The 54,545-nt window shown below is 38.3% G+C and overlaps 2 protein-coding genes across 2 annotated transcripts; both read right to left on the minus strand.

The window, feature by feature from the left end:
* Positions 1 to 13,415: 13,415 nt before the first annotated feature.
* atxn7 (ataxin 7) lies at positions 13,416 to 38,634 on the minus strand (the record flags this gene model as incomplete). Its single annotated transcript, XM_083908075.1, has 10 exons — positions 13,416 to 14,580; positions 16,012 to 16,133; positions 16,228 to 16,456; positions 17,410 to 17,690; positions 19,113 to 19,195; positions 19,289 to 19,674; positions 21,918 to 22,197; positions 26,842 to 26,946; positions 38,047 to 38,118; positions 38,409 to 38,634. The coding sequence occupies 10 exons, from the start codon at positions 38,632 to 38,634 to the stop codon at positions 13,416 to 13,418; spliced, it is 2,949 nt and encodes a 982-aa protein (XP_083764201.1).
* Positions 38,635 to 45,448: 6,814 nt separating this feature from the next.
* Positions 45,449 to 53,813, minus strand: thoc7 (THO complex 7). Its single transcript, XM_083907435.1, has 8 exons — positions 53,783 to 53,813; positions 49,343 to 49,463; positions 49,107 to 49,228; positions 47,910 to 47,996; positions 47,714 to 47,771; positions 47,535 to 47,601; positions 45,697 to 45,766; positions 45,449 to 45,607 (listed from the first exon to the last, which is right to left on the minus strand). The coding sequence occupies exons 1-8, from the start codon at positions 53,799 to 53,801 to the stop codon at positions 45,549 to 45,551; spliced, it is 603 nt and encodes a 200-aa protein (XP_083763561.1). The 5' UTR covers positions 53,802 to 53,813; the 3' UTR covers positions 45,449 to 45,548.
* Positions 53,814 to 54,545: the final 732 nt, after the last annotated feature.

Raw genomic sequence — 54,545 nt, forward strand, 5'->3', positions numbered from 1 at the left:
GGTCATACGATACCATGTCTCCAAAATGTGACCATTTTTGGAGAAAAAAAATTTGGCCCAAAATTGGACAAAAACGACATACTATACTATGTCGTTTTGGATTCTGACAATTTTTTTGAAAAACGTTTTTTTGGTCCAAAACTTGACAAAAACGTCGCACTATACTGTGCAGTAGGTCATACGATACCATGTCTCCAAAATGTGACCATTTTTGGAGAAAAAAAATTTGGCCCAAAATTGGACAAAAACGACATACTATACTATGTCGTTTTGGATTCTGACAATTTTTTTGAAAAACGTTTTTTTGGTCCAAAACTTGACAAAAACGTCGCACTATACTATGCAGTAGGTCATACGATACCATGTCTCCAAAATGTGACCATTTTTGGAGAAAAAAAATTTGGCCCAAAATTGGACAAAAACGACATACTATACTATGTCGTTTTGGATTCTGACAATTTTTTGAAAAACGTTTTTTTGGTCCAAAACTTGACAAAAACGTCGCACTATACTATGCAGTAGGTCATACGATACCATGTCTCCAAAATGTGACCATTTTTGGAGAAAAAAAATTTGGCCCAAAATTGGACAAAAACGACATACTATACTATGTCGTTTTGGATTCTGACAATTTTTTGGAAAAACGTTTTTTTGGTCCAAAACTTGACAAAAACGTCGCACTATACTATGCAGTACGTCATACGATACCATGTCTCCAAAATGTGACCATTTTTGGAGAAAAAAAATTTGGCCCAAAATTGGACAAAAACGACATACTATACTATGTCGTTTTGGATTCTGACAATTTTTTGGAAAAACGTTTTTTTGGTCCAAAACTTGACAAAAACGTCGCACTATACTATGCAGTACGTCATACGATACCATGTCTCCAAAATGTGACCATTTTTGGAGAAAAAAATTTGGCCCAAAATTGGACAAAAACGACATACTATACTATGTCGTTTTGGATTCTGACAATTTTTTGAAAAACGTTTTTTTGGTCCAAAACTTGACAAAAACGTCGCACTATACTATGCAGTAGGTCATACGATACCATGTCTCCAAATGTGACCATTTTTGGAGAAAAAAAATTTGGCCCAAAATTGGACAAAAACGACATACTATACTATGTCGTTTTGGATTCTGACAATTTTTTTGAAAAACGTTTTTTTGGTCCAAAACTTGACAAAAACGTCGCACTATACTATGCAGTAAGTCATACGATACCATGTCTCCAAAATGTGACCATTTTTGGAGAAAAAAAATTTGGCCCAAAATTGGACAAAAACGACATACTATACTATGTCGTTTTGGATTCTGACAATTTTTTGAAAAACGTTTTTTTGGTCCAAAACTTGACAAAAACGTCGCACTATACTATGCAGTACGTCATACGATACCATGTCTCCAAAATGTGACCATTTTTGGAGAAAAAAAATTTGGCCCAAAATTGGACAAAAACGACATACTATACTATGTCGTTTTGGATTCTGACAATTTTTTGAAAAACGTTTTTTTGGTCCAAAACTTGACAAAAACGTCGCACTATACTATGCAGTAGGTCATACGATACCATGTCTCCAAAATGTGACCATTTTTGGAGAAAAAAAATTTGGCCCAAAATTGGACAAAAACGACATACTATACTATGTCGTTTTGGATTCTGACAATTTTTTTGAAAAACGTTTTTTTGGTCCAAAACTTGACAAAAACGTCGCACTATACTATGCAGTACGTCATACGATACCATGTCTCCAAAATGTGACCATTTTTGGAGAAAAAAAATTTGGCCCAAAATTGGACAAAAACGACATACTATACTATGTCGTTTTGGATTCTGACAATTTTTTGGAAAAACGTTTTTTTCGTCCAAAACTTGACAAAAACGTCGCACTATACTATGCAGTAGGTCATACGATACCATGTCTCCAAAATGTGACCATTTTTGGAGAAAAAAAATTTGGCCCAAAATTGGACAAAAACGACATACTATACTATGTCGTTTTGGATTCTGACAATTTTTTGGAAAAACGTTTTTTTGGTCCAAAACTTGACAAAAACGTCGCACTATACTATGCAGTAGGTCATACGATACCATGTCTCCAAAATGTGACCATTTTTGGAGAAAAAAAATTTGGTCCAAAATTGGACAAAAACGACATACTATACTATGTCGTTTTGGATTCTGACAATTTTTTGGAAAAACGTTTTTTTGGTCCAAAACTTGACAAAAACGTCGCACTATACTATGCAGTACGTCATACGATACCATGTCTCCAAAATGTGACCATTTTTGGAGAAAAAAAATTTGGCCCAAAATTGGACAAAAACGACATACTATACTATGTCGTTTTGGATTCTGACAATTTTTTGGAAAAACGTTTTTTTGGTCCAAAACTTGACAAAAACGTCGCACTATACTATGCAGTACGTCATACGATACCATGTCTCCAAAATGTGACCATTTTTGGAGAAAAGAAATTTGGCCCAAAATTGGACAAAAACGACATACTATACTATGTCGTTTTGGATTCTGACAATTTTTTGGAAAAACGTTTTTTTGGTCCAAAACTTGACAAAAACGTCGCACCATACTATGCAGTACGTCATACGATACCATGTCTCCAAAATGTGACCATTTTTGGAGAAAAAAATTTTGGCCCAAAATTGGACAAAAACGACATACTATACTATGTCGTTTTGGATTCTGACAATTTTTTGAAAAACGTTTTTTTGGTCCAAAACTTGACAAAAACGTCGCACTATACTATGCAGTACGTCATACGATACCATGTCTCCAAAATGTGACCATTTTTGGAGAAAAAAAATTTGGCCCAAAATTGGACAAAAACGACATACTATACTATGTCGTTTTGGATTCTGACAATTTTTTGGAAAAACATTTTTTGGTCCAAAACTTGACAAAAACGTCGCACTATACTATGCAGTAGGTCATACGATACCATGTCTCCAAAATGTGACCATTTTTGGAGAAAAAAAATTTGGCCCAAAATTGGACAAAAACGACATACTATACTATGTCGTTTTGGATTCTGACAATTTTTTGGAAAAACGTTTTTTTGGTCCAAAACTTGACAAAAACGTCGCACTATACTATGCAGTACGTCATACGATACCATGTCTCCAAAATGTGACCATTTTTGGAGAAAAAAAATTTGGCCCAAAATTGGACAAAAACGACATACTATACTATGTCGTTTTGGATTCTGACAATTTTTTGGAAAAACGTTTTTTTGGTCCAAAACTTGACAAAAACGTCGCACTATACTATGCAGTACGTCATACGATACCATGTCTCCAAAATGTGACCATTTTTGGAGAAAAGAAATTTGGCCCAAAATTGGACAAAAACGACATACTATACTATGTCGTTTTGGATTCTGACAATTTTTTGGAAAAACGTTTTTTTGGTCCAAAACTTGACAAAAACGTCGCACCATACTATGCAGTACGTCATACGATACCATGTCTCCAAAATGTGACCATTTTTGGAGAAAAAAAATTTGGCCCAAAATTGGACAAAAACGACATACTATACTATGTCGTTTTGGATTCTGACAATTTTTTGGAAAAACGTTTTTTTGGTCCAAAACTTGACAAAAACGTCGCACTATACTATGCAGTACGTCATACGATACCATGTCTCCAAAATGTGACCATTTTTGGAGAAAAAAAATTTGGCCCAAAATTGGACAAAAACGACATACTATACTATGTCGTTTTGGATTCTGACAATTTTTTGGAAAAACGTTTTTTTGGTCCAAAACTTGACAAAAACGTCGCACTATACTATGCAGTACGTCATACGATACCATGTCTCCAAAATGTGACCATTTTTGGAGAAAAGAAATTTGGCCCAAAATTGGACAAAAACGACATACTATACTATGTCGTTTTGGATTCTGACAATTTTTTGGAAAAACGTTTTTTTGGTCCAAAACTTGACAAAAACGTCGCACCATACTATGCAGTACGTCATACGATACCATGTCTCCAAAATGTGACCATTTTTGGAGAAAAAAAATTTGGCCCAAAATTGGACAAAAACGACATACTATACTATGTCGTTTTGGATTCTGACAATTTTTTTGAAAAACGTTTTTTTGGTCCAAAACTTGACAAAAACGTCGCACTATACTATGCAGTACGTCATACGATACCATGTCTCCAAAATGTGACCATTTTTGGAGAAAAAAAATTTGGCCCAAAATTGGACAAAAACGACATACTATACTATGTCGTTTTGGATTCTGACAATTTTTTGGAAAAACATTTTTTGGTCCAAAACTTGACAAAAACGTCGCACTATACTATGCAGTAGGTCATACGATACCATGTCTCCAAAATGTGACCATTTTTGGAGAAAAAAAATTTGGCCCAAAATTGGACAAAAACGACATACTATACTATGTCGTTTTGGATTCTGACAATTTTTTGGAAAAACGTTTTTTTGGTCCAAAACTTGACAAAAACGTCGCACTATACTATGCAGTACGTCATACGATACCATGTCTCCAAAATGTGACCATTTTTGGAGAAAAAAAATTTGGCCCAAAATTGGACAAAAACGACATACTATATACTATGTCGTTTTGGATTCTGACAATTTTTTGGAAAAACGTTTTTTTGGTCCAAAACTTGACAAAAACGTCGCACTATACTATGCAGTACGTCATACGATACCATGTCTCCAAAATGTGACCATTTTTGGAGAAAAGAAATTTGGCCCAAAATTGGACAAAAACGACATACTATACTATGTCGTTTTGGATTCTGACAATTTTTTGGAAAAACGTTTTTTTGGTCCAAAACTTGACAAAAACGTCGCACCATACTATGCAGTACGTCATACGATACCATGTCTCCAAAATGTGACCATTTTTGGAGAAAAAAAATTTGGCCCAAAATTGGACAAAAACGACATACTATACTATGTCGTTTTGGATTCTGACAATTTTTTTGAAAAACGTTTTTTTGGTCCAAAACTTGACAAAAACGTCGCACTATACTATGCAGTACGTCATACGATACCATGTCTCCAAAATGTGACCATTTTTGGAGAAAAAAAATTTGGCCCAAAATTGGACAAAAACGACATACTATACTATGTCGTTTTGGATTCTGACAATTTTTTGGAAAAACATTTTTTGGTCCAAAACTTGACAAAAACGTCGCACTATACTATGCAGTAGGTCATACGATACCATGTCTCCAAAATGTGACCATTTTTGGAGAAAAAAAATTTGGCCCAAAATTGGACAAAAACGACATACTATACTATGTCGTTTTGGATTCTGACAATTTTTTGGAAAAACGTTTTTTTGGTCCAAAACTTGACAAAAACGTCGCACTATACTATGCAGTACGTCATACGATACCATGTCTCCAAAATGTGACCATTTTTGGAGAAAAAAAATTTGGCCCAAAATTGGACAAAAACGACATACTATATACTATGTCGTTTTGGATTCTGACAATTTTTTGGAAAAACGTTTTTTTGGTCCAAAACTTGACAAAAACGTCGCACTATACTATGCAGTAGGTCATACGATACCATGTCTCCAAAATGTGACCATTTTTGGAGAAAAAAAATTTGGCCCAAAATTGGACAAAAACGACATACTATACTATGTCGTTTTGGATTCTGACAATTTTTTTGAAAAACGTTTTTTTGGTCCAAAACTTGACAAAAACGTCGCACTATACTATGCAGTACGTCATACGATACCATGTCTCCAAAATGTGACCATTTTTGGAGAAAAAAAATTTGGCCCAAAATTGGACAAAAACGACATACTATACTATGTCGTTTTGGATTCTGACAATTTTTTGGAAAAACGTTTTTTTGGTCCAAAACTTGACAAAAACGTCGCACTATACTATGCAGTACGTCATACGATACCATGTCTCCAAAATGTGACCATTTTTGGAGAAAAAAAATTTGGCCCAAAATTGGACAAAAACGACATACTATACTATGTCGTTTTGGATTCTGACAATTTTTTGGAAAAACGTTTTTTTGGTCCAAAACTTGACAAAAACGTCGCACTATACTATGCAGTACGTCATACGATACCATGTCTCCAAAATGTGACCATTTTTGGAGAAAAAAAATTTGGCCCAAAATTGGACAAAAACGACATACTATACTATGTCGTTTTGGATTCTGACAATTTTTTTGAAAAACGTTTTTTTGGTCCAAAACTTGACAAAAACGTCGCACTATACTATGCAGTACGTCATACGATACCATGTCTCCAAAATGTGACCATTTTTGGAGAAAAAAAATTTGGCCCAAAATTGGACAAAAACGACATACTATACTATGTCGTTTTGGATTCTGACAATTTTTTGGAAAAACATTTTTTGGTCCAAAACTTGACAAAAACGTCGCACTATACTATGCAGTAGGTCATACGATACCATGTCTCCAAAATGTGACCATTTTTGGAGAAAAAAAATTTGGCCCAAAATTGGACAAAAACGACATACTATACTATGTCGTTTTGGATTCTGACAATTTTTTGGAAAAACGTTTTTTTGGTCCAAAACTTGACAAAAACGTCGCACTATACTATGCAGTACGTCATACGATACCATGTCTCCAAAATGTGACCATTTTTGGAGAAAAAAAATTTGGCCCAAAATTGGACAAAAACGTCGCACTATACTATGCAGTAGGTCATACGATACCATGTCTCCAAAATGTGACCATTTTTGGAGAAAAAAAATTTGGCCCAAAATTGGACAAAAACGACATACTATACTATGTCGTTTTGGATTCTGACAATTTTTTGGAAAAACGTTTTTTTGGTCCAAAACTTGACAAAAACGTCGCACTATACTATGCAGTACGTCATACGATACCATGTCTCCAAAATGTGACCATTTTTGGAGAAAAAAAATTTGTCCCAAAATTGGACAAAAACGACATACTATACTATGTCGTTTTGGATTCTGACAATTTTTTTGAAAAACGTTTTTTTGGTCCAAAACTTGACAAAAACGTCGCACTATACTATGCAGTACGTCATACGATACCATGTCTCCAAAATGTGACCATTTTTGGAGAAAAAAAATTTGGCCCAAAATTGGACAAAAACGACATACTATACTATGTCGTTTTGGATTCTGACAATTTTTTTGAAAAACGTTTTTTTGGTCCAAAACTTGACAAAAACGTCGCACTATACTATGCAGTACGTCATACGATACCATGTCTCCAAAATGTGACCATTTTTGGAGAAAAAAAATTTGGCCCAAAATTGGACAAAAACGACATACTATACTATGTCGTTTTGGATTCTGACAATTTTTTGGAAAAACGTTTTTTTGGTCCAAAACTTGACAAAAACGTCGCACTATACTATGCAGTACGTCATACGATACCATGTCTCCAAAATGTGACCATTTTTGGAGAAAAAAAATTTGGCCCAAAATTGGACAAAAACAACATACTATACTATGTCGTTTTGGATTCTGACAATTTTTTTGAAAAACGTTTTTTTGGTCCAAAACTTGACAAAAACGTCGCACTATACTATGCAGTACGTCATACGATACCATGTCTCCAAAATGTGACCATTTTTGGAGAAAAAAAATTTGGCCCAAAATTGGACAAAAACGACATACTATACTATGTCGTTTTGGATTCTGACAATTTTTTGGAAAAACGTTTTTTTGGTCCAAAACTTGACAAAAACGTCGCACTATACTATGCAGTACGTCATACGATACCATGTCTCCAAAATGTGACCATTTTTGGAGAAAAAAAATTTGGCCCAAAATTGGACAAAAACGACATACTATATATGTCGTTTTGGATTCTGACAATTTTTTTGAAAAACGTTTTTTTGGTCCAAAACTTGACAAAAACGTCGCACTATACTATGCAGTACGTCATACGATACCATGTCTCCAAAATGTGACCATTTTTGGAGAAAAAAAATTTGGCCCAAAATTGGACAAAAACGACATACTATACTATGTCGTTTTGGATTCTGACAATTTTTTGGAAAAACGTTTTTTTGGTCCAAAACTTGACAAAAACGTCGCACTATACTATGCAGTAGGTCATACGATACCATGTCTCCAAAATGTGACCATTTTTGGAGAAAAAAAATTTGGCCCAAAATTGGACAAAAACGACATACTATACTATGTCGTTTTGGATTCTGACAATTTTTTGAAAAACGTTTTTTTGGTCCAAAACTTGACAAAAACGTCGCACTATACTATGCAGTACGTCATACGATACCATGTCTCCAAAATGTGACCATTTTTGGAGAAAAAAAATTTGGCCCAAAATTGGACAAAAACGACATACTATACTATGTCGTTTTGGATTCTGACAATTTTTTGAAAAACGTTTTTTTGGTCCAAAACTTGACAAAAACGTCGCACTATACTATGCAGTACGTCATACGATACCATGTCTCCAAAATGTGACCATTTTTGGAGAAAAAAAATTTGGCCCAAAATTGGACAAAAACGACATACTATACTATGTCGTTTTGGATTCTGACAATTTTTTGGAAAAACGTTTTTTTGGTCCAAAACTTGACAAAAACGTCGCACTATACTATGCAGTACGTCATACGATACCATGTCTCCAAAATGTGACCATTTTTGGAGAAAAAAAATTTGGCCCAAAATTGGACAAAAACGACATACTATACTATGTCGTTTTGGATTCTGACAATTTTTTGGAAAAACGTTTTTTTGGTCCAAAACTTGACAAAAACGTCGCACTATACTATGCAGTACGTCATACGATACCATGTCTCCAAAATGTGACCATTTTTGGAGAAAAAAAATTTGGCCCAAAATTGGACAAAAACGACATACTATACTATGTCGTTTTGGATTCTGACAATTTTTTGGAAAAACGTTTTTTTGGTCCAAAACTTGACAAAAACGTCGCACTATACTATGCAGTAGGTCATACGATACCATGTCTCCAAAATGTGACCATTTTTGGAGAAAAAAATTTGGCCCAAAATTGGACAAAAACGACATACTATACTATGTCGTTTTGGATTCTGACAATTTTTTGGAAAAACGTTTTTTTGGTCCAAAACTTGACAAAAACGTCGCACTATACTATGCAGTAGGTCATACGATACCATGTCTCCAAAATGTGACCATTTTTGGAGAAAAAAAATTTGGTCCAAAATTGGACAAAAACGACATACTATACTATGTCGTTTTGGATTCTGACAATTTTTTGGAAAAACGTTTTTTTGGTCCAAAACTTGACAAAAACGTCGCACTATACTATGCAGTACGTCATACGATACCATGTCTCCAAAATGTGACCATTTTTGGAGAAAAAAAATTTGGCCCAAAATTGGACAAAAACGACATACTATACTATGTCGTTTTGGATTCTGACAATTTTTTGGAAAAACGTTTTTTTGGTCCAAAACTTGACAAAAACGTCGCACCATACTATGCAGTACGTCATACGATACCATGTCTCCAAAATGTGACCATTTTTGGAGAAAAGAAATTTGGCCCAAAATTGGACAAAAACGACATACTATACTATGTCGTTTTGGATTCTGACAATTTTTTGGAAAAACGTTTTTTTGGTCCAAAACTTGACAAAAACGTCGCACCATACTATGCAGTACGTCATACGATACCATGTCTCCAAAATGTGACCATTTTTGGAGAAAAAAAATTTGGCCCAAAATTGGACAAAAACGACATACTATACTATGTCGTTTTGGATTCTGACAATTTTTTTGAAAAACGTTTTTTTGGTCCAAAACTTGACAAAAACGTCGCACTATACTATGCAGTACGTCATACGATACCATGTCTCCAAAATGTGACCATTTTTGGAGAAAAAAAATTTGGCCCAAAATTGGACAAAAACGACATACTATACTATGTCGTTTTGGATTCTGACAATTTTTTGGAAAAACATTTTTTGGTCCAAAACTTGACAAAAACGTCGCACTATACTATGCAGTAGGTCATACGATACCATGTCTCCAAAATGTGACCATTTTTGGAGAAAAAAAATTTGGCCCAAAATTGGACAAAAACGACATACTATACTATGTCGTTTTGGATTCTGACAATTTTTTGGAAAAACGTTTTTTTGGTCCAAAACTTGACAAAAACGTCGCACTATACTATGCAGTACGTCATACGATACCATGTCTCCAAAATGTGACCATTTTTGGAGAAAAAAAATTTGGCCCAAAATTGGACAAAAACGACATACTATATACTATGTCGTTTTGGATTCTGACAATTTTTTGGAAAAACGTTTTTTTTGGTCCAAAACTTGACAAAAACGTCGCACTATACTATGCAGTACGTCATACGATACCATGTCTCCAAAATGTGACCATTTTTGGAGAAAAGAAATTTGGCCCAAAATTGGACAAAAACGACATACTATACTATGTCGTTTTGGATTCTGACAATTTTTTGGAAAAACGTTTTTTTGGTCCAAAACTTGACAAAAATGTCGCACCATACTATGCAGTACGTCATACGATACCATGTCTCCAAAATGTGACCATTTTTGGAGAAAAAAAATTTGGCCTAAATTGGACAAAAACGACATACTATACTATGTCGTTTTGGATTCTGACAATTTTTTTGAAAAACGTTTTTTTGGTCCAAAACTTGACAAAAACGTCGCACTATACTATGCAGTACGTCATACGATACCATGTCTCCAAAATGTGACCATTTTTGGAGAAAAAAAATTTGGCCCAAAATTGGACAAAAACGACATACTATACTATGTCGTTTTGGATTCTGACAATTTTTTGGAAAAACATTTTTTGGTCCAAAACTTGACAAAAACGTCGCACTATACTATGCAGTAGGTCATACGATACCATGTCTCCAAAATGTGACCATTTTTGGAGAAAAAAAATTTGGCCCAAAATTGGACAAAAACGACATACTATACTATGTCGTTTTGGATTCTGACAATTTTTTGGAAAAACGTTTTTTTGGTCCAAAACTTGACAAAAACGTCGCACTATACTATGCAGTACGTCATACGATACCATGTCTCCAAAATGTGACCATTTTTGGAGAAAAAAAATTTGGCCCAAAATTGGACAAAAACGACATACTATATACTATGTCGTTTTGGATTCTGACAATTTTTTGGAAAAACGTTTTTTTGGTCCAAAACTTGACAAAAACGTCGCACTATACTATGCAGTAGGTCATACGATACCATGTCTCCAAAATGTGACCATTTTTGGAGAAAAAAAATTTGGCCCAAAATTGGACAAAAACGACATACTATACTATGTCGTTTTGGATTCTGACAATTTTTTGGAAAAACGTTTTTTTGGTCCAAAACTTGACAAAAACGTCGCACTATACTATGCAGTACGTCATACGATACCATGTCTCCAAAATGTGACCATTTTTGGAGAAAAAAAATTTGGCCCAAAATTGGACAAAAACGACATACTATACTATGTCGTTTTGGATTCTGACAATTTTTTGGAAAAACGTTTTTTTGGTCCAAAACTTGACAAAAACGTCGCACTATACTATGCAGTACATCATACGATACCATGTCTCCAAAATGTGACCATTTTTGGAGAAAAAAAATTTGGCCCAAAATTGGACAAAAACGACATACTATACTATGTCGTTTTGGATTCTGACAATTTTTTTGAAAAACGTTTTTTTGGTCCAAAACTTGACAAAAACGTCGCACTATACTATGCAGTACGTCATACGATACCATGTCTCCAAAATGTGACCATTTTTGGAGAAAAAAAATTTGGCCCAAAATTGGACAAAAACGACATACTATACTATGTCGTTTTGGATTCTGACAATTTTTTTGAAAAACGTTTTTTTGGTCCAAAACTTGACAAAAACGTCGCACTATACTATGCAGTACGTCATACGATACCATGTCTCCAAAATGTGACCATTTTTGGAGAAAAAAAATTTGGCCCAAAATTGGACAAAAACGTCGCACTATACTATGCAGTAGGTCATACGATACCATGTCTCCAAAATGTGACCATTTTTGGAGAAAAAAAATTTGGCCCAAAATTGGACAAAAACGACATACTATACTATGTCGTTTTGGATTCTGACAATTTTTTGGAAAAACGTTTTTTTGGTCCAAAACTTGACAAAAACGTCGCACTATACTATGCAGTACGTCATACGATACCATGTCTCCAAAATGTGACCATTTTTGGAGAAAAAAAATTTGTCCCAAAATTGGACAAAAACGACATACTATACTATGTCGTTTTGGATTCTGACAATTTTTTTGAAAAACGTTTTTTTGGTCCAAAACTTGACAAAAACGTCGCACTATACTATGCAGTACGTCATACGATACCATGTCTCCAAAATGTGACCATTTTTGGAGAAAAAAAATTTGGCCCAAAATTGGACAAAAACGACATACTATACTATGTCGTTTTGGATTCTGACAATTTTTTGGAAAAACGTTTTTTTGGTCCAAAACTTGACAAAAACGTCGCACTATACTATGCAGTACGTCATACGATACCATGTCTCCAAAATGTGACCGTTTTTGGAGAAAAAAAATTTGGTCCAAAATTGGACAAAAACGACATACTATATACTATGTCGTTTTGGATTCTGACAATTTTTTTGAAAAACGTTTTTTTGGTCCAAAACTTGACAAAAACGTCGCACTATACTATGCAGTACGTCATACGATACCATGTCTCCAAAATGTGACCGTTTTTGGAGAAAAAAAATTTGGTCCAAAATTGGACAAAAACGACATACTATACTATGTCGTTTTGGATTCTGACAATTTTTTGAAAAACGTTTTTTTGGTCCAAAACTTGACAAAAACGTCACACTATACTATGCAGTACGTCATACGATACCATGTCTCTAAAATGTGACCATTTTTGGAGAAAAAAAATTTGGTCCAAAATTGGACAAAAACGACATACTATATACTATGTCGTTTTGGATTCTGACAATTTTTTTGAAAAACGTTTTTTTGGTCCAAAACTTGACAAAAACGTCACACTATACTATGCAGTACGTCATACGATACTATGTCTCTAAAATGTGACCATTTTTAGAGAAAAAAGAAATTGGTCCAAAATTGGACAAAAACGACATACTATACTATGTCGTTTTGGATTCTGACAATATTTTTGAAAAACGTTTTTTTTGGTCCAAAACTTGACAAAAACGTCACACTATACTATGCAGTACGTCATACTATACCATGTCTCCAAAATGTGACCATTTTTGGAGAAAAAAAATTTGGTCCAAAATTGGACAAAAACGACATACTATACTATGTCGTCCAAAATGACAATTTAAAAAAAAAATTAACTCTTTGTTAACTTCATGTTTTTATCTTGATGTCAGCGAGAGAACACCTGAAATTATGTGACAGAGAAACACACCTGATGTAGATGGGAGTTGTTGGGCAGTCCTGGCGTCCCTGGAATGCTCCGCCCATGTTTCCCATGGATGTTATTAATGGCGGTTGACTTGGCCACTTTGGCTCGACCTCCTCCTCCTCCTCCTCCTCCTCCTCCACTGTTGATGCTGCTGGAGACAGGAGAGCTTTTCCTCTTCTTGCCCTCCAGGCGTCCGTCTGAGACGTGGTGGCTGAAGCTGGTGTGGTGGTCGGACGACGACGACGACGACGACTGGTGGTGGACGAACGGCCCCAGGGAGAGGGTGGAGTCGCTGCTGTTCATCACCACGCTCATACGTTTGATGGACTCTGCGGGGCTGCCTGAGGGAGGACCTCGGGCGGGAGGCCCCGAGGAGGAGCCGCCCGCCGAGCCCCCAGAAGACTCGGCCTTCAGGCTGAGCGAGTTGGTCCGTACGCTGGGGCCACAGCTGAGGCCCACGCTGTGGACTCCACTGTGCGACGATGAGGAACCTAACGAGCTGTGGTGGTAGGTGCTCCCTGAGCTGCTGACGTTTGCACAGTTCTTCTTGAAAGAGGAGGAGGAGTAATTGGTGCCGGAGGAGGATTCGGTGGAGCCGTGCGATGAAGAGACGACCGAGCTGTTCTTCCTCTTCTTCCCCGAGCTGAAGCCGGCGCTGCTACTGTTAGCGTTGGCTCCGATGGCGTTGGGCATGATGGGCGCGGAGGAAGCGGAGGAGATCTCCTTAGGCCTGAAGGACGACGATAACGACGACTTGGTAGTGCTGCTGCTGCTGCTGCTGGAGGAGGAGGAGGAGCGGGACTTTAGCGCCCGGCCTGAGGCGAGGGAGGAAGCTGAAGAAGAGGAAGATGAGGACGAGTGGGCTGAAGGCATCTGCGGCAACGAAGACACTTGTCGGGCCTGCGTGGTGCCGTAGGCCGGGTGCTCAGCCCCGCCCTGTGGGGAGCTACGGGCATTTAAGGTGGTCCCATAGGAGAGCGTGGATTTGCCCTCGTAGGATTGGCTGTAAGGAGTCTGGGGCAGAGTGGCAGGGGGGCCCAGGAAGCCTGAGGAGGGGGTGCTACCATGGGAGTTTGTGCTTGTCCTATGGGTCAGTGCCACAGAGGAGGAGGAGGAGGAGGAGTTTTCCAAGGCCAATGGGATTTTCCTGTGTCAAGGATTAAAAAAAAAGAAAATGATTCGTTTTAAGTTTTATTAACTTTTTTTCCCCCCCAAGAACTTTCAAGGGCCTTGAAAAAAAAAAGTTAATTCAAAAACTTTCAAGGACCCATGTCAATTTTATGGTGACTTACAAGAACTTTCAAGGGCCTTGAAAAAAAAATGTTAATTCAAAAACTTTCAAGGACCCATGTCTATTTTTAGGGTGACTTTCAAGAACTTTCAAGGGCCTTGAAAAAATGTTTTAATTCAAAAACTTTCAAGGACCCATGACTATTTTTAGGCTGATTTTCAAGAACTTTCAAGGGCCTTGGAAAAATGTTTTAATTCAAAAACTTTCAAGGACCCATGACTATTTTTAGGCTGATTTTCAAGAACTTTCAAGGGCCTTGGAAAAATGTTTTAATTCAAAAACTTTCAAGGACCCATGACTATTTTTAGGGTGACTTTCAATAACTTTCAAGAGCCTTGGGAAAAAAATAATTCTCAAACTTTCAAGGACCCATGACTATTTTTCGGCTGATTTTCAAGAACTTTCAAGGTCCTTGAACAAAAAAGTAAGACCCAAACTTTCAAGGACACCTGCCCATTTTTAGGGTGACTTACAAGAACTTTCAAGGGCCTTGAAAAAAATGTAATTCACAAACTTTCAAGGGCCTTGGGAAAAAAATATAATTCACAAACTTTCAAGGACCAATGTCTATTTTTAGGGTGACTTTCAAGAACTTTCAAGCCTTGAAAAAAATGTAATACACAAACTTTCAAGGACCCATGTGTATTTTAAGGGTGACTTTCAAGAACTTTCAAGGGCGTTGAAAAATAATAAAATTCACAAACTTTCAAGGGCCTTGGGAAAAAAAATATAATTCACAAACTTTCAAGGACCGATGTCTATTTTTAGGGTGACTTTCAAAAATGTTCAAGGGCCTTGAAAAAAAAATGTGATTCACAAACTTTCAAGGACTGATGTCTATTTTTAGGGTGACTTTCAAGAACTTTCAAGGGCCTTGAAAAAAAAATGTGATTCACAAACTTTCAAGGACCGATGTCCATTTTTAGGGGGACTTTCAAGAACTTTCTAGGGCCTTGAAAAAAAATGTAATTCACAAACTTTCAAGGACCCATGTCTATTTTTAGGGTAACTTTCAAGAAATTTCAAGGGCCTTGAAAAAAAATGTAATTCACAAACTTTCAAGGACTGATATCTATCTTTAGGGTAACTTTCAAGAATTTTCAAGGGCCTTGAAAAAAAATGGAATTCACAAACTTTCAAGAGCCCGTGGGAACCCTGGACAGAATTCAGAAAACCTCTGGTTACTTCCCAATTCAAAGATGAATATTCTCCTGCTTTTATTTTGAAAAGACATGTATTCTTCCTGTAACCATGACGACCGTGTCACTGTGACGTGGACAGACTTACTTCCACATCTGGGAGTTGACGTGTTTGTCCATCATGGAGGTCAGGGCGCACCGTACTTTGTCCCACCGTCGATCGAAGGAGTAAAATCCTCTGGCGATCAGTCGACTTCCAAACGTACAGAACTGAGAGGACAGAATCACAGGCGTTAACTCTTCGTCGTCTGACCACGACGACGATAAAGAAAACAAACAAAAACAAAAACAGAGAGACACTCACAGCTTCCGGTCGAGGGTGATAACCTGAATAGTGACAGTCCAGTTTGTCAGCGTTGTCCTCGCGCTCCTCGTTCTCGCCCTCGTCGCTGGAGGCTCGCGAGAAACCGTCAGGGTTGGTTTGGGGATGATGATGATGATGATGATGATGAGGATGATGATGAGGCGACTCGTGGACGACTGCAGGGTCAGCGATGTGGGCGGGGCCAACGCCGCCGTGACTACTGTTCAGTCTGAGAGACAGAGAACAGAGAGAGGGAGAGATATACATGAAATAATGACGTGTCGTGTTTGTGTATCGCATTTTTGTGTCTTTTGTTTGTCGTGTTTGTGTATCGCTTTTTTGTGTCATGTTTGTGTATCGCATTTTTGTCTTCCGTTTGTGTCACATTTCTGTTTGTGTAACGTTTCTGTTTGTTATGTTTCTATGTTTGTGTCACGTTTCTATGTTTGTGTCATATTTCTATGTTTGTGTAATGTTTCTATGTTTGTGTAATGTTTCTATTATGTGTAACGTTTCTATGTTTGTGTCATGTTTCTGTTTGTGTAATGTTTCTATGTTTGTTACGTTTCCATGTTTGTGTTACGTTTCTATGCTTGTGTTACGTTTCTGTTTGTGTTACGTTTCCATGTTTGTGTCATGTTTCTGCTTGTGTAACGTTTCTATGTTTGTGTTACGTTTTTTATGTTTGTGTTACGTTTCTATGCTTGTGTTACGTTTCTGTTTGTGTTATGTTTGTGTTACGTTTCTATGTTTGTGTTAAGTTTCTATGTTTGTGTCATATTTCTATGTTTGTGTAACGTTTCTATGCTTGCGTTACGTTTCTATGTTTGTGTCATGTTTGTCATGTTTGTGTCACGTTTCCATGTTTGTGTTACGTTTCTATGTTTGTGTCACGTTTCTATTTTGTGTAACGTTTCTATGTTTGTGTTACGTTTCTATGTTTGTGTCACGTCTGTGTGTTTGTGTCTGTTTGTGTGTCAAGTCTGTGTGTTTGTGTCTGTTTGTGTCACGTCTGTGTTTGTGTCACGTGTCTATGTTTGTGTGTCACGTTTGTGTTTGTGTCACGTGTCTATGTTTGTGTGTCACGTCCGTGTGTTTGTGTCTGTTTGTGTGTCACGTCCGTGTGTTTGTGTCTGTTTGTGTGTCCGTGTGTAACCCCTCAAACAAAAGTGCACTTCTTACCGTGGAAGACCAGGGCTGTGAAACTTGGGTTTGCCGAGCGGCAAAGGCTTAGTGGCGTCGGGGGCGGGGCCGTTGCCATGAGCCACCTGGTGGGGGTCATGGGCAGTGGCGGGGTGGGGGGCGGGGTGTGGGTCCCTGAGAGGCGGGGTTTGTTGGGAATGCGGTGGGTGGAGCTCTCTCTCCCTGTCCCGCTCCCTCGTTCTGTTCTTGTGCTCGGCCAGCAGCGTGTCGAAGCGTTTCCGCCGCCCCGGCACCGCCCTCCGCTGGCTTAAGGAATGTGTCTGTGGCGACGTCGGAGAGGTTAAAGGTCAACGTTGCAAATGTAAATAAAGTCTTTTAACACAACTAAAAACTGCTGGAAATAATCACAACCATGTACACTTAAACTCGTGGAATATCCTTCATTCTTATTAAAAAAATAAAACAACAACTTTCTGTCACATAATATATTAAAACCACATCAACATTAAACTGTAGGACATGTGTCGTCCATTACATGTTATATATATATATATATACATATATATATACTCAGCATGAGCTTTAATATGAGGCTGACAAACATTAAACATCAGAGACTCGATGATGAAACGCTGCTTCAGATTTTAAGTCCAAACAATGTCCTGTACTTTGTTTTGAAAAATTACATTTAAAGTGCACCTTTAAAGATTTGGATTACGAGTGGGAATTGGCAGAGATACGAAATTATCACGATATTTAAGACACGATATGATTTTAATTACAAAGTTTCAGTCACGATACAATATTAATCACAATATGATATTAATCACAATGTTTATGTCATGATATTTAAGTCGCAATACGATATTACTCACGATACTTGAGTCATGTTACAATATTAATCGCTATATTTAAGTCACGATATTTAAGTCACAATACAATATTAATCACGATATTAAAGTCAAGATACAATATTTCTCACAATATTTAAGTCACAATACAATATTACTCACGATATTTACGTCACGATACAATATTAATCACGATGTTTGTCACGATACAATATTAATCACGATATTTAAGTCACAATAAAATATTAATCACAATGTTTGTCACGATACAATATTAATCACGATATCTAAGTCACGATACAATATTATCACGATATTCAAGTCACGAAACAATATTAATCACGATATTTAAGTCACTGTGCAATATTAATGACGATGTTTGTCACGATACAATATTAATCACGATAATTAAGTCACGATACAATATTATCACGATATTCAAGTCACGACACAATATTAATCAGGATATTAAAGTCACGTTACAATATTAATCGCGATATTTAAGTCAGGAAACAATATTATCACAATATCTAAGTCACAATACAATATTAATCGCGATATCTAAGTCACAATACAATATTAATCACGATATCTAAGTCAGGATACAATATTATAACGATATTTAGCCATTTTGTCATATATTGATTATGTATAATTGGTATAATAGTTTCCTGAGCTGTGTGTGTATAGATATTTTCCATGTTTTCCATTATGATTTACAATTAAAGTGCATGAAAATAAACATTTAATTTGATTTGACCTCCTTTTAAATAACAATGGATTCAGAAAAATTGTCGAGTGGATGAGCGGACCTGGAATCATCTGAATTATGAGCGATAAATCACAATCAAACAAACAATAAATAAATAAATAAACAAACAGCGTGCTTACCTTGCATGTTAGAGATCTTGTGCATGGTTTCCGAGCCGTTATATCCATGACGCCACAGTGGAGATCTGCGTTGAACTCGCGCTCTGAAGAGCAGAAGAAGTGTTAGTCGTTGGATGTTTGGCGACTCAAATATCTACGACCACCTCAATAAAAAGGTTTAATGTCTGAAGTCTCACCTGTCACTTTCTTGCTGAGGTGGCGTCTGCTACTGGCACTGCTGCTGCTGTCCTGCTTCTTGTCCAGCAGGTGGCCCTTGCCGTTGGGAATCTGACCCGGAACCAGTAATTGAGGCTTTGGTATGGAGGGACAGTTAAGGCCTGGTTTAAGGGCTGATGATGAAGAAGAGGAGGAGGTGGTGATGGTGGTGGTGGTAGTGTTGGAGCTCACAGTGGTGCTAGAGGAGGATGAGGTGGTGGTGGAGGCGGTGGAGGTGGAGGAGGTGGAGGAGGCGGCGGCGGTGGTAGTGTTGGCGGCGGTGGCGGCTGCAGGTGGGGCCTGCACCAGCTTAGCTGACGAGTCCACCCTCAGGTGCATCTTCTCCACCTTGACAGCCGGGGTGAGGCTGGAAGAGAAGGTTCCAGAGATGAAGAGGGCGGCGAGGAGGAAGCTGAGAGTTAGAAACACTGAGGCGGTGACAAACGCATGGCAGGAGACGGATGTGCATGTATGAGTGGAGCTGGGAGGACAAAACACGCAGCTGATGTGATCCATCACTTATCAAATAAACATGGAAGAATTTAAAGGTTTAACATTGGTTTTGAAACAGGTTTTTTCAGCCCCGTCGTCACAGCTCTGCAGCCAAAAACACATGAGCTTTGTGTCGATTCCGTGCATTTTTTTTAATCAATATTAAAAGTTTGGGCACCTCTGTACGTTTTCATGATTTTCCTTTATAAATCATTGGTTGTTTTAATAAGAAATTTCTGTTAAATATATCACATAGGAGACGAGCATGGACAATCCGCTTTAAATCAGCTCACTTTACACAAGGAGATGCTGTATGGAAGAGTAATGCAGAAAAAGCCTGTCTCCTATATATTTAACTATTATATATATTTACAGGGGTGCCCAAACTTCTGCATACCACTGCGTTTAATATTTAGTGCATTTCACAGATGTATTCAATATAACAAATATGATGATTGTCAACGCAACAGGCTTTAAAAGTCCTTTCCACTGGTTTTAAAACAGTAGTAGTAGTAGTTATTTGTAATACATACAAAAGATACAAAAACAAGCGTTTTAGTGATTACATTTAAAATATTTTGTCATTTGTGGTGCGTCTACTATCTAACCACAAGGTGGCAGCAGCGGGCAGCATTTAGTTAGTGGAGCTGGGAGTGTGTGGTCAAGAGGTTTCCAGAAGCTGCTCGGCTCGTCTGAGCTCAACACGGACGTTTATAAGTGATGAAATTAACCGGGGTCGTTGAATGCATCTCGTTAGCAGCTCCCACTGTGACACCTGTGTTTCTATTCCCGTTTGTTTCAGGATTGATTTTAAAACTCTCTACGCCAAACAACAAAATGATTATTTTGAATAAAAATCATTATTTCTAATCTTGTCAATGTCTTGACTACATTTTCTATTCATTTTGTAACTCTTTTGATGAATAAAAGTCTGACTTTTAATGGAAAACACCCACAAATTGTATATAATGGACCCCAAACTTTTGATCGGTAATGTAAATATCAACTTCACTTCTTTCTTATTCAAAATTCAAGCACTTTCAAGGACCCATGTCTATTTTAGGGTGACTTTCAATAACTTTCAAGGGCCTTGAAAAAAAAATGTAATAGACAAACTTTCAAGGACCCATGTCTATTTTTAGGGCGACTTTCAAGAACATTCAAGGGCCTTGAAAATAAAATGCAATACACAAACTTTCAAGGACCCATGTCTATATTTAGGGTGACTTTCAAGAACTTTCAAGGGCCTTGAAAATAAAATGTAATACACAAACTTTCAAGGACCCATGTCTATTATTAGGGCGATTTTCAAGAACTTTCAAGGGCCTTGAAAAAAATGTAATTCACAAACTTTCAAGGGGCTTGAAAATAAAATGTAATCCACAAACTTTCAAGGACCCATGTCTATTTTTAGGGTGACTTTCGAGAACTTTCAAGGGCCTTGAAAATAAAAATGTAATACACAAACTTTCAAGGATCCATATCTATATTTAAGGCAACTTTCAAGAACATTCAAGGGCCTTGAAAATAAAATGCAATACACAAACTTTCAAGGGCCTTGAAAAAAAATGTAATACACAAACTTTCAAGGACCCATGTCTATTTTTAGGGCGACTTTCAATAACTTTCAAGGGCCTTGAAAAAAAAGTGTGATTCACAAACTTTCAAGGGCCTTGAAAAAAAAATGTAATTCACAAACTTTCAAGGGCCTTGAAAAAAAATATGTAATACAAAAACTTTCAAGGACCCATATCTATATTTAAGGCAAGTTTCAAGAACATTCAAGGGCCTTGAAAATAAAATGTAATATACAAACTTTCAAGGACCCATGTCTAAGTTTAGGGTGACTTTCGAGAACTTTCAAGGGCCTTGAAAAAAGCAAAGTTTGAAGGTAAAAAATTATTATTTTGAATAAAAATCATTATTTCTAATCTTGTCAATGTCTTGACTATATTTTCTTTCTCTTTTGATGAATTAAAGTCTGACTTTTAATGGAAAATACAAACCAAATTGTATAGGTGAGCCCAAACTTTTGAACGGCAGTGTATATAAAAGGTGACTCTGAATATTTGAATATTCAAACAAATGCTATTATGAAAGTTATCAAGTGGAACTCACTGCGTCTTGTCCGGCTGGAGCATCCTGTAGAGGGGGTAGTTGGGTCTCCGAATGCCTGGCAGCTTCTCTTTGGCTGGTTTGAGGAGTTTGGGATTGGAGGACGAGGACGACGTCGTCGAAGAGTTGGACCCCGCAGTCGAAGGTCGGCCGAGGACGCCCGCCGCCGCCGCCGCCGCTCCAGCGACAGAGCCCGAGCCCAGCCCGGCGCTGCTGCGGTTCCTGCCCAACACGGGAAAAGGCGAGGTGGAGGCCGGCTTGCTGGCTGAATTGTGTTTTCTCTCTACAAACGTCGTGAATTACGGGGGGAAAAAAGAACACATCATTAGAAGTGGACGCTGCAAAGAAAAACGCGTGGGAAGATGTTTATCTCGACAACTAATAAACGGCGTTTAGGTTTCACGCCGACTCGGCCCGAAATAGAAACAGCTAACGGGTCAAGAGCTTGGTTTCCCTGCAGAAGATAAAAGGCAGAATGACAGAAGAAAAGTCAAAAATAGAACATCACTAACGTCTAAAAGTGAGGAAGAGCGAAGGAAGCGGTTTTATAAAAAGCTGTTGAAACACCACATTTGTGACATTTGCAAAGACATCGTTCTCCAACCGTGTCCAACAAATTCTTCTTCTTCTAGCTCCGTTAGCTCCGTTAGCGCCACCTACAGTGGAACTGGAGCGGTCTGTTTATTAAAAGAAACGAGCAGCGCTAACAAATAACCAGCGCACCTGTGTACTGCGTATGTGTGCCTCTGTTTTTAACGTTTAACGTTACTTTAGAGACTCATTTTAACAATCGGGGAGTCGCGTAAACATGACGTCGCGCGTCACGTGTTAGCGTTAACGTCGTTAAAATGCCCAGCACTAAATAAAGAGGCACTTTTATTATGTGTTACTCGTGCAGTATGTGATATTGCTTTTATGCAACAGTAACAAGAATTCCATCTAAAAAGAAGTAGAATTCCATCTAAAAATGGATAAATGTTTCAGACTTAATAAACGTGAAAAAATCATTATGAATCGAATCGTAGCCCCAAAAATCGGAATCGAATAGAAGCGTGACTAGATCGCCAACTGTCGATTAGTTTCACGATGAATCGACGAATCGTTTGGTCCATAAAATCAGTCAGAAAATGTTAAAAAATGTTGATCAGTGTTTGTCAAACCATGGAAATGACGATGTTCTCGAATGTCTTTGTTTTGGTCCACAAACCGAAATGATTCAGTTTTTAATGATTTCTTTGTTTATGTGGAGCAAAGAAACAAAGGAAATATTCACATTTAAGAAGCTAAAACGTGTCAAACTCAAGGCCCGGGGGCCAAATGTGGCCCGCGAGTGATTAATTGGTCTTAAAAATCAGTGTTAAAATAGGTCTATGCTGCTTTAAGGCGTGCGTTGACCATAAACTACTATTTCCCACAATGCATGGCGACTGCGTTACCCGCAAAGTGACGGCATCCTTTCACTAGATCGCCGAGTATCATCGTAGAGAAAGAAGATGTCAGAACGTAAGATCAGGATGTGACGGAGGCGAGGTTTGACGGAACACGCCTGCATCTGGTTACCATGGCGATCTGTGGGCGGAGTTAGCGTTAGCGTTAACCTTTGACTGAGCGAGCAGGAGGCCGTCGGCCAACGCTGAGTCTCAGCAGGCAAACACGGACACACGTACACACACACACACACACACACACACACACACATTCTTGTACTTGCTGCATACTGAGGACTGGGTCAGCATTTCCACTTTATAAATCAACACAATTACAAATATCTACTTCATGAATGACACTTCATGTTTTTTTTTGGTCCAAAATTTGACAAAATCTTTGACAAGAAATTGTTGGTCCAACATTTGACAAAAACATCATACTATAGTATGTCATTCAAAAGTCGAAAAAAATGTTGTAAAAAATGTTTTGGTCCAAAATGTTGTAAAAAAAAAATTTGGTCCAAAATTTGGAGGAAAAAAATTTGGTCCAAAATCTGAAAAAAAAAATTCACCCAAAATTTGTGGTCCAAAATTTGACAAAAACGTCAAACTATACTATATCATCCAAAAGTCGAAATACACATTTGAAAAAAACATGTTGGTCTAAAATTTGAAAAAAAAAATTGGGTCTAAAATTTGAAAAAAAAAATTGGTTGAAAATTTGAAAAAAAACATCTTGGTCGAAAATTTGAAAAAGAAAATTTGGTCGAAAAATTAAAAAAAAAAAATGACCAAAAATTTAAAAAAAAAAAATTTGACAAAAACGTCACACTATACTATGTCGTCCAAAATTTGAAGACAACATTTGACCCAAAATTTTTGGTCCAAAATTTTTGGTCCAAAATTTGACAAAAACGTCAGACTAAACTATGTCGTACAAAATTTGAAAAAAAAAAAAAATTTTAAAATGTTGCTCCAAAATTTGACAAAAAAGTCATACTAGGGATTTCAATGAAAACAAAGTGAGGACCGGCCAAAATGTCCTCACTCTGTAAAAATGACCTCACTTTGTTGGTTAAAAACCCTCACTGGTCCTCAGTATGCTGCAAGTACAAGAACACACACACACACACACACACGTACGCCACTCCCCGCAGACACAACCTCACATTGTTGGGTGTTCGTCCGTCTCCCGTTTCACAGACAAAAAAAGGCTTTGCGAGGCCTATTGTCAGTGAAGAACCTGTCTGCCGCGGATTTTTTTTTACGCTTTTAAGACCGCGCAAAAAAAGTGTCAAAAATAACTGACACACACAGAAAAATGTGTTTCCAAACCACCTGAACAAATCTGAATGACACACACTCACACACACAGTGTGGTTAAAGTCCAAAAGTCCAAAAACGTCTCCATGTTTGGACAGAACATAAATATAAAAGCACCTTAATGAACATAAATGCTCTGGTATCAAAGGATTTGCTTAACAAACAAAAGCGTCATTTTCCCACCACATTAAACATCTACAGTCCTGCTCTCTGTCTCCCCCTCTCTCTCCGTCAGTGGTACTGCAGCCTCACAGCAGGAGTCTGAATTTTACGGGTGTTTTTCAAAGTAAAAGCCCCCCATGTGTAACACACACACACACACACACGGCAAGATCTGTCGTCAGTCAATCAGCCCACATTAATCGATCCACGATTCATTCACCTCTTTAGTTAAAAACACCGTCTCTGCACCGAAACAAGAGCAGAAAGCTGATCTGAGAACTGTGAAAACACGACATTACACACAGACAGAGACACAGACAGAGACACAGACAGAGACAGAGACACAGACAGAGACACAGACAGAGACACAGACGTATCAAATATTAACAGGGGAATTGTAAACACACACAAGTGAGACGACGACAACGACGACTCTAAATAAATCAATCAATCAAAGTGTTCAGCAGCAACAGCTTCTCTCAGGTTACAGAGACGAGAGGAGAAGGAAGGAAAAAAAGAAATGTGGTGAGAGAATCACTATAATAACTCAGTGTGTGTGTGTGTGTGTGTGTGTGTGTGTGTGTGTGTGTGTGTGTGTGTGTGTGTGTGTGTGTGTGTGTGTGTGATCATCGTTAATCAATGACTAAATGAATCGTCTACTATTTTGCTCATTGATTCATTGGTTTGAAGCTTTTGTTCACGACTGAAAAAAGATTTCAGATTGTTTCAGCTTCTTAAACGGGAATATTTTCTTCATTTCTTTGCTCCATATTACGGAAGAGGATCAGGACCACAGGGAAAATATATATTTGAGCTCGGAATTCTGAGTTTTAAAGTCAGAATTATACGTTTTAAAGAAAGAATTCTAAGAATAAAGTCAGAATTCTAAGAATAAAGTCAGAATTCTAAGTTTACACTCAGAATCTTGAGAGTGAACTCAAAATTCTGAGAATAAAGTAAGATTTCAGAGTTTTAAATTTAGAAATTCTGAGTTTAAAGTCGGAATTCTGAGAGTTAAGTCGGAATTCTGAGTTTTAAAGTCAGAATTCTAAGAATAAAGTCAGAATTCTGAGTTTAAAGTCAGAATTCTAAGAATAAACTCAGAATTCTGAGAATAAAGTAAGATTTCAGAGTTTTGAAGTTAGAAATTCTGAGTTTAAAGTCAGAATTCTAAGAATAAACTCAGAATTCTGAGAATAAAGTAAGATTTCAGAGTTTTGAAGTTAGAAATTCTGAGTTTAAAGTCGGAATTCTGAGAGTTAAGTCAGAATTCTGAGTTTTAAAGTCAGAATTATAAGTTTTAAAGACAGAATTCTGAGTTTAAAGTCAGAATTCTGAGTTTAAAGTCAGAATTCTAAGAATAAACTCAGAATTCTGAGAATAAAGTAAGATTTCAGAGTTTTGAAGTTAGAAATTTAGAGTTTAAAGTCAGAATTCTGAGAAGTAAGTCCAAATTCTGAGTTTAAAATCAGAATTCTGAGTTTACACTCAGAATCTTGAGAGTAAACTCAGGATTCTGAGAATAAAGTTAGATTTCAGAGTTTTGAAGTTAGACTCAAAATAGTTGACGATTACTTTAGTAATAAATAATTAGTCTCTGTAAAAGTTCATAAAACTTTAAAAACTGAGGATCGCAGTCATGTCTGTGTGTGGCAGTTAATTACATAGACATAAAAAGATCTTAACAAGTGTAACAAGTGTCACTGAGCTCCAGCGTGTTATTGTTTTTTCCTTCTTTCTCCTCCTCCTCCATTTTGTTTCTGCCAGAGTTTTCCCGACGTCGACTTTCACACCGGGGTGAAAAAGACACCACAGACCAGAACAACCGCTGGAGACGGGAATGGTGTTGACACACTTATTTTTAGCCGCTTCAAAATAACACCCGGCTAATTTTAGCGCGCGAGACGGAGACGACGGAGCTTTTTATAGAACACGACGCGTGTGCGCGTGCGTGTGTGTGCAGGTGCGTGTGTGTGTGCGTGCACATGTCGATGAAAAGTGTCCGTGCTGCTTACCGTAGTGTGCTTGGAAGGCTTGGGGTTTGACAACTTGACCACAGTGGTTGCACATCACCAGGTAGAAGTCGTCCTGCGCGGGACACTGGCCAAATATGGGCATGTCTGTACACACACACACACACACAGAGAGAGAGAGAACAGGACGACAGTCAAATTAAAGTGACCCACCAGTGGGACGTGTTAGCCACGCGGTAACATCCATCATCACATGTCATAACAATATTACAGCTCAGCAGAGGGCAGTTAGTCAAGTCTGAAATGTCAGCCATATGTATATATATATATATATGTATATATATATATACACACATATACACATATATGTATATATATATACATACATACATATATATACATACATACATATATATATATACATACATACATATATACATACATACATACAAACATATATATACATGTATGTGTATATATACATACAAATATACACATACATACATATATCTCTACATACATATATATATAGACATACCTACATATACACACATACACATATATATTTGCATATATACATATATATATATGCATATATACATATATACATATACACATATACATATACATACACATACATATATATATACATATACATATACACACACACATACATGTATGTGTATATATACATACAAATATACACATACATACATATATACATACATACATACATACATATATACATATATCTCTACATACATACATATATATATAGACAAACCTACATATATATACATACACATACAGATATATATATGCATATATACATATATATATGCATATATGCATATATACATATACACATATACACATATACATACACATACATACATATACATACACACACACACACATATATATATATACATATGCATATATACATATACACATATACATACACATACATATATATATATATACATATACATATATATACACACACACACACACACACATACATATATATATACATATGCATATATTCTACTGTTCTGGTCACATCCACAGTGAGTTTAACATATAAAACATGTAAAAACACTTAACAGTATTGTTATTGTACACTTCACGTTATATCAGTGTAGTAACTTGGGATCAATAGTGTCTAATCTAATCTAATCTAATCTAATCTAATCTATCTATGGTGACATGAGACATAAGATATGGATTTAAGATCGGAAAGGAAAGTAAAGTATGTGGTTTTAAAGGCCGTTTTGTTGATAACCATGACATTTTTTATTGATTAACTCAACGAAATACACTAAACATTATAAATGAAGTGTTATATATGTGCATATATTGATAGGGAAAATGCATAGAATCAACAAAAGTATACCTACTAAGTCACTTTATAACATTTCTTTGAATTTAAAGCCTAATTAGCAAAATTTGACCGTATATGACGCATGTAAATATGCTTCATTTAATCTGAAATGAAAGGTAATGTCTTAAGAACATGTAATACAGAACATAAACAGTAGATTATATTCTATTTTAGAGTGTATTTGCACAGAAACAACCTGTGTGAATATACATATGTATGTATATTGTATGCACACATATAGACATACAGTATATTCATGTACATATACACATATATCGATATTGAATGATGTAAAAAAGTGTATTTTCTCCATTATCTCCTGATAAATCATTAAAATATTGTGTAAAAATGACGTTTACTCATGTACGTCCACATCTGTGTTTGTGTGTAGTCCAGATTTCTTTAAAAAGCTCCAGTTCAGGTTTTATTTTTATTTTTTAAAACTGTATTTGCGTGAGGCACCGACACAAACGCCGACAAAACAGACGGCGACGCAGACGCCGGAGCGTCTGCCAACACGGACACAAGGGAGAAACAGATGGCGAACACTTAACTGATCAAATAATACGCCAGATTACATCCAAGATATTTTTAGGATTACGCGTCTGTAGCTTTATTAACTGCTCGCTGTCACGCGACGACGTTCCTAAGAGAGAAAATCACAGTTTTAAGCAGCTGTCGAATCTTTTTGTCATCGAGTATTCAAGGAATTATTCCAGGATTAATCGAGTAAAAAAAATAATAATACAAAATAATAATAATGTTGCGTTTCGCGTTTTGAAAAATAATAAAATATTTGATAGTCAACTATTTTGATCCTCGATTATTCGTGGTTTAAGAGTTTTCTAAAGAATTAACCAGGAATCGATTATTAATCGTCAACTATTTGAAGCTTTTTTCATGATTAAATCAAGATTTCTGACTGTTTTAGCGTCTTAAATGTGAATATTTTCTTGGTTTTATTGGAGAACATCATCATTTCCAGGTTTGACAAACACTGATCAACGTTTTTTAACATTTTCTGACTGATTTTATGGACCAAATGATTCATTGAGAAAATAAACAGACGGATTAATCGATTATAAAAAATAACGGTTAGTTGCAACTCACCATTACATCCCTAATTTTACTTTAAAGGTGACATAGAGTGGTCCTGTTGCACATATATGTTAGTTATGGAGGTCTACTTACATACATTAACTTGTTTTTATGGTCAAAAACCTCCTAGTTGCTGTAAACGAGCCGATAGAAATCTATCTTTTCTGACGCTGTTTTTCTGCTGCGAGATTTCAGAGTGAACTTTCACCCCCAGAAGACAGAGTGTGTTGTGATTGGCCAGTACTATCCAGCACATCCGTTCTCAGAAGCGCAGCGCCCCCTTCTGGAACGGTGGATGCACTGCTCCTCATTATCAAAACATTGTTTTAACAGTGTTTAAAAATAGCTTCTTCACGACTCCCCGCCGCAGTCCCTTTTATGACTTTAAACCAGAGTCAGACCCAGAGTCAGAAGACACTGTCGCTCGTGAAACACCTCCACAACGGACGTTATTCTTCTTCTGCGGTTCAATGTACGCAACCGGATGTGCCCGGACTAGTGCCCGGAGCAGGAGGATCTGCTGTTCCGGAGAACCGCTTTTCAGAGATCTCGTTGAAAAGCGGTAATAAATAATAAAACACAACGTTCTCAGCAGTGGCTGAACTGTTTGTTTAGAACCTTCAGGGCTTCTTAAACAAGGTAATGACGCAGATACACACCAAAAAAAACAGCGTTAATAGGAACTTCCGGTCTAGCTCCGCTTTAAGTAAAAGACTCGGCTCGTTTATGTGGAGCAGCAAACGTTGTGGTGAGTCACAGCAGAAATCTTCAAGTTTTCTTTCAGAGGAACAAACGCAGACCGTAACGCGCTGCTGCTGCTGCTGCCGCTGCTGCCGCTCACTCCTCCACAGAATGTGATCAACATTTAGCCAGAGAAAACCACCCAGCAGCTAATTAAGGAGTGCTAATTAAGAGCTAGCCCGGGGCGTTTAGTTAGCTTTGAGAGGGGTAGTGAGCGAGGGGCCTTCAAGGGTTCTTCAAAACCTCTCTGAAAGGGGACGAGGGCCATTAAGTGAAGGAGAACCTGACTGGTTTCCTCTCTCTCTCTCAGTGGTCAGTGTTTTTAAAAAAAATCAACTGTCTGAAGCCGCGATGCTAAGTGCCTCCTTCAACGGCAGCCGTCGAGTGAGAAGATCTAGAGGAGGGGAAACGTCTTCACTTAATGGACAAAGGCAAAATGTAAATTATACAGCACTCGAGTTGTCAGGCGTGCGGCTGATCTGTGTGTGTGTGTGTGTTGGGGGGGGGTGTGTGTAGCGTGGATGCCAGCGTTCACTGGTTGCCAGTCGCAGAAGCAGAAGCCTTAATGGCTTACGGTTGGAAGGCGGCCTGAAAATACTGGGCTCAACTTCTGCGCAAAAAAAAACCGCACGTCTGTTTTCATCTGAGAATCAGATACTCAGTATCAGAGGAAGAGACGACATGATACCAAAAAACATTCTTCAAAACAAAGAAGAAACGTCCACGAACCCGGTCATGTGACCGGGACATACGTGAGTGACTTCTGTTGTTAAAACAGACAGATTGAAACAATATTGGAAACAAAACTTTCCCATTATACAGTAAAATGTTCCTTTTTTTAATGTTAAAAATAAAAACGCTAACCAGACATCGCTAATGTTAACGCATGGCGCGTTTCCATGACAACTGACCGGAAAAAGAGGCGCGTGACGTCATGTTTACGCCCTGCACCGCAGTCCAGGTACCGTTTACCGGTTAGCTCTGTTAGCTGCGTTAGCTGGACCTATAGCGCCGTTAGCGTGCCTATAGTGTAACTATGGAACAAGTAGACTTAAAATCAAAGAAGTGTAATTAAGTGACATTTTTGTTGACTTCTTTAATCAATACTAGTGTTGGGCACGTGAACGCCCATTAGCGGCGTTAATGCATGACGCGTTTCCGTGACGACTGACCGGAAAATGACGCCCATGACGTCATGTTTACGCCCTGCACCGGAGTCCAGGTACCGTTTACCGGTTAGCTCTGTTAGCTTCGTTAGCTCCTTTAGCGTGCGTGTAGTGGAACTATGGAAAAAGTAGGCTTAAAATCAAAGAAGTGTGACGTGAACGGCCATTAGCGGCGTCAACGTTAACACACGACGAGTCTGTAAAGTAACGCAGTTTTTCGTGCTGCGGTACCGGAGTCCAGGCACCATTTACCAGTTAGCTCCGTTAGCTGCGCTATTAGCTCCTTCAGCGCGCCTACAGTGGAACTGGAGCGGTCCGTTTATTCAACGAAAAAGAGCAGCTATAACAAAGAAGTGTTATTAAGTGACGTTTTTGTTGAATTGTTTAATTAATACTAGCGCCGGGCACGTTAACGGCACATTAGCGGCGTCAACGTTAACGCATGACGCGTTTCCATGACGACTGACCGAAAAAAATTGACGTCATTAGGATGTACGTATTAAAATGAGTCTCTGAAGGGTTTAGTATTGGAGATGTGAGGTTGGAGTCAAAGTTATTATCGGATTATTCGTTATTATTTTGGCTTTCGACCCAGTACGAGACGTTGGTTTTATTGTACGACCTGTTCATTTGTGTTGTTTTTATATTTTCTACAGTATTTTTTATTGTTTTATTGTTTGTTCTTACGACACATACGGCACGTTGTTTCAGCCGTCGTCGTTTTTAAAGTGCTTTATGAATAAAGTTGCATTGGACTGGACAAATCACGAGTAGTTAAATGGAGGACGACCTTTGAACCCGACTCCTTTTCACCGCCATGTCGGCCGAGGATAAAGCGCTAGACTTTATTCGTTCTGCGTCACGATAAATAAGTTCAAACGAGCCCTGGCAACAGCTGACGGGAGGTTAAAGGAAGCGTATATTTCAGCGGAAGTCGCGAGTGACGCTCACGGTTGTATTTAGTCCATTTCAAGGTCAGGAAAACAGTCCCTGCTGCTGCTGCTGCTGCTGCTGCTGCTGCTGCTGCTGCTTTTTTAGCTTTGGCTACATCACCTTTTCCCTCGGATTGCATTCAACACATTGGCAGTGGCTGAACTGTGTACCAGGAGAAGAAATGGACCGGTCCAAACGTGTGTCACCCCATTTTGTTCATGTTGTGCAATTAGAGAAAGACGGAGAAGGGGGGAAAGGAAGTTGGTGAAAGAGAAAGAAGAAGAAGAAGAAGAGCGACCGCCAAGAAACAGGCGAGGTCGCCGTAAGACAAAGGAGAGAGAGAGAGAGAGAGAGAGAGCCTGTGTGTGAGCAGGAGAACGAGAGCCCGGTTAATTTCAGCATCCTCATCCACGGCAGTGACAAACGATCCAGATACAACAGCAGCAGCAGCAGCAGCAGCATCTCTGTCTGCCTCTGAGCACAGCACTGACTCTGACACACACACACACACACACACATTCTTGTACTTGCTGCACACTGAGGACCGGGTAAAACGCTGACAAAGTGAGGACCAGCATTTCCACTTGAAATAAATCCACGCAACTACAAACGTCTACTTCACGAATGACATCTATAAAGTAACTACTGGGTGCAGTACCATAACATGTCTGCAGGTGGAGCCCCGGAGCAAAAATGTGTGTGAAACACCAGGGCTTTGTACCAAATTGAGGAGCTGTGTTATAGTGAGTATAGCATGTTTACGACCTAAGGAAGCGATTTCAACAAAAACAAAGTGAGGACCGGCCAAAATGTCCTCACTTCGTAAAAATGTCCTCACTTTGTGGGTTAAAAACCCCTCACTGGTCCTCAGTGTGCCGGAAGCACTAGAACACACACACACACACACACACACACTGTAAAATTAAAAACAAATTCAAATCATATTCATCCCAGATTAATTCGCTGGTGAATTCATCTGTCATGCCTTGTTGTTTTGTCCCCCCCCGGTGTGTGTGTGTGTGTGTATGTGAATGTGTGTGTGAATGTGTGTGTGTGATAATGTGTGTGTTCATCATCAGAGTGTGTGTGTCACGATGACAATTGTACCACAGGAGGAGTCCGATGGTGAGTCATGGTGGAGGAGTGTAGTCAGTCATACCCCTGTAATACCCCACTACACACACACACACACACACACACACACACACACACACACACACACACACACACACACATTCTTGTACTTACTGCATACTGAGGACAGGTATTTCCACTTTATAAATCAACATAATTACAAATATCTACTTCATGAATGACATCTACAAAGGACTACTGGTTGCAGTACCATAAAATGTCTGCACGTGGAGCCCCAGAGCAGAAAGGGCTGGAAATTTTTTTCCGAATTATTTTTTTTTTTTTAATTTTTGGTCAAAAATTTTACAAAAACATCATACATCAACAAAAATGTTAAGTCCAAAATTTGAAAAACATTTTTGACCCAAAATAAAAAAAAAAATTGTTCCAAAATGTGAAAAAAAATTTGACCCAACATTTGAAAAAATAATTTGACCCAAAATTTGAAAAAAACATTTTACCTAACATTTGAAAAAAAATTTTTACCCAAAATTTGAAAAAAAAAATTTACCCAAAATTTGAAAAAAAAAATTTACCCAAAATTTGAAAAAAAAATTTGACCCAACATTTGAAAAAAAAAGTTGACCCAACATTTGAAAAAAAAAAATTGACCCAAAATTTGAAAAAAAAAATTGACCCAACATTTGAAAAAAAAATTGACCCAACATTTGAAAAAAAAATTGACCCAACATTTGAAAAAAAAAGTTGACCCAACATTTGAAAAAAAAAATTGGCCCAAAATTTTTGGCCAAAAATTTGACAAAAACGTCCTATGTCGTCCAAAATATGATTTTTTTTTTTGACAAATTGAGTATAGCATGTTTACGACCTAAGGAAGTGATTTCAATGAAAACAAAGTGAGGACTGGCCAAAATGTCCTCACTCCGTAAAAATGACCTCACTTTGTTGGTTAAAAACCCTCACTGGTCCTCAGTATGCCGCAAGTACAAGAACACACACACACGATGATGATCATCACACACTTCAGTCATGTGCAGCAGGTGTTTCACTCAGTTAAGGAAGCACGATGTTGGGACTTTTTCCCATAGTATCGTAGACTGAAGAAGTTATTTAGTTTCTTCTTCTGTAGATAAATCAACAAGAGATGAACCGATACCGAGTATCATATCGGTCCAATACCTAAGTACTGGATAGCATTTTAGCTGAGTCATGTTTTGGGCTTATTAGCTTATTATTCCGTGCATTCGTGACACATTCGAAGAACGACTTTATCGTCTCAAGGCTGTAAAATGACTGTATTGGTATCGGTGGATATTTGAGGTTGCATTATCGGTATTATCGGACATCAAAATGTGATGATATCGAGCCGTCCCTAAAAAATTCTGCCTTCTGTTTGAGTCATTATTATGTCTGTTAATATCCGTTGGCGATGGAACGATATAACTTATGCTTGTCTGATACCGATATCACAACCCACACCGATATCAGTCGGATTCAAACAACACATTTGTGCCTTTGCAAACACACAATTCAATACAATCGGGTGTCGAGTAAAACATTTTTCTCCGGTCAGTCGTCGTGGAAACGGGTCATGCGCTAACGTTGACGCCGCTAACGTGCCCCAGCGCTAATATCGATCGACAAAAACGTCACTTAATAACGCGTCTTTGATTTTAAGCCTGCTTATTTGTGTCATAGCGGAATGTGACCATATTTATAGTCCGTTTCATTGGTTCAAACGCATGTAAACATACTTAATTTAACATAAACGAGAGGAAATAAACCAGGTATTAGCTAAAACTGTGTTTTAAGATCACGTATTGCAGATCATCAGAGTGTAGATGTTTAGCGCTGCTAAATCCACGCCTGTCAGCAGGACAAATCAGCTCATGCTAATGGAGGCGTTTTCCAAAAATAAAAATCGCAGCACACAGTGTTTTCAAAACACACGGGCGGTGCGTGTGTGTGTGTGCATCCAGGTGACGATGTGTGATTCTGGGCTGCGTCACGAGGACCTCTCTCGTCTGATTTCAGGCTGATTTAAACAGATAATCTGGCCCAAATTATCCTGTAGTCTGAGAGGATTTGACATGCGTGTGACCGCCGCCTTTACGCCCCTAGGTCAGCAGAGATTGGTACAGCGACCCCGCACGACCCCCATCCAGGCACCGTTTACCAGTTAGCTACGTTAGCTTTACCTTTAGCGCCGTTAGCGCGCCTACAGATCCGTTTATTCGACGAAAAGAGCAGCTATAACACAAATAAGTAGGCTTAAAATCAAACAAGTGTTAATAAGCGACGTCTTTGCTGAATTTTTTTAATCAACACTAGCGCTGGGCGCGCTAACGGCCGTTAGCGACATCAACGTTAACGCACGACGCGTTTACATGACGACTGACGGGAAAAAGACGCACGTGACGTCATGTTTACGTGACTCCCGATTGTTAAAATGAGTCTCTAAAGTTACGCCGTTGTGAGTCCACGCACCGTTTACCAGTTAGCGTCGTTAGCTACGCCTACAGTGGAACTGGAGCGGTCTGTTTTTTAAAGGAAAAGAGCAGCGCTAACAAATAACCAGTGTACCTGCGTATGTGTCCCTCTGTTTTAAAAGTTTAGCGTTACTTTAGAGACTCGTTTTAACAATCGCGTAAACATGACGTCACGCGCGTCTTTTTCCAGGCCAGTCGTCATGGAAACGCGTCGCGCGCTAACGTGGCCAGCACTAATAAAGAGGCACTTTTATTTTTTGTTTAAGCTACAGTTACAACAACTCCAATCTAAGCATGGAAAAATTTTTCAAATCAAACCGATTTTGAATCGAGTCGAAGCCCCAAAAATCGGAATCGAATCGTGAGATCGTAAAAGATTCAGAAAGATGGACCAATACCGTAAAAGCAGAGAAACAGAGCTTTGTGTAACTATTAAATCGTAACTATTATTACATGATATTTGATATTTTACGATTTATACGATTTAGCGATAACCAATGAGAGCGAGTCGAGGTAACGGACGTGTTGCGTTAACTTGTACAAGCTACGAAATATTCCGTCTTCGTCCACGATTTCTCAGCACAAAACATCGCGCGCGTCACACAACAGCTATAAACCGACGGCGCTGACGGTTTGTTTATATTCTGTTCGATTATAAACACACTATATAACGTGTGCGTTCCTGTGTCTTAACCTAATGTAGTGTTCCTGTGACATTACTTTGTGGAAAAACTTAACTTTTAACGGTTACATTTTTGTAAATTCTATGCTAAAACAAAGGTGAAACCTTAACTCACCTTAACGTATAGTGATTAAAGACAAAGTTTAGGGCTTGTTTGCTTGCTAGAGTCGGGGTTACATGAGGCAGTCGACCTCATGCTAGTTTTTAAAGAGGAAGACAACAGGAGCTAGATTGACATGTTTTGACGTGAACAGCAGCAGAGAAAAGCATGTTATAAAATCAATAACTTTCTCACTGTTCACTATATATATATATATATATATATATATATATATATATATATATATATATATATATATATATATATATATATATATATATATTCAGAGGTTGTCAGACAGACAGTATTTTCTCGGGTGAGAGTTTTGTGGGGTTTTCTGACAGCGTAGTGAATTATTGAAGGTATTTCAGACTCAACGATCACTCACCGATAACTATTTTGATACTTGATTCGTCAGTTTTAAAAATCAAATCACGTTTCTCTTTTTTTCCCTCTATAAAATGATAATAAACATTTGTTATTGAACAACACTTACGGTCTGTCAATAAAAAGTAACCTGTGTAACTGAGTAGTAAACGTCCAAATATTATTCACACGCTCTAATTTTGCTATAACAAGAAGTAGAAGTGTTTAAAATACATGTAAAACTATTTAAATAAGAAACATAACTGTTGATTTCACATGTGAAATGGCAGAAATGTGGTCATTGACCACTAAAGTCTACAGAGTAAAGTTGTAAATATATGTTTTCACACATTTCTACAAAAACAATGCATTAACGTAGTATAACAAGTCATTAAAAGATGGAAAAAATAAACTTTTAAGTGAAAAAAGTGTGGCTTTTTTAAGTCATTTGTAATAATTGGCCAATAATTGACTGATTATTTAGTCCATTCTATAATAAAAACACCTAAACATTAATCATCAGCCCTGACTTTTACTGTGATAAAAGTTAAAAGTGTTTTTAATACATGTAAACGTTACTGTTGATTTCACACGTAAAATTTGTTTGGTTTTAGGGGCAAAACTCTGAGTAAATATTAGTTTTCCCACATTTCTAATGGTCTGCCTATAAAAATAATGCATTAACGTAGTATAACAGGTCATTAAAAGATGGAAAAAATAACATTTTAAATTTAAAAAAGTGTGACTGAGCGACATTTATCGAGTTCCTGACAACAACAACATTAAGTCATTTGTAATAATCGGTCAATAATTGACTGATTATTTGGTCTAAATATTGTTAATCAGCCCTAACTTTACTGTGATAGAAGTGTTTTTACTACACGCAAACGTAAAATGGCATTTTTTGGGAGCAAAACTGCGAGTAAATATTTGTTTTCACGTGAGTAACAGACACGTTGTTGTTGTTGTACAGTGTTTGTCATGTTGAATATTTACAGTGACAACACATTATGACATGCTATTACACACAACTCAATGTATTGAATACTGCGCCTAGTATTTACATATTTACAGTATTTTCTACAATATTCAGGGTTTGGATCATACATGTGTGTGTGTGTGTGTGTGTGTGTGTGTGTGTGTGTGTGTGTGTGTGAAGCAGAATACACCTTTAAAAGAAGAATAACACTCACCTTCTCTGCACAGACGCATGGCTTCTCGATTTTTCCCCGAGTCTTTGAAACTTTCCTCGGATTCAGCAGCACCTGAAAAACATAATGACACGATCCAGACACACGGAATAAATAGTTGCACTTGCTCGCGCTGCTGCAGATTACGGTTTCTTCATAATCCAGCAACAGCAGCAGCAGAAGCAAAAAAAAAAGCAAAAAAAAACTGCATGCAATCGGCAAAAAAAAAAAAAAAAAAAAAAAAAAAAAGCAGGTCGGGACTGGCAACTGTCGCGCTCCTCTTCCTCGCTTTCCCTTCCGTCCTCGCGCACATTATTCACGAGGCCACGGGCCACGAGCGGAAGAAGTAGCACGCACTCACTCACCGTCGCTGCCGTGGAGGAGTTTGGCGGCGTCCACCCAGCTGCTCCACGGCTGTCCCAGCAGCGTTTCTGGACTCGGCAGCGCTCTCCGCTCCGCAACGGTCGCCATTGCTGTGGAGGCTTCTCCCCGCTGGATCTGCTGCTGCTGCTTCAGCTGCTGCTGCTGCTGCTGCTGCCTGGCCGCTCGGCGCTGCTCCCCCCTGACGTCATCCTCGGCCCTTTCCGACATTCTTTCCGCTACAATGTAACACAACACAGGAGTCAGCGTTGCTCGCGCTCGGGATTATTTAAAAAAAAAAAAAAAAAAATTTGAGTGACAACAAAACAATAATTTGTTTTAACGCACTCTTAAATTAAAAAAACAAAAGAGCAACAAGTACGATTTTTTTTTTTTTTTTTTTTTTTTTTACAACACGCGACTAAAAACGAGTCAATGTTAATGACTGACAGCTAGTTAGCTTACATCTGAAATGCCATTAAAAAAAAAACATGTTAGTCCGACTAAAATCAGATAATAATCAAAAGAATCATTTGTTTTACCGCACTCGCCTCTTTAAAAACAAACAAACAAAAAAAACATTTGCAACAGGTACAATTTTACAAATCAATGTTATTGACTGACAGCTAGTTAGCTTACATGTGAAGTCGTTAATGAGCCGAAAAAAACACGTTAGTCCGACTAAAATCAGACTAGTCTTAGTCAGACTAACATACCCGGATAGATAATGCGATTTTGAGTGACAACAAAACAATAATTTGTTTTACAGCACTCACCTCTATTTAAAAACAACAACAAAACGAATCAATGTTATTGACTGACAGCTAGTTAGCTTACATGTGAAGTCGTTAATGCCCAAAAAAACCATGTTATTCTTACTAAAATCAGACTAGTCTTAGTCGGACTAACATACCTGGATAGATAATGCGATTTTGAGTGACAACAAAACAATAATTTGTTTTAACGCACTCTTAAATTAAAAAACAAAAGAGCAACAAGTACGATTTTTTTTTTTTTTTTTTACAACACGCGACAAAAAACAAATCAATGTTATTGATTGACAGCTAGTTAGCTTACATTTGAAATGCCATTTAAAAAAAAAAAAGTTAGTCCGACTAAAATCAGATAAAAATCAAAACAATAATTTGTTTTACCGCACTCACCTCTATTTAAAAACAACAACAAAACGAATCAATGTTATTGACTGACAGCTAGTTAGCTTACATTTGAAATGCCATTTTAAAAAAAAACAACATGTTAGTCCAACTAAGATCAGATAATAATCGAAACAATAATTTGTTTTACCGCACTCGCCTCTTTAAAAAAAAACAAAAAAAAAAACATTTGCAACAAGTACAATTTTACGAATCAATGTTATTGACTGACAGCTAGTTAGCTTACATGTGAAGTCGTTAATGCCCAAAAAAAAACATGTTATTCTTACTAAAATCAGACTAGTCTTAGTCGGACTAACATACCTGGATAAATAATGCGATTTTGAGTGACAACAAAACAATAATTTGTTTTACAGCACTCACCTCTATTTAAAAACAACAACAACAACAACAAAACGAATCAATTTTATTGACTGACAGGTAGTTAGCTTACATTACTAAACTGACTGACTAAAATCAGACATGTCTTAGTCGGACTAACATACCTGGATAGATAATGGGATTTTGAGTGAAAACAAAACAATAACTTGTTTTACCGCACTCAACTCTTTAAAAAAAAAAACAACAACAAAACCACAAGCAACAAGTACGATTTTACGAATCAATGTTATTGACTGACAGCTAGTTAGCTTACATGTGAAGTTGTTAATGCCCCCCAAAAAAATGTTAGTCCGACTAAAATCAGACTAGTCTTAGTCGGACTAACATACCTGGATAGATAATGCGATTTTGAGTGACAACAAAACAATCATTTGTTTTACTGCACTCGCCTCTTTTTAAAAAAACATCAACAAAACCACGAGCAACAAGTAAGATTTTACGAATCAATGTTAATTAGCTTACATTTGAAGTCGTTAATGCCCTAAAAAAACACGTTATTCCGACTACAATCAGACTAGTCTTAGTCGGAGGAACATAGAAAAAAAACAACAACAACAAAACCACAAGCAACAAGTAAGATTTTACGAATCAATGTTATTTGACAGCTAGTTAGCTTACATTTGAAGTCGTTAATGCCCTAAAAAAACATGTTAGTCCGACTAAAATCAGACTAGTCTTAGTCGGACTAACATACCTGGATAGATGATGCAATTTTGAGTGACAACAAAACAATCATTTGCTTTACCGCACAACAACAAAACCACAAACAACAAATACGATTTTACGAATCAATGTTACTGACTGACAGCGAGTTAGCTTAGCTTTAATAAAAGTTGCGCATTGTCGTACAACTGTGTTACTCCAGTGTGTCAATGTGATGAAGCACTGAAAAAGCACGTTAGTCCGGCTAAAATCAGACTAGTCTTAGTCGGACTAACATACCTGGATAGATAATGCGATTGTGAGTGACAACAAAACAATCATTTGTTTTACCGCACTCGCCTCTTTTTTTAAAACTAAAATAACAACAACAACAACGAAACCACAAGCAACAAGTATGATTTTTCTGACAACAAGTGACAAAAAAACCCAATTTGTTTTTAAGAATGTTTTCTTCCTTTTTCCCACTGGCTGAAATGGGCTTCCAAAGAGTGGTCCCTTTATTGTATTTATTTATTTGTCTTTGTATTATTCTATTTAATAACGCTCTTTGGCCTCAGTTCCTCTTTATATTTGTTATCACTTTTGATTTGACCTCACATTTCCATCCTCTGTTCATGTTGCTTCCTCTTTTTTCAAAAGAGAGTTGTAAGAATCCAAAACACTGCAGATAATGTCAGATAATGAAAAGTGAAAGTAGAGTCAACGTTATTTCTATTTAGGCAGAAAACAACAAAAGTAAAATGTCTTATATCACTATTAAAATCACTATATTATCTCATAAAAATTGACTTTGTAGCTCATAATTTTGACATTTTTAAATCTCATAATTTTGAGTTTCTAATCTTATAATTATGACTTTTTAATCTCATAATATTGACTTCATATCTCATAATTTTGACTTTGTATCTCATAAAATTGAATTTAAATCTCATAATTTTGAGTTTTTAATCTCATAATTTCAATTTTGTAACTCATAAAATTGACTTCGTATATCATAATTTTGAGTTTTTAATCTCATAATTTTGACTTTATATCTCATAAAATTGAATTTAAATCTCATAATTTTGAGTTTGTAACTCATAAAATTGACTTCGTATCTCATAATTTTGAGTTTTTAATCTCATAATTTCAATTTTGTAACTCATAAAATTGACTTCGTATCTCATAAAATTGACTTCGTATCTCATAATTTTGAGTTTTTAATCTCATAATTTTGAGTTTTTAATCTCATAATTTTGACTGTGCATCCCATAAAATTTAATTTAAATGACATTTTAAATGACATATACGTACTTCATATACAGTTTGAGCTTGTTTGGTGTTTTAATTCACGTAATAATGTTATTATTCCCTTAATTTTTTATTTATTTCTCAGTTTTTGACGGTGAAATATTTATTTTGCACCATGAATGTTATTATTGTGAAGTATAAATACTTCCATATCAAAACAAGCACTTTTACTTTGAAATTCTGTAAAATAAACACTTTTTTTTTTACTCTAATCCAGCCTAGATGCTGAATTTGTCAATATCATGGCGTGTCAGTATCAAAAAAACCTCAACTATCGCTTAAAGTATTAGTATTAAACACTTTTTGTGGGGCCATAATTTGAGAGTTTATACTTAAATAAATATCTTGAACTTTTATTGAATGAATTCAATGTTTCTTCAGGTAAATGAGTCACAACAGGACAGATTAGGATGATTCCAAGAATACGTGAGATGATCTTACCTCGTCAAAAATAAGGGAAAGGAAGAAAAAAAAAAAAAAGGACCTTATTTGAAAGTCAATTATCCGATCGTCATCAGTTTGATCGCTCGCTGCCACACACTGGAAAAGAAACCTGGAGACAGAAACAAACACAGAGATGACGATTCAGCATCAGCTTCTTCTGTTTTCGATAAAGTTAATCGTGGCTGGAGATTAACGACAACATCGTCGTCACACACAGTAGAATAATAATAGTCTTTGGTGAATATAATTTATGTCACAATGATGACTTTATCTCATCATTTTGACCTTTTATCTCATAAAATTGACTTTTCATCTCATAATTTGGAGTTTTTAAATCTCATCATTTCGATGTTTTACCTCATAAAACTGACTTTGAATCTCGTAATTTTGAGTTTTTAATCTCATAATTATGACTTTGTATTTCATCATTTTGAGTTTTTAATCTCATAATTCCAATTTTTTTTATCTCATAAAATTGACTCCGTATCCCATAATTTTTAGTTTTAATCTCATCAATTTGTTTTTAATCTCAAAATGTTGACTTTTTATCTCATAAGAATGACTTTGAATCGCATAATTTCGAGTTTTTAATCTCATAATTTTGACTTTATATCTCACAAAATTGACTTTTTAATCTCATAGTTTTGAGTTTTTAATCTCATAATTTTGACTTTTTATCTCATAATTTTGACTTTTTATCTCATAAAATGTACTTTGTATCTCATAATTTTGAGTTTTTAATCTCATAATTTTGACTTTTTATCTCATAAAATGTACTTTGTATCTCATAATTTTTTATTTTTAATCTCATAATTATGAGTTTTTAATCTCATAATTATGACTTTTTTTTATCATAATTTCGATTTATGGATTTATTTTCTTCCTTTTTTCCCACTGGCTGAAATGAGCTTTCATAAATGAGTCCGTCCTTTTGTTGTACTTATTTATTTGTCGTTATTTAATAACGGCCTCAGTTCCTCTTTACCTCTCGTTAGCCACTTCCGACTTGTTGACACTGCACAACAAATCCGATTTAAAAGCAGATCCAGAGTGTTTCTTTGCACTTGATTCGTTTTTAATCCCGTTAAAAACGATCAACACAGCCCATTTCGGGACGGGATTAGTTTTAGGCCGACGTCAGTAAAGATTACGGCAACTTAACGTCCCGAACAAGTAGATATTATTAATCCTGCGTAAATAGACAAGCAGTAAATATGTGCGTTTACACATTGCGTCTCATGATTAAAAGTAGTTTTCCGCGGTTGATTTTCAAGCACGGATCGAGGTGCTATATTCACGCATGTGTTGACTGACAGCGTAGCTGCTAGCTTTCAGTAGCTCGCCGTTGTGTGTTATTTGATCGGCGACATAGACCATTTTGATATTTGATATTTGTACATTTACACTGTAAAGAAGCATAATTATCGCGTTTCCTTGTTTGCAGAATTTATGTAAGAACTTGTGTGTAAATAACTGGGCCTGAAACGAGCTTCCCGTGTTTCAAAGACCTAGCAAACGCCACGGACGTATACATATATCGGTATCGCATCAGTTATCGGCATATCAGCAAAAATATAACGCCCGATATCGTTCTTCTCTACTTTCTACACGTTATTACTCGTAGTTTAGCCTCAAGTAAGCAGTGATTTGGGGGATTTTAGAGGATGTCAGTGACTGTGAAAGTCCAAATGTGACGCTGTGTTCATGGAAAGTGACGTGAAAACGTCACAATATTTATTGTTGACAAACCCAGTTAGCTTAGCAGCAGCTAACAGCGGTTACAGTATGAGGTAACCCCCCCCTCTCCCTCCCTCCTCCTCGGCTACAGCTACTGACCACACACACACACACAACTACTGTATGTTAAGATTTATTTCATCAAAACTGTAAAAACAAAATGTCTATATATAGTGAGGAGAGTGTGAAAGAAGGGGGGGGGGAGACGAGTATCTTTCACGGGCTGTGTCATGTCAGCGGCGGGGGAAGAGGGACTGGTACAACCGTTACAGCAGAGAGAGCAGTGGCGGCTACGTGTTAGCCTGTTAGCTTGTTAGCCTGTTAGCATTAGCCTTCCAGCCATGACTAGCGTTAGCGGGGAGGAGGAAGGAGAGCGAGGGGGGGGGGGGACTGACAGCAGACAGAGCAGAAGTCATGAGCAGCAGCAGCGGCGGCGGCGGCGGCCAGAGAGCGGCGGTAAACTCGGCTCTTACCGCGGCTCCGGAGGCTGCAGCAGTGACTGCGACCGCGGTCGGGCGCGACTCGGCCGGATGCAACCGGGAGAAGGAGACTGGAGGCGGCGGGGAGAGCGCGAGTGAAGCGGAGCTCAGCCTCTGTGGAGGTCTTCGCCTGGTGCGTCCATGTCTGTTTACCAGACTGCATTCTGGGACGGCGACGTCACCGCGTCACGGCCGCGTCAGGGTGAACGAGCACGCACGCACGCACGCACACCAAAATAAAATAATAATGTTCGCCTTCATACTGTTCTTATTTTACACTGTATATCAAATGTATATATTTGAAAATATTATACATATATATTATTATATGTGTATACATAATAATAAATAATATTATAATAATAATATATATTTTTTAACGCTATTCCTTGGTTTTTTTTCCTTTTTATTATTGTTTTAAACAAAAAACACTTAAATCTTAACAAGGTTTGAAAAAAAAAATATCAGAAAAGTCATTTTAAGTTAAGAGAGTTAATTTCTCTGTGATTGAATGTTTGGTTATGGATTATTCACATGCACATTTATTTATAACTCTACAATCCATGTAGAGTTATAAATTTGTTATGGAGGACGAGACCTGACATATCAATAAATAAACAAATACAGGAATAAATAAATAAATACAGGAATGTGGAAATAAATGTAAAGCATTCATTTATTTATTTCTGTATTTATTGATATGTCAGATCTCATCCTCCATAGATTGTGTCTGAATAAAACCCATCATTAAAATGTAGCTGTAGCTTTAGCCCCCCCTGGTGGTATAATCTGATAACAAAATCACTGAATGTATTTGTTGTTAATAAAAGGATATGGTGAATAATTTGAGTTCCTCACTGCGTCAGTGAATGAATTTTTCAGAAAAATCCAGCTTTATTTAACAACTCGTGTAAAAACTAGTGTGGAGGAAATTGGAAATGTTTTAAAAAAAAAGGTTTCGGCTTCTCGTCATCGCTCAGTCGCCGTTCTCCTCAGGGCTCCCCTGACTGTTGTCATCGTCCGCTTTTTCGTCATCTGCGGAAGTTTAAAAAAACGATCAGCGCGGCACAAGGAAAAAAAGAAGCGCAAACAAACAACGTACAAACACGTCCTCGTTTACTCACTCTCGAGGGTCTGCTGGAGTTCCTGTATGGTGCTGAGCAGCACGTGGAACTGCTTCTTCCTCAGCTCCAACTGACGAGCGAAACGGGTGAAATATTAGCATATAACAACAACAACAACAACGTTCATCTCTTTATCTTGCTGTTAATCCGCTCTCTCGCTGCACCAAAGCCCGTAGAGAAAATCAGCGATTTTTACGCCACAGCTCGCAGGAACTGTGGTCGATATTTTCCTGCGTCCGTCGCGACGTTCAAACGTGTTATTCTGCGACTTCAGTGTTTGAAATTCTGCGTTCAGTTTGACCTCAGCGACACAGACTGAAGAAACACAGCAGCAGCAGCAGTAGAGCAGCAGCTCCCCGTGTCCACACCTGCTTGAAAACGACGATTTTCTCTGTGGGCTTTGGTGCTGGAGAGTGAGCGCTTTACAAAAGTCAGAAAATGGAGAGTCTAACCCTGGATTTCCACCGGACGCGTTTACAGCCGCGGCACGTCATCGACGCGGTCGCCGTTGCAAATCGCTTCCGTTCTAATCAATGAGAGCATTTCCACCAGGGGGCGCTGCAGAGCGTCTCAGAAGCGGCTCGCATAGAGAGGATTAAAAAAACAACTGCAATTCTGAGATTAAAGTCTGAGATTAAAATCTGAATTTTGAGACTAAAGACTGAGATTAAAATCTGAAATCTGAGATTAAAGTCTGAATTTTGAGACTAAAGTCTGAAATCTGAGATTAAAGTCTGAATTTTGAGACTAAAGTCTGTGATTACAGTCAGAATTGTGAGATTTAAGTCTGAGATGAAAGTCTGAAATCTTAGATTAGAGTCTGAAATCTGAGATTAAAGTCTGAAATTTAAGTCTGAATTCTGAGATTAGAGTCTGAAATCTGAGATTTAAGTGTGAAATTAAAGTCTGAATTCTGAGATTAAAGTCTGGAATCTTAGATTAGAGTCTGAAATCTTAGATTAGAGTCTGAAATCTGAGATTAAAGTCTGAAATTTAAGTCTGAATTCTGAGATTAGAGTCTGAAATCTGAGATTTAAGTGTGTAATTAAAGTCTTAATTCTGAGATTAAAGTCAAAATTCTGAGATTAAAGTCTGAGATTAAATTCTGAAATCTGAGATTAAAGTCTGAATTCTGAGATCAAAGTCTGAATTCTGAGATTAAAGTCAGAGATTAGTGACTGAATTTTGAGATTAAAGTCTGAAATCTGAGATTAAAGTCTGAGATTAGTGACAGAATTCTGAGATTAGAGTCTGAAATCTGAGATCAAAGTCTGAATTCTGAGATTAAAGTCAGACTTCTGAGATTAAAGTCTGAAATGCGACACATCGCTAACGATAGGTAGCAGTTCTATTTTTGCCGTTGCCGCTGCTGAACGGCGTAAATTACAACAGAGCAGATCGCACCAGACAGGAAGTGCGACACAGAATCAAAGTTAAACACTTCCGCCCCCCTTTCAAAATAAAACACAATATACGCAGGTCATATAGCCCGTCACATCAATATTATGTCGTAACCGGTGCTACCAGGTCAACAGTCAATTAATCATAATGTACGACAAGAGACTGGTTGTTGAAGTGGAGAAACATAAATTCATTTTTGACACCAGATCAACAGTTCTTCCACGTCGGAGAATGAAAGAAGCTGTGTTGTTGTTTACTTAATACACACAGTCTATCGTTGGAGATTATCGTGCGATCTTCCGTGAATACCGCTGGCTCCCAAGGCGCCGCGGCTGTAACGCGTCCAGTGGAAATCCGGGGAAAACATCCCGTCACTGAGTGGAAATTCACCGTTTCATATCATTTTACTGCGTCTGTGTTGACGTTGTTTTTCTTACCTTGGCGTCCACGCGGTCCTTGATGTTGGACAGTTGCTGCAGTTCTTTGTCGAGCGCCTCCAGCTGCCTGTTGACAGCAAAGAGTGATGATGATGATGATGATGATGATGATCATTGAAACAGTGGACAGATAAAACTCATGTTTGAATAAAGGAAAAGGATTTGCGGGGATGACTCACTTGAGCGTGTCATGTCGGTCTGGGTGCTGCTGGATAATCTTCGCTAAAGCGTCGTACTCTGAAGGAGGAGGAGGAAGAGGGGGAAAAAATTATTGAATATGTTTAATTACTTTTTTTTCAATTTAAAGCGAGACGTATGCATCTCAGTGACGTGAACACAACTGAATGACAGGAAATGGAACGGAAACATTTTCACCTTGCCGATTCTTCCGTATCCTCTTCGCTCTCTGGATTTCCTTTTTGCAATCTGTGATCTTCTCGTGCGCAGACGTGATATTTTGTTCTGCGGAGCAAACAAACAAACACAAGTGGTTACGAGGCCATCGTGTCAGGCGTCGGCCTCGTCTACGTACATCGAGCAACGGGGGGGGGGGGGGGGTGAAACCCAAACAGAAAACCTTCCCCGAACCTCGGTTTACGCTCGTCGTCTGCCTCAGATTCACGTCGTTGTGTCGAGTGAGAGAGGGAGTAGAGCAGCGAAAGACGGCGTGTGCTTCTTTTACCGATATCTTTACGTCGCTTGTCCACAGAACGTCAGAACTTAGCACCGCACTTAGTCGCGCCTGCAGCAAGACACGTGTCAAGTTTGAAATCAATCGGACCATCGGTTCCTGGAATTTATAGATCGAGAGAATGTAGACCGGTCTTTAAAAAAGTGTTTTTTAATTTATTTTTTGTTATACCTCAGACTAGGGGTGTGATTCTTTGGGTGGCTCACGATTCGATTCCGATTCAAAAATTGATACGATGCATAGTGTGTTAAGGCAAATAATGGCATCAAACAACACAGTTTGTATAAGATAATGTGATAATGTGATCACACAAAGGCAAACTTTAACACAAAAGTTAACATTTATCCATTCAAAACAAATAAAAACTTACTTCCTTGCATGAATAAAAGCTGCCTTTTTCTACCAGAAGTTATACAAATAAATTGTACACAAATAACACAAACTGGTGTTGTGTTTTTTTCAAAATAGTATATATATAAAAATATATATATATACATATACATATTTTTTTATAAATATATATATTTTTTTATCGATTTTTGAAATTTATGAATCGATTCAGAATTGTGGATGAATCGCGATTCTTAATTTTTTTTCCTCCACCCCTACCTCAGACTAGTGTAAAGAGTTTATTCATTTTTATTGTATTTGTTTAGACTGGTTTTAAGATAAATGTTCATGTTTTTTTGTCTTCCTGGATAATTAAGAGATGAATAGAAGTGTTTATTTCGGTCTAAAGAGAAGTTTTATACTCGTAACGTTCATGTTCTTGACATTGCAAACGCAAAACGATCGTTTATTAAAATCCAGACGTTTTTTTTGTGGAACTTTAACACAAGGTTTTTCATGGTTTCACGTTTTTTAAAAAATCTACTGCTCACCTATGTTTCTGTAGGTGTCCTCGTAATTCTCCATTTCCCGTAGATTCATATTGTAAACCATCATCGTCTTCCCCATGGAGAACTCGCACTGGGCCAGTGTTCCCAACATCCTCTGTGTGAAGCTTTGAACACAAGAAGAAGAAGAAGAAGAAGAAGGTTTGGGAGTTAAAACAGAGACTCGTCACAGCAGCAGCAGCTTCTTCTTCCTCCTCCTCCTCCTCCTCCTCCTCACTCACCCTTCCTCCGGTGGCCCGGGCGAGCTGCACCACTTAGTGAAACTCTTCAGCAGAACGTTGATGCGACGGTCGTCACCAGCTCCGTCTCCGTCGATGAGAAGACGTTTGCGGATGACTTCGTCTGATGATGAAGAAGATAAAGATGAAGAAGAGACAGTACTTTTACAAAAGGCAGAATAAGGAAATCCAGGATTACAGAGGCTCAGTTGGTTTATCATCATCACGAGTTGCTTGGTCCATAAAATGTCAGAGAACGTGGAAATAACGATGTTCTCACACAAAAACACGTCAGTTTTCGTGATTTCTTTGTTCTACGGCGAGAAAAAGGAACCAGAAAATGTCGAGATTTTCTCTATTTGTCACATGAAATAAAGCAGAAAAATTAGCAGATGCATGGTTTAAACTTTTTTATTTGAATTTGAACATTAACGGGTCAGAACCTTGAACGAACCATCAACAATATGCATGAAAAAAAAGGATAAAATATGGTTGAAATTAAAAGTCAAAAACACAAAAAAAATGAACGAGGGTGCTTGAAATTGTTGAAGCAGTATCAGTTCTTACAAACATCGAATATTAATGAATATTTGAACTGCTTTTTGTCAATATACCAAACTGCATTGTGGTTTTATTTACTTTAATTTACTAATATTTCTTTCTCGACATTAAATACAAATCAAAAAGCAATGCAATATTCTAAATAAATATGATTTTCTACCCTTTTTTATTAAATGAATCTATTCCCCGTGTAACATTTTCCACCTATTATAATAACATAAAATCCTAAAATAAGATAACCTGAATAACAATAACAGGTGAGTTCAGGGGGGGCAGGAGCAGCACAGCGCCGTGGAATGCTCCTTACAAACGAATTTTCCACATTTCATGCAGGAGTAGTTCACGGTTCTCCTGCGCGAACGGCAGAGCGAGCACTGCCTCCTCAGGCGGCGGGCGGCGGCGAAGGTGTTCGCGGGCTCGTCCGGGTCGGCCGGGGCGGCGTCTGAGACGAGGCCGACGGCGCCCTCCGGTGTCTGCGGGCGGCGCTGTGCGCGGGCCATCTGCGGCGCGACCAGTTTCTTGCCCAGCTCCTCCAGGAACAGCCTCCTGCTGTGGGCCCTCCCCCGGTGCCACGCCGGGTCCACGGCCGTCCACAGCACGTAGGCGTTGAGGGCGCTGACGTCCAGCATGTTGAAAAAGAGGGCCATGGGCCAGCGTTTGGTCCCCCTCCTGCAGCTGTAGGCAGAGATCGCCTGCGGCAGAGAGCAGGACAAAAAGACGATGAAACGTGTTTTTTTTACATACGAGAAATTCCGAGTCAGACGAGCACGTAGGGCCGCAACGATTAAGCGATTCGAGTAACTCGATTACAAAAAACGCCGCCTCGAGCCTTCTCAGCCGCAGCAGGGATCATTGTTCCACACGGACCGCTTTAGCAGACGCACACCGCACGTCCGGATTTCAGCTAGCGCGGAGACGGAGCGTGAAACAGCCCCGTAAAAAGGCAGAAAATGTCCAAAGTGTGGGACCATTTCACGCTTAAACAAGAAGCTAACAAGGTGCAGTGGAACCACTGTAAACCAAAACTGTCGTAAGAGCCGATAGCATCCAGTTGCTAACGCTTACGACACATTGATGTTAGCTCATTCAAAGGTGAAGTAAGTAGTTTGTAGTGACATCTAGAGGAGAGCCTGAAATTTACAACAACGAACTGCTCCTCTGCTCACCCCCTCCCTTCCCTGAGCGCTACGGTACCCTCGGCCGGTCAAGTGTCGCCCTCGCCGTCTTTCTCCGAAGCGGAGAGAGTGGAGGCGGGGCTTCCTGCTACAAGTAAAGCGACGCTTGATTTGTTCTCTCGCGTTTGTCCTTACAGGCTCCCGTAGAAACGTGGCGTCTCGCTGCTAACAGTGACAATGCAACCGCGGCCCGCGACCGTGTTATTTTTACATGACTTTTTGAAACACTACGAAAATGAAACAAAAACTATTATACAGCGACTAGACGATGCAGGAGCACATAATATGTATAAAAAAGGTGGATTTTGGGTTATATAAACAGTGTCCCTTTAGGTGTGCGGCCATTTCACGCTTAAAGAAGAAGAAGCTAACGAGGTGCAGTGGAACCACTGTAAACGACAGCACGTCCTCAATGATTCAGCATCTGAGCGGATAGCATCCAGTTGCTAACGCTCCCGGCACACGCTAACGTACACATTGATGTTAGCTCATTTAATGTAGCTTACTAGGGCTGCAGCAATCAAATATTTTATTGTAATCGAGTATTATAGCGAGTATTCCTCAATTAATTGAGTTAACTGATTTAAAAAAATAAATTAATATATTTAAAAAATCCCAAAATATATTTTTTAATGATAATATTGCGTTTTGCGTCCACAATTAATCAAAAAAACAACATCGGTTGAATACAAGTATGTATATGTTTGTGGACGTGTAAACGTACCTCCTCCGTGTTCTCCACGCCTCCTTTGCAGCGGTTATAATCGAGCAGGATCTGGGGCTTCCTTTTGGTCTCGCTGCAGATCGCCGGCGTCTGGTGTTTGGTGCTGAGCAGGACGACGTTTTTGCCGGACTTTGGGATGTAGGACACCAGGGTGTGGGTCGGAGTGAACGCGAACACGGAGGAGTAGTTCTCTCTGCCCCGTGTCCTCAGGAGCTCGGGGGGAAGCTCCGGTCGACTCTTACGCACCGCGCCGACCATGGCGATCTTTTTCCGCAGCAGCTCCTCGGCCAGGCCGAAGGAGGTGAAGAAACGGCCGCACGTCACGGTCGCCCCTCTCAGCCCCTTCACCATGTCCAACATCACCCTCTGTCCTCGCTCGTGTTCTGCCCGAGCGTCGCCCGACCGGCCCGTGTAAAGAGAAACCCTCCACACGTACGACGTCTGCGCGTCACAGGTGACCCACATCTTCAAGCCGTACCTGGACGGCTTCCTGGGCACGCACTGTCGGAATTCGCAGCGTCCCCGGTACGGCACGAGTTGCTCGTCCGCGCGGACGTCCACAGCCGGGTTGAACATCCGAGGGAGCTGGGCCGTCCACAGGTCCCAGATTTCCCGGACCCCGGCCAGTTGATCTGCTTCCCGGCGCTGCGGTCTGGACAGCGGGTCGTCGAAACGCAGGATTCTGGCGATCAGCGCGAAAGTTCCGAGAGACATGGTCGCCCGAAAGATATGGCGGCCCGTCTGGTGGTCCCACAGGCTGCAGGTCGGTTCGCCGTGGGAGCGGTAGACGCCGGCCAGGAGAAGGAGTCCGAAGTACGCCCGCACGGTGGTGACGTCGAGGTCCTTCCACTCGGGGACCGTCCTTCTCCCGTGCAGGTTGGTGTATTCGGTGACGCGTTTCGTGATCTCCGCAGTGAGAAACGCATCAAAACTGTCAATCAGCTCACCAACTCTGGCCACGGCGTAGCGGCTGGGTCCTGGCGTCAGTCCTGGGCGTGGTGTTTTAAACTGGAGCGTCGTGGAATTTGTGGGCGTCCAGTGGATCTCTCCGTTTTTGGACCTCCATGACAGGTCCGGGAGCGAGGGCTCCCCTTCCCCGCTGTCGGATAAGTCGGATGAGCTGGTGGACGACGAGTCAGCCCCCGGAACTTCATCTTCGTCGCCCGTGTCGGAGTCCTCGTCCGACGTGACAGGGTCGTGCTTCACGGGTTCAGGGTCGGGCTCCATGATCATTTCAAGTACCTCCAGTACCTCCACCTGAATTCAGGTATGTCTTTATTTTTGATAGCTCTTGTAATTAACTGACTTGTATGACTGTATATGTACATATTGTGTCTTCGAAAAGCACTGTTAAATGAATTAAAAGTTTTGTTGTAGCTGTATATTATTTTTTTCCTCATCTTGGTCCACAAAATGTCAGAAAATTATGAAAAAAACATTGTTTTTCGAACCTGCAAAATGACAGCGTTCTCAAGTGTCTTGTTTTTGTCCACACAATTATTCACTTTTGATGATTTCTTTGTTATATGGAGCCAAGAAATTTAGAAAATACTCACATTTAAGAGGCTGAACGTATTTAAACGCTAATTAAGTGATTATCAAAACAGTTGGTGGTTACTTTAGTCATCGATTTTTAATCGATTGATCCGAGTATTTGTTTCTGCTCTATATAAATACAATAAAATATTAAAGAACACCCATACGAGACTACCTTCATTAACCCGTGTCTAAGTTTATTCAAACCCGGGGGAAAAGTGTAAACAATACTCGGCAGAAGTTCGAAAAGAGCCGCAGAGCTAACGGTTAGCTAGCGAGCTAACGTGGCTATTGTTGTGAAATTAGCTGGTTTAACACAGCAAACGTACACCTACGAGTGTACAGTTACTTTATTGTCGCACGTTCAACATTTGTGTACCATGTAATAATAAAGTACACGTTTATACTCGTGGCCTTTTACTGGAGTTAAATTAAACAGTAACTCACCGTCTGTAACTGCACCCATGTCGTTAGCGAGATGTTTGGAAAAAATAAACTTTATTGAGCAACCGGAAGTGAACAAAGCAAACGGCGCACGCGATTGGGCGGTTTTTCTTCCTCATTTAAGAATTTCCGGCGTAATGCTGCCCTCTACAGTTCCTAATAATATCATCACGAGTCTGCAGGTTTTTAAATATTTTATCATATTAATATTATTATAACAATAATAATAATAATAAAGATGATTGTGAGCTGTATATTATGTCAAATAAACATACAGTTAAATGTTCCACAATGTGTGTATTTTACATACGTTTTTTATTCACCATTTACAGCAACTTTAACAATTATATTATCATACAGTACATTTCCATGAAATGACAAGGCCGATCAACATTTTTAAAAAGCATTACAAATATACTAAATACTAAATATAGCATTGTTAAAAAAAAAAAGTAAACTTTATTATTCAAGGTGAAACAAAGAATAACGAGTCATTCTTTTTATTTGGTATCTGTGATAAGGCCTGATGCTAATGTAAAAAAATTAAAAAAATTACAGTACAATTGTATTCAGTCTTTATAGTTTGTGCTTTTTAACGTGATCACACATTCATTCACATTTAGATTAAAGAAATAAAGAGGACGCTTAAGAATTTCACTTCAATACGTAAACATTAAAAGTGCAAACACCTTTTATGTGTCTTTTAAAGGACCAGTGTGTTGATTTAATGGCATTAGGGCGAAGTTGAATGTTGAACTAAGGAAAG

This window comes from Microchirus variegatus (assembly GCF_963457635.1).
Source record: "Microchirus variegatus genome assembly, chromosome: 21".
Classification (NCBI taxonomy): domain Eukaryota; kingdom Metazoa; phylum Chordata; class Actinopteri; order Pleuronectiformes; family Soleidae; genus Microchirus; species Microchirus variegatus.

Coding starts and splice junctions, on each gene's coding strand:
- thoc7 (XM_083907435.1), bottom strand. Junction 49,229..49,342: donor CCCGGGCCACCGGAGGAAGG/GTGAGTGAGGAG, acceptor TTGTGTTCAAAG/CTTCACACAGAGGATGTTGG. Junction 45,608..45,696: donor ACTCCAGCAGACCCTCGAGA/GTGAGTAAACGA, acceptor AAACTTCCGCAG/ATGACGAAAAAGCGGACGAT.